Genomic DNA, 60,948 nt, shown 5'->3' with positions numbered 1-60,948 from the left:
TACATTCAGTGAATGTTGTCAGGTCGGAAAATCCCAATTCATGCTCTATTTTGAGAATAATGTATAGGGATGCTTAAAATTATAACATATTTGTCAATCACTCAATTGAGATGATAATCCTTTCCCATTATATTGGGTCAGACTCGTCTCGAATAGTAATATATATTTAAATGTTCACTTATATCTGCCGTAATGTTTTTGCCTAGTTTAATGCAGCAATTTGAAAGGTGATACATTTATTCAGGTAGGAGGCGTCAGCCCCCTGGCGAAAATACGCCTATACGGGCTTTTCTAATGGCAAGATTACAAGAAACTGATTGTTCATTTCGATTGCGTTACGTGTGCTACTCAAGCCTGCAAAAGAAAATTAATGCATACGCCCATAAGGGACGTTGCATTGTCAATTTTTTTTCGGCCACGTTTTGTGTATCACTCTCCCATGGTGACGAACCACTAGCCACGCGTTTCCCTGACGAGAAAGGACGGACCCCATGCTTGTTACCAAAATGTCCGGTAAAGGGGTACTTTTCGTGCGACAAAGTCCGGCCCGAGAATTGTAAAAAAAAAGGGGTGTATTAACTTTTCACCCTGATATTGCTTTAAAAAGGGGGTGTTTTTTCTTCTTTTTTTTTCTCTCATCTCTTTGGACTACTGAGAAATTATTCCCAAATTAGGGGGGTACATTGAGCATTTTTTATGATTTAGGTGGGCCTCCAAGGCAGGCAAAACCCGCGAAAAGCCCGCGAAAGGGGGGTTCGGAAATGTTGGCAGTCCTCAGATAGGGGGTGCTTTCAAAAAGAGGGAACAAGCATACGCGTACCCTAAATAAAACTGAGTGGGGGGCCAACATGATCATGAACTTATTTAATAACAATTTAATTATACTAAAAGTTCATATTGTATTTGTACTTCTTTTCTAATGAAGAACCATGATAAGACAATATAATATGATTAAGCGTATGCAAGTGACTGGAGAGTCGAATGTAGTGGGATCGAGCCCCGTTGGCAATATATTAATCTTCATTTACCACTCTTAACCCAGGTGTTGTACTGATATAATAGAACGCTGTGAGCACCGAAACCGGTAGCCTAGCCGGATGGTACACGAGCGCATTGAGCGTCTTGTGTAATGGATCTTCGCATGCGTTATCAAATATACAATATTGTTAATATTTAGTTTCCCGTTCGTAATCGAAACGTTCGTTTTCCAAAAGGGACTCATCCTCACAGGACATGCTTCTCAATCGGTCACCAATTGATTTAGATTTGATCATTTTAAATGCAGTTGTGTTTTTGTTTAAGTGTCATATTGTCCTACAGTACATATAATTTACTACTACTAATAATAATAGTTCAGTTCTTGTATAGCGCATAATACGTTATGAAATAACGTCTCTATGCGCTTCCAAAGAGCTTTGGACTTTGTTACCCTAGCTTACCCAGCGCACAGTGCATTTCAAGGAATAATCCTACCAGGTACCCATTCACCTCACCTGGATTGAGTGTGGCAAATGTAGATCAATGTCTTGCCGAAGGACATTAGTGTCGCGGCGGGACTCGAACCGCGGACCTTGTGATCGACAGTCCGGTGACGTATCCACTCGACCACAACACCTCTACAAGATGGTTTGAAGTCCAAAATGCATGTGGAAAAAGAAATTGAGTATAGATATACTGTATTAATAAAGTCACCTCTTGTTATCCAGGTGAGGTTGTTCATATCACAGTGCTGACCGCGAGACACACTAATGTAGCCGGTTCATCTAGAGGTTTCGAGTATCAATGTTACCCCAGTGAACCAGATAGAGACGCTTATATATCATTAGGTCGATCAGCACCCATAACAACAAACAGATCACCGCCAGAAGAGGAGCAGCACTCAGATGGATTCCCATTCGTCAGAGTGGTGAGATTCCCTACAAGCGATGGATGGGATAGAGATGGTTTCGGTCCTTTCTACTGTGAGGCTTCCAAATCTGGTCGAGATGTTACAAGGGTTACTACATTTTTCCAACGAATTGATGGTAAGATTATTATTCCATTCATTATAATAAATATAGGATATTTAATGATGTATTCTTAAAATGTAGACTAAATGTGACGCACCATAACAGCACTGAGGTCTTGGTCTATGAATTGTTATGTGGATATGATTACTTTATAATCCACATTGTAAACGATGCGCTACATTGGAAAACTGTTTCGAACAGCAGAGAGTTTACGGGAAGACGGTTTTCTGAGGACCAGGAGCGATAGTAATTCAAAAATGGCTCTGATTATGACGCTTACACACTCGTTGAAGATTATTGCTTGAGAATGGCTATATTACAAAGGCGTGATATTTCAGATGTATAATTTCAGTGAGTAGGATTCTGTTTAGGAAATTTTAAACTTAAAAATCACGAAATTGTTGTCATACACAAATCATACGCGGTATTGAGTTAAAGATAGAGGTGAGTTCTGGTTTTTAAAAAATCAAACAATCTGACAGAATCAAACGAAACTAACAATGAATGTTCAAGATTACAAATAAATGCCATTTGCCAAACAATTCTGGTAGAAAATGTATACTGGCTGAGTAATGAGCATAGAAAGATAAAGAAATCAAGGTAAGTAGCCCCGACACCATTTGTGTAGTCCCATATACATCTTTCTGTGTACAGTGCTTGTTACTTTACCAAGACTGGGCCAAATTTATTATGATTTTGATGACTCCAGAACTTTGCAGTACACATCAATACTTACATGCTACATGAACAACTTTTTCTGATCCATTCCACACCTTTTCTTTCACAATGCAATCAGATGACCAGAACTCACCTTTATCTTCAAGCCTGAAATTACCCCAAATATGTTGATATTGTTTATTTACATTCGAATGCTTAAAGGAAAACCCAAACAGATTTTGATATGCACCACACAATTTACTATGTTCTAATCTTTAATAGGAAGTGATATCAAATTGCAATAGAAAAATATCAACAGAAAACTTGAATGCAAAGTCTTATAAAATCACGCGGTATACCTGAGTGAGTAGATGGCTACAGTGCGCGTTGCATGCTGGTACCATACGTAATGTATTAAAGTTAACCTTATTTTGGTTAACTTATTATCATCTCTATTAACAGCTAAATTCATATCAAGTGATGGATTGTTTACAAAGGCAGTCAATGTGAATGACACTGGAGTGATGATCAGCATGACTAGGCGTCATGATCCTGAGGCAAGTGGCAATGTGATTACTTGGAGGAAAGATGGAAGTGAGGTTCTTACATCATTTGATGGGCAGACTCAGCTCAGCTTCCCAAACCCAATCCAGACATCAGACCAAGGAATCTATGAGATCTACTATGATAACGAAAGGGATCAAAGTAGAGGAGGATTGTACAGACTAATCGTCAGAGGTAGATGTACAAGTGTATTCCTGATTAATTGAGATTGGGCTTTAATTAATCTGTTCTCCAATGTAATATTGTTTGTAAGAATGCATGTTAAAGCTTTGCTTCATGTTTCGCCAAGAAATCTTTTGTTTTAGATTGATTGGATTATGCAAATAACATGTGGATATTGATCTTTTACATATGCATTTATATCAATCAATATTAATTCATTATTTTCTATAACAAAATTATGGTAGAGTATTCTGGTAGATAATAAGTATGATCTTTTGGAATGGCATATTACCGTACGAGGGACAACTTTATCCCTTTGTAATTTTTATTTCAAAAGATTTATGAAACTTCCAATGATAAAATTAAAGTGTAAGCATGTCATGATCTGTGATGTGATAAGTACATACAGGTAGTTTCAAAGTACACATATAAGTATTTTTAGAATGTGACAGAGCCACTGACATGCACTATTATACTTATAGTTCTAGGTTCGAGAGTATTATTGCGAAACAAACTTTTCATTAGTCTACTTCAATTTCTCATATTAGAATGCCCTGCTGGTAAGTGGGGTCCCCCTGACTGTTATGGTATCTGTGATAAATGCTACAATGGTGGAGTCTGTGATGACAAGTCTGGTCTATGTATCTGTCCTAATAACTTCAAGGGACCGAATTGTTTAGAAAGTAAGTAGGCCTGATGAACTTCATTTGAATTAAGTTTAATTATTTATAGATGAATAGAGGAAAATATTTCTTGTCTTATTCCTTTGAAAGTGAACAGAGTAATGTACATCTATTTTCCATATTAATTTCAAATATTTCTGTCTTATACACGACGAGGAGATAGAGAAATCAGAATAGTATTCATACATCATGTCTATTGAAATATTTCTTTGCGTACTTGTAACTCTTCCTTTTATCACGAATCGTTTGCAAGGATAATGTTGATTTATCACGTATAATTCTGTTTATAAGAAGTAGGTTTCAGATATTTTATTTTGTATTATCTTTTATGTATTATTTACAGTCTGTTTTATATTACGTAAAATGACTTCGTAAATAGTTTGCAGGTCATTTTACATGTACATGTATATGAAAGTAAATCAATACAAACACAAGAATGACAAAATAAGATACAGCAGTGGAAATGGTTTACATCTGTTTTCTACCATGTTAAATCTCTAAATAACATAGATTTGTATGATTCAAATTTGTTATCCATAGTATGGCAGGGGTTCATTCAATGTAATAAAAACATTTTTTAACGAGCATAGGATAGAAACCATCGGTAATTTGCAAAGGAGATTTCATGGAAGGAACCATACTTGAAATATATCTCATTAAAACTTATTTCTTATCAAGTCTATAAGGTTTTAATTGAACAATGCAACCATTTTGTATCAGTTTGTAGAATCGGTGGTGGAAATCGATATGGATTGAACTGCGAGTTTCAATGTTCATATAGCAGTGATGAAAACAACAAATGTCATGGGAATCTTTTTTGCTTACCTAATCCGTACGGATGTTCATGTGATGTCGGAGCCCATGGTAATTCATGCAACACACGTGAGTCTTCCGATAGACATTTAAATGTACTCAAATAAAAATCGTAACAAAAATATAGGCCTAAAAGTAATCATACTTCTACAATTCTATGACAATTCTAGTTTTTCTTGGCATATCAAAAGCAATGTGGCTGAATTTATGGGTGAGGTCAGGCAAAACTCAGTGGAGAAGAGAAGGAGAAGAAGTAGAAGAAGAAGAAGGAGAATAAGAAGGAGGAGGAGGAGGAGGAGAAGAAAAAGAAGAAGAAGGAAGAGGGGGAGAATGAAACAAAAGAAGCAAGAAGGAGAAATAGAAGTTATTGTAACATAGCTTTTTGATGAATGTATTGTATCTGTAAATCTTTATTTTGTATTTTGAATTCCGTTACAGTATGTACTAGTGGTACATATGGTCCAGGATGTTCACAGACATGTAACTGTGCCGTAGGTTCATCATGTAATATCTATAGTGGAATATGTACAGGTGGATGTCAGACTGGCTGGTCTGGGGACAACTGTCAAAGTAAGTCATAGTCAGCAATGATAACAAATAATATGACATGAATGCTTTCCCCAAACAAACAAAAATCAAAATGTTACATGTACACTGCGGCTTTGTATTTTTTTTTCTCGCTGGAACCCCATTGCCTACAGAACTCGATGGCTCCTGTGTTGGGAATAAGATAATTCGGTAGCAAATGGATTAAAGATAAAGGTGAGTTCTAGTAATGCGATTGCATTGTGAAATAAAAGGTGTGGAATGGATCAGAAACAGTTGATCATGTAGCATGTAAGTATTGGTGTGCACTGCAAGGTTCTGGAGTCATCAAAATCATAATAAATTTGGCCGAGTCTTGGTAAAGTAACAAGCACTGTACACAGAAAACTATATATGGGACAACACACATGGTGTCTGAGCTAGTACTGATTTCCTTGTCTTTCTATGCTCATTACTCAGCCAGTACACATTTTCTTCCAAAACTGTTTGGCACATGTCATTTATTTGTAATCTTGAACATTCAGTGTAAGTTTCGTTTGATTCTGTGAGACTAAATTTTCTCTTCTTTTTTTTTTACCAGAACTGGAGTTTATCTTTAACTCGAAGTTATTATATTTTGTATTTAAACAAACCAAATCGTAAGCTGTGTTTCGGAACAACTCCTCCCATATATTCCGTATCTATTAGTAGAAGTAATAATAGTCGTAGTAGACGACTAGACGACTTTATTGGATTACTTTTCTTAGGAAAGTACTCCATGTTAAGTACTAGAAGAGATGATTCCTTTCTTAAAATACACGGATTTATCTAGTGAAGGCACTGTCAGTAAATTCAGGAGAATGTAAAACAATCTACTTGTAATGGGCTAATATCATTTGCTTGTTGTACTTGCTAAATTGTGATTACTGAAATATGTTCATACCATCTCCAGTTCCAGATGAATGTGAAGCCGGTTACTATGAATCACAATGCACTGATAAATGTCATTGCTTGAATGATGGACCATGTGATAAACAGACTGGAGAGTGCCCTGAGCAGAAGTGTGCTCTAGGATACAAAGTACGCAGTGGCCAGGTCAAATGTCAAGGTAAAATATCATTTTTCAATAAAGGGTGTTGAATTTTCCATATCGATTTATATTCATTTTATACATGCAACATGTACATAAGTGAATAGTACAGTGTGCTCGACACACCGTGTGCACATGTATAAACGCTCATAATTGTATGTACATTTGGTCAATAGTGCTGCGATAGTAAATACATAAATAAAATGTATACTCTGAAGGGGGATTCTAGTAGACAAATATTGACTTCTTTGAAGGGCATCGTTAATGGTGACTATTCGCCCAACGTGATCCTGCAACTGTACTGTGCCCTGAGACAACATTGAGGGGCATAATGCAGTCTCGAGAACACTGAGGAGCTACATTCACATGTATAGAGTTTAAATCGTGAGGTAAAAATTCAGCTGTCAATATTTGTTTTTATATCGTATTCATCTTGTGGATTCACCTAAAACATATCGTGATAAAGTATTTCCTTTAAAGTGTTTTCATTCATGGAGGGAAAGTTTAATAATCTGGAATAATGGTTTGTGCCAATTACTTGTATCTGGTGTTAACTTTATTCGTATCCATATATATATTATATATATTATATATATTTCCTGCACAGAACTGAGTAGTGAATGTCATTCCTGCAGTTTTGACCAATCATAGGCCTAGAATCTTAATATGCTGTGTATAAAATGCACAAATAATGATAACATTGTTGTCTGGATGAAGCCATATTTGATTTGCTTGAACAAACTGCTTTATTTGTGGGGTTATCAAAGTAATGGAAGACATGAAAATTATGTTGAAATTGAATTTGAGAGAGTAAGAAGAAGTTTTTATATGATGGTTGATGTTTGTGATCATGTCAGTAGTGAAAACAACAAGACGTCAAAACCTGTTTATCACATCTAGAGAAATCAAGATGTAAATTTAATAATCTAACATCATTTGATGGAAACATATTTGATTATGGTGATACACGCTTCCATCAAACTCAAGTACAAGTTACACAGGGCTCGTTTTTCAACTGAGTAAACTAGTTGTTAAAGTACTATTCATCTACCCTGTGTTTCTAGTACGTGACCTTACTCGTTTGTTCTATAATATTCTAGAGTGTGAAGGTGGTACCTTTGGTTTGGATTGTCTTCAGCAATGTTATTGTGCTCCAGAAGCTTGCGAGACGGAGAGGGGCCTTTGCAAGGGACAATGCCTTGAAAGCTGGATTGGACCGTACTGTCAAAGTAATTACACCCATCATATTGTATTCTGGTTTGTGTTCTTGTTCAGCTTAAAATGGTTCAGATTAAAAACAACATCAGAGTTTAGCTGTTGTTTACCTATAAATCATAATCTTGCTTAATAAGCTTTTAGAGCAAATAATTTTACTTAAGTTTAAGCTAGGTAATTTATATAGCACCATGAGCATCGCAGTACATGGCGGATACCGACACTATATAAATAGCCATTATTTTCTGCTTTTTTTTTACAGAAAATGTACACATAAGTATACAAACTATTCTGTATTGTTTCTCTTTATGCAAATGTTTAGTCCAATCTATTATCTATGAAATTTCTCCGACACTAAACATGCAATAAGTGGAATGATTATCTGTAATGCGATAATCTTTCTTTTACAAAAGAGTGTTTTCAAGTGGATAGAAATCATGAGGAATAATAGCGAGTGGCTTTAAAAGTGCATTAATGATTTGCTTGTTAGGAATATTGCATTGATATTAGATTTTGAACAAAATTATCAGATTAAGATCTTACCTTGTTTAGGTACACCTGTATGTACACGTAGAAGTGTATTTGTGGTATTTTTTATGATTTTGCTTAGTTCTCGATAGTAATACTAATATTAAGAAATGACTAGGTTCCAATCATCCATTGCTCTTGACGTGAAAAATTGTATTTAATGTTTGGTATTTTTTCCTTTTTTTTTTTACAGGAATATTATATTCTTTTCAATATAATCGAATTCGTTCGTTTATTGATGAATATCATGATTGGTCAATGTTTTACAAAGTGCATATACGATTGTGGATGAAATACAAAAGGCGAGTAGATTTTGAATGAAATGATTTGGTTAGCTCCGTGTTGACGTGCATAATATCAGCATGAAATTGATATTTAATATCTGGTTTCACTCTTGACAGGAATATCAAGATTGGTTCTAATGAGAGTAAACCCATACCAACCATCTACTTTCACATGTTATGTTGAGGGTATCCCACTTCCCGATGCATCCTCAGTTGATCTTTACAGACAGACTGGAAGCACCAATAACAGGACAGGAATCACCAGGAGATCAAGCACTGTCTCAGGGTCAGAACGAGCTGTTGTCTTTGATGTTGATAGTGTGTATCCGCATGAATATGGGGGATACGTTTGCATTCTATCTGTTGAAAACACCGGCTATCCCAGTACGCCCTCTACTGGCGCAACTTATGGTGAGCAAACTGCGTGACATCAGTTTACTCTACTGTACTGCTGTGAGATACATGTGTAATAGAGAGCAGGATTTAATTTTCTTTAAATGCAGAATCATTCTCAGTCGCGCTGTCTGCATATAGGCCGGGTTACAGGGGATCGGATCAGTTCTGTTGATAGTTCTCTACTTTTCTTGTGCATTATGGAATCTTTTTGTTAACATATATTGACTTGACTATTGACTATTGTATGTGTGTTATTGATTTTCACGGTTATTTCAATGAATTGTATTAACTATTTGTGTCTCTCTTCCTTTTTGTCAGTTCTGCCAGTAATTGAGAAAGGACCGGTGATAGTGAGCACCACGTCAACTACAGTAGGTCTTCGATGGAATGCATGGTCTGAAGAAGATGACATAGGTGATCCTCCTCTGGTAGGATATGATGTCTTTGTAAAGAAGGATGGTGACTGGGTAACGGATCAGAGAGTAGACCATCTCACAACATCAGCCTTTGTTATTAACCTGACACCCGACACAGATTACAGGTTTCGTTTAGCAGCAGTGAGGGAAGGAACAGGTGGAGCCGGACTTGCTTCTCCTTGGAACAACACAATAACTCGCTGTAGAAGTAAGTTTTAGATTGCAGAAAAAATAAGACGTTGAGGATGCTTATTTTTCAAACTTTTGAAGCTTGATTTAGGTCATTTATCTACAATTATAGGTACCTGTATTAAATTAATAGTAATTACACTGTAAAAAAAGTTGGGCAATATTTTTCAACACTTTTCAACCCAACCATCTATTGGGCAATATTCTCGTATTTTGCCCAACAGCTGGTCAAGATTTTCCCAACAAGTGGGCTACCGTAGTCGGGCATATGGCAAGCCGTTTTATCATTTAAACATATTTCTTGATATCAAGAAATGAATTCTTGATATCAAGAATTACCATTGCTTTACAACTTAAAATCATTTCTTGATATCAAGAATTCGATTTCTTGATATCAAGAATCATTTCTTGATATCAAGAAATCGAATTCGTGATATCAAGAAATCGAATTCGTGATATCAAGAATTAAATTCTTAATATCACGAATTGTTATAGTGAATGATTTCGAACGCAAAGGTATTGCACGAATTCATACTGAGCGCGCCGTTTTAACATATATTCCTATATCATGCCTAACATATAAATGTTAAAACGGCGCGCTCAGAATGAATTCGTGCAATACCTTTGCGTTCGAAATCATTCACTATAACAATTCGTGATATTAAGAATTTAATTCTTGATATCACGAATTCGATTTCTTGATATCACGAATTCGATTTCTTGATATCAAAAAATCGAATTCTTGATATCAAGAATTGAATTCTTGATATCAAGAAATGATTTTATGTTGTAAAGCAATGGTAATTCTTGATATCAAGAATTCGATTTCTTGATATCAAGAATTCATTTCTTGATATCAAGAAATATGTTTAAATGATAAAACGGCTTGCCATATGCCCGACTACGGTAGCCCACTTGTTGGGAAAACCTTGACCAGCTGTTGGGCAAAATACGAAAATATTGCCCAATAGATGGTTGGGTTGAAAAGTGTTGAAAAATATTGCCCAACTTTTTTTACAGTGTACAGTATTAGTAAATGATTTGTACATACAATTGGGATATTTATAAACTTTGTAATGCTTGAAGGCTCTTTAACTACTTTGATTAAAATATATCACATAGAAATGTTTGTATTTCCCATTCCGTACCTTCTTCTCTTTAATCGTTCTATCTAACTATGATTTAAAACAGAATTATTTTTGTACAAAATATCCATTTCCCAAAAATGTTTATAATACCCTTGACTGTATTTTCCCCAACGACAGTTTCATGTTTGACTCGTTGACATTTAATTTAAAACCAGATGAAGAGTACTTGTTGTAGTAATACTAGATTTTACCACGAATTAATCTACTATATGACTAACCGTTTAGTATCTTCTATGTCATGTTAAACTGCAGAACCCAGTGCTTCTCCAACTAGACTACAAGTTTCAGCCATTAACCCTAAAGAGCTAGAGTTGACATGGGAGGTAAGAACTGTTTGGTCACTTGGTGATATGTAGCTGGATGAAAAGATTCGTCCAGAGCACAAAATGTATAACTGTTAATAGTCGTATTTGTTATTACATGCAGGTAGAAGATCATATATAGAGCTGGTAAATACACATACAACCTTGATGAGATTTGATTTTACCTTTGATTTCCTCGGGATATGTCAAATAAGAACTCCTCCACACCACTTGCTATTTTTGAATGTTTCTTCACGTACCTCAATAAGCATGGGTGTCGATCCTTACGTAATACCTATTCATCAGGGGGGATGAATGAATAGATCATTCCCCCCCCCTGATGAATAGGTATCAGTTACAGATCGACACCCATGTCAATAAGTGACTCTAACAAATACATATTGTGTAACAAATATTTAAAAAATGGGTACCAATTTCTCTGTTGCAAGTCGAAAGTATGAGCTGTTGGGTTAAGAAATGGACTTTTGATTTCACTTTACAGAAGGATGCAAATATGGATTTTCTTTTTGTTGGTAGCATCCTCATTAATGCGAGAAACTGTAAGCAAAATAGTATAACGACCCATAATTTGTTTATTAGTGTGAAAGTAACATAGTTTTATATGTCGTTGTGCTTCATGTAACATGTATTTGCACCTTTATGTTTAAGCACCTCCCCTCGGAATCAGCAGAATGCAGGAGTGGAGTAAGTCATTATACGATCTACTATGCTGCCACTGGATCAACTTCTTCAAACTCTATCCTGGTTTCTCGTGACACTAGCTCCTACACAATAAAAGGGTTATACACCTATCTGGACTATGCCATTCAATTGACTGCATCAAATAAAGACGAGGAGGGTGATAGGATCAGTGAGACTATCGGCAAAACAATTGAAGAAGGTTCGTGTTTATCTTGGGATGTTTGTTTTTTCTCGGGTGGGGTAGGAGTTGCTTTGCCAGTTAATTAATACAGTTCATATTATTGTAGATATTAATATCACAACCTTCTTCATACATGATTTTTTGGTTGATCTTACTTTCGGTTCGTTTAATTGATCTTGATAGAGTGGGAATTATTCATGCTGTATGGTCTGTACAGTGCGTCCCAGAAAAAACGAAACCGAGAATTATCGATGTTTTATCATAACTTAAACAAAATTATAATTAACAAATGAAACATATTTGTAAAGCTTAGATACTCCTCTTTAATGTGATGCTACTCATATAATGAATATATCACGCATGAGTGATTAAAAGCAATTTGAAGAGAGGAAGCCAACAAGTCATTTGGCAGCCCGTATCAGAATTTCAAAGAAGAAATCACATTTCTAGGAAGTCCACTTTCTGCCCTTTCATATGACACCTCCACCAACAAAAATGAGCTAGGAATAACCAAGTTCTGTTTGTTTAAAGTAATGCTTGCATTTCCATAATTTGATTAAACAAATTCGTTTTCACTAGCTGCCTGCCGTAGCACAAATCAGAGTTTTCAAAAGACTTAACTCCGTTTCGTTGACGATCAGCCGTGCACAAAAAAGACGAAAGACTTTATGCATGACTGATCGAAGAAAGTGGACTTTCTAAAAATGTGATTTTTCTCTTTGAAATTCAGTTACCGTCCGCTAAATGACTTTTTTGTTTTCTCTCTTCAAATTGCGTTTAATCACTTATGCGGGAAATATGCATCATATGAGTTGCATCAAATGAAAGAGGCGGATCTAAGCGTTACAGATATGCGTCATTCAGTAATTATAATTGTGATTAAGTTATAGTAAAACACCGATAATTCTCGGTTTGCGGTTTCGTTTTTTCTGGGACGCACTGTATACTGCTAATTCATCAAAGCCAACCCGAGGACTACAGTTTGTTCGAATAAGACTTCGGTCTAACACCTTTTTTGAAATCTAACGTAAGACTATGCTTAACCAGCGTCGGTTTAAATGTTTGTTGAGTACGGACCAATACGTTTGATATCGGTAGAGATCGAGAGCAATGAGATCTATAAATATATCTTTAGCAGTGTTTGTTATACTTCTGAACTACTTCTGTCTACATTATATAAATCATATACATGACTGTTTGAGACATAGAAGTACCATTGCCTAATGTCATTACATTTTCATTGTGATTCCAACTCTTATTTTCTTTGATACAATTAGTATCTTTAATTGCACTCAATTAGATTGGTTTTCTGGAATTAGAAATCGTACTTTCCTGGTAAGACGAGAAAAACTAAAGTATCTGATATTCCGGAATATTAATACATAATTCTACCATATTACAGTGTGATACTTGTATAAAACAATTTACTTCTAATCAGTCGCGCCTGCTCCTATCAATGTGGCTTTACCGCAGAGTACTACAAGCTCCTTCACTGTATCCTGGTCTACCCCTGTACCGTATAACATCAATGGTAACATCCAGAAGTATATCATTCGCTACAAGCAAACTGATCCCGTTGTTGATGGTAAATACAAGTTAGAGGAAGTATTAACTGATGCATTTGATGGAGAACATACTATAATGGACCTGCCCCCTGAGAACAACTACACAGTTCAGGTATGATTGACCACAATCCTTGGGACCCAAGTATTAAAGAAATTTTCATTTTCTTCATATTCTAGTACAAGCTTTCCATATGTAGAACATTTAATAATGACTTGTTATCTTAAGAGCCATTGGAGAAAGTAGATGAAATTATGAAGTGATTCTCTTTCGTATTTGTGCCATTGATCTAACAGCAATCCCCGATTACATGCATGATATTACATTCAAAGAAATAGCATTTGAGTGTAGTTTAATGGCATCTAAATACACTGTCGCTCATAAAGGTGGATTTTTTTTTTTAATCCCAATTCATGGAATAATTTTAAAAATAATTTAAAAAATACTAGATCTAGATAATAGTATACATTCTCAGATTTTATTGAATAATAATTTGCCAATGTGTGTTTTGCGTGACTGCTAAAGCATGTATATGCTACTATGCTTATTAACTAGGGGACCTATGCCCTTACATCATAAATGACAGTAATTAGGATTAATGCCCCACAAAAGGGCACTAATATAGCACATCGACACGGTGTTGATCCTGGGGCCTCACAGTTACGAGGCCATTGCTTTGTCACTGAACCATGACTGTACGCAGCGGGGGCTAGGGTAGGGGGCAGTTTCCGTAAATAAAAAAACACACAGAAAATGCAATAAATTTTCAATAATTTATTGCATTTTACCCCGGTCCCCAACATAACAAAATCCTCTGGAAGGCCATGCATTATGGCTCAAGGCATGGGCACACAGAAAAAAAAATTATGTTGGGGACCGGGGTAGAATGCAATAAATTATTGAAAATTTATTGCATTTTTTATGTTATTTTGTATTTATGGAAACTGCCCCCTACCCTAGCCCCCGCTGCGTACAGTCATGGTTCAGTGACAAAGCAATGGCCTTGTAACTGTGAGGCCCCAGGATCAACACCGTGTCGATGTGCTATATTAGTGCCCTTTTGTGGGGCATTAATCCTCGTTACTGTCATTTATGACTTAAGGGCATAGGTCCCCTAGTTGATAAACATAGTAGCATATACATGCTTTAGCAGTCACGCAAAACACACATTGGCAAATTATTATTCCATAAAAACTGAGAATGTATACTATTATCTAGATCTAGTATTTTTAAATTATTTTTAAAATAATTCCATAAATTGGGATAAAAAAAAATATTCCACCGTTATGAGCGACAGTGTATTAATTGTTGTGGTTCAGACGCTTATGAGTAGATTGGTATGTTCTTTAATATATGAATATCTGTATCATTATACGTGTAGACATGACTTACCAGCTCCAAATAATTCTTTTGAGTGTTTCGTGTGTGGATGATATTTGTATTTTTATTATTTCTGCAACACCATATTTTAATTGATGTTTGTTAGGTCCGAACTGTCAATGGAGCTGGTTCTAGTAATTGGTCTGAGCCCGTGAATGCGAAAACCATCCTCTCAGGTAAGGCATGAAACGAATAAAACTTTGTTATACCCCAAATTGTATACTTGACTACACTGTAGGTAATGTGTTTTTCTAGATGTAGAAGTAAAATGCATTCGGTATTCAATAAATTGTTCTTTCATTTTCGTATGTTCTATATAACACCCATTTTGTTTATAATGCAGATGCTTTTATTTAATATTTTTTCTTCTCACAAATTCGACTTTGAGCATTCGATTTAAAGAGGACTACGTGCCGAACGAATGTAATTTATTATTTGTATCATTATTATTATCGATTAAAAGCTACACGTCAAATTAAAGTCGGTATGTAACCGTAATATGTCTCAAAATATGAACATAAATAAGTACCTTTTCATAATAATCTACATGATAATATTATTCTTTGTTCTCTGTTTAATTTTCTGAATGCCTTTGAAGAAGTTGAATAGTCTGCACTAATCATGTATTATTCAAAATAAGTAGAAATCGAATGTATAAATCCAAACCATTTCTCTGTTACATCTTATTGTGAAACTTCATGAAAAGAATAGAAACAGTTTCATTTACGAACGTTAATATGATCTGCACAAAATCAACAACAAAATTTGTGAAACAGACCAACAAAATAATTGCATAATTCATGAAAGCATAATTACATGAATATGTTTTTTTTTTTTTTTTTGCTAAAGGTGATGATAATGGTATCAGAATACCACTAGGAGTTGTTATAGGGAGTGTGATAGCACTCCTCGTTATCATCGTAATACTAATATGTATTGTGGTGATGTATAGAAGGTAAGTTAGCTCGAAAACAAGTAGACAAATCCTAGTGAATTCAATGCCACTGTCTGATAACAATGTTATAAATAATTTAGTTATTATTTTATCGTAAATTTGACGTTAACAAAAATTTAATTCTTGACCATCTAAAGTGAGACAGAACGACGATGGATAAAGTGATTGCAGAATTTTTCATTTTCTAGAGGCCATTATCAAATATCTACAAAGAATTGTTTATAATGTGTTCGAATGTAACTTGTGTATGATAAGGGCCATACACAATCGCGTACATTGCAGCTGTTATGCTTACCACGGACCCTTCCTACTTCCAGTTTATCAGAACTGTGTGAGTATATGTGGGTATCTGGAGGATGTGGGTGTGTGTATGTAAATTCAATGAGGCCTATGTTAAAAAGGCGAAATAAATAAATCTTGTTTTGAATTGAATTTCACTTCCAGGTTTAAACAAAGACGTTTAAATGCTGAGCCAGCCGCATCGCCTCCAAATACTGCACATGGGACCTCCTCGAAGTATGGGAACCCTGCATTTGACTACTCAGACACCAATGATATCTTCCAAGATCTTACTATAGACACACGGAACAACCAGAATCGCATCGAACCAGCCACATCGCCACCAAATACTGCACATGGGACCTCCTCGAAGTATGGGAACCCTGCATTTGACTACTCAGACACCAATGATATCTTCCAAGATCTTACTATAGACACACGGAACAACCAGAATCGCATCGAACCAGCCACATCGCCACCAAATACTGCACATGGGACCTCCTCGAAGTATGGGAACCCTGCATTTGACTACTCAGACACCAATGATATCTTCCAAGATCTTACTATAAACACACGGAACAACCATAATCGCACCGACCCCCATAGCTATCAAGATGCCCCAAAATCAGACCAGCGAGACATTTACGAAGTAATATAGATGCAACCCAGGCGTGGCAGAGGGGTATCGTGCCATCACTAATACATGTTGTATCAACCATAATGCACGTCGGTCACCCTTGTGCATAAGTAAATACATGTAAAAATCTTCAACTCTCAGCCAGTAGCTCGTTTGCCAAAGGCACCAATTGACGGAAGGATTGCTTTTTGCAGGACCATGGCTCTGTAAAATTACATATTTCTGGTCTTTATTAGCTCTATGACAACCTTTTTAACACTGGTACAGATTAAAGTTTAACTGGAAAGTGGGTCCTTGGTAATACACTACCTTTCCATATCATTCTCGGCGTGATATGTCCTTGAAAATGTAGTAAAATACTGATGTGTTTCTCGCTCTCTGTATACTCTGTATTGAATGAAGTAAATCAATTTAGGTATGGGCTCTTAAAATTGGCTGAATCGGTAATTCCCAGTTTTGTAGTGGCGGACAACTTTTATATTTGTTCAAACACAAACAAAAATGATTAAATTTAACAGTTTTCAGAAAGAAATTGACTTAGGAAGCCTATCCTCTTTAGAAGACATATTGCCAACCATGATATATTTTTAGTAGTGCCCCAAGGGGGAATGCACTAAGGAGAAAAAACAGAAATTAATTATCTATTTATTTTATTTACTTATTTATTATTTATTCGGCAGTATACACAAAATATAACAATGTAAATATGAGTAAACAAACATTAATATAATGTCAATTATAAATGCACAATCTTCCCGGAGGTCCTCTGGGGGCATCAGTTGGCGGCCGGGAAAGAGGTAAGCAAACTTAATCACTGTAACCGTAATGGTCCCTCTTCCCGACCAACTGGTGCACCCAGAAGACCTGCAAAATATAACCTGAAGGTAAATAAAATGTATAACATTTCATAAACAAACCAGCTAACAAAAACAAAGCACAAGGAGGAAATCAAATTAATATATATGATGACACTAGGTCATGACACGATACTGAACTTATGTTATAATTGACATGAGGACTTAATTCTGGCTTAAAAAGTATTGCATAAAATGTCAAGTTGGTAAACTGAAACCATGGAGTATAAAACTTGGAAAAGAACAAAATATGAGAACATGTAGTAGCGCACTGACAAGAATGTCTAAAATCATACAGGTTGACTGGTATATAGAAATTAAGACAACAAAAAGGAAGTGAATAAATACATAGGTTTAGTTCGCTTCAGGCGAGTAAGGAAACTAGGAGAACGAATACATTACAGAACCAGTACTTCGTATTTGATATTATATTATACAAACAATTTGTAAAGAAGCTGCGTTGGAAATGTCCAGACGATGTTTAGATAATGGAAGGAAAAAGAAAGAAAAAATACTCTAAAGACATAACAATGAAAAAATCAAAATTACAGTTTCGTCTCAAGAATGTTATAGAGAAGTAGACGAATGAATGATTACAAAACATACCGTAATTATTACATTAACCTCTCGTAAATTAAATTAAACAACGACTTCAAAAGAAAAAGTAAATCAAAGAAGTTATGACTGTGTTGCCAGGTCTGAAATTAAGAGAGTACAAAGTCAACGCGCAAGTCCCGAGGTAGTTCGTCCCACAGTTTAGGAAATATGTACATAGCGGAATCACTTAAACGTTTCGTACGAGCCATCAGCTGATGGAACCTGATATCTCCTTGTCTCCTTTCTATTACTCTGATTTTCGAAGAAATATCACTGCTCTCAACAATTTTGTAGAGAGCTTAGGCAGCGAAGTTAATAAGTAGTTCCTAGGGGATTCTAGCGAGACCCAATTAAAGAGTCTTAGCCGCCCGGGATAGCGCATCTGCTGTCTGCGCTGTTTCAGGATGTAACGAGTGGCTCTTCTTTGAATACTCTCAAGTCTGTCACAGAGATTCCTATTGGTGGGGTTCCACGCAGGTACAATATTTCTTGCTTCACGCTAAATTTAAAACTGAAATCGAAACTAGCACTTTCGATGGTCACATTTGAACCAGAATAAAGCTACAATGAAACAGACGGCCTCGCAATAACAAACTTCAGTCGTTACTTGGGTAAAATGAGACGACAATCGAAAAATGCTGGGGCTATTCAAATTTGACACATAAAAGTAGAGTCTAATTATACACCATGCATGTCCTTCATTCATGGATGCATTCTTCTGAATATGAATGCAGGTTTTTTTTTTCTTCTTCTAAACACGGGAACAATGCATTTTATTTCTTTCATGTAAGCGTCCTATCGTGCTGAATATTATTAGTATTATTATTATTTTGAATAGAGGAGATTTTAAACTATAGTATAACATCGTCTGACGAATGTTGTTATAAATTTTCTAATTATGGATTTGTAATTATATCATCACTCCCCACTTACAGATTAGTTTATCTATTTTTCCTATTAAAGAAAAAATGTATATGTGTTAATCATATTAATTTAATTATAGTTATCATATTTTGAGTGACCCACATTCCTCAAGCCCTGCTTTTCAGTGGAACCATCCATTTCCCTAGTTTTTCTTTAACAAGCATGCACAACAATATGCATTTTAATTTGTAATCCGATTAATGTTTTGCAATATACACTATATTAAAGATAAACTTTAGTACTGGTAATGCGATTGCATTGTGAAAGAAAAGGTGTGGAAAGGATCAGAAACAGTTGATCATGTAGCATGTAAGTATTGGTGTGCACTGCAAGGTTCTGGAGTCATCAAAATCATAATAAATTTGACCGAGTCTTGGTAAAGTAACAAGCACTCACATATAAAGCTATATATGGGACAACACACATGGTGTCGGGGCTAGTACTACCTTGATTTTCTTGTCTTTCTATGCTCATTACTCAGCCAGTATAAATTTTCTTCCAAAATTGTTTGGCACATGTCATTTATTTGTAATCTTGAACATTCAGTGTAAGTTTCGTTTGATTCTGTGAGAATTATTATTATTTTTTTACCAGTACTGGAGTTTATCTTTAAGGTTTGTTTGTTTATGTGTTTGGCTTACCTGACTGTTAAAAAAAAATCATGTGTATGCTTTTAAGTAAGCAACCAGGAGACCGAAGATACTTGTTTATATTGATTGTTCTGTTGGAAATTAAAATACAAAACTGAACTGAAACTGAAAGATTATACCTAAAAAGAAAAGAAAAGGGTACTAAGTAAGACCTTTGATATTGGCATTGTCAATTTTGTTTATCATCACCCAGCCCCCCCCCCTCAACCACCTTCCATTTCCCCCGGGCTATCATGCCATCAAACAATCGATTATTGTAATAGCCCTTCTTCTTCTACAACTTTCTTCATGAGTAATTATTGGAATTGTGTTGTCTTTAACTCGTTATATCGGTGACATGTAAGTTGATGTGTATGTTGCAGAAGAAAATTAGTTAAATTCAATACTAAAATGTTGAGGTTGGTAATATAGAAAGAATCATTAAAATGCGCTGAAAACGGGATTAAAAAGAAAGAAAGAAAAAAAAGAAAGGAGATAGGTGACAACATGCATAGGGAAGAAAGAGATGACGGAAATGAGAGGAGAAAGGAAAGGATTACATGAGTAGATTGAGGCAGAGGATGGAACAAGGGATAGGGTAGAAAAGGAGAGAGAGAGATGGAGGGGATTGGGGAGAGAGAGAAAGAGAAAAGAGAAAAGAGAAAAGAGAGAAACGGGAGGGAGGGAGGGAGGGAGGGAGTGAATGAAAAGGGGAGGTTAGAATTCAGGGGATGTGGGTGCCTGTGAATGTGAGGGTGAGGTGTGTAGGTGCGCACTTGTATGTGTGTGGGTGTTTTACAGAGAGAGAGAGAGAGAGATGGGTGATAGGGAGAGACGGAAAGACAGAGAGACAGAGAGAAAAATAGACGGTCAGACAGAGAGAGAGAGAGAGAGACGACCCTGGGATAAGCGCACCCACTTTAATACTATATAAATGCCATTATTTTTTCTCTTTGAGAAAATCAAAATACGTGAACAATACATTTCATTTCTATTCATGTCAGCGTCCTTTTCCCAATCTATTCAAATTCTCGTTTGCTTGATGAATATGGCCAGTTATTCTAGATAGTCTCCTAAAATGCTTCAATTGTATTTTTGAACCATTTCTTCTGGCACCTTTCCACATTGATGTTGATGTGGAATGAATGCGATTATCTATGTTAGGTCTATGGTAAAGTGAGAAGTGAGATCTCTATACTAGTATTGAAACGAAGTTATACTATTCTTTCACTTAGAATGTATAAGTGATTTCTATACATGTATATTTAATATTCTATTCATTTCATATTATTTATTTATTTATTTCCACGTCAAGATAACAACAAAATTATACCATCTTCAATACAAACATGTAAAATGAGATATCTGAAGTGCGAGGACGATAAAAAATACATAAATGTCTTGTTCAAGGTCGCCCTAACCAAATATACAAACTAACAATAACTTAACAACACATAATTTACAAAAAATAAAGATTACACCAAAATGGAAGATAAAGAAAAATAGAGAAAAAGAAGGAAGAACTATTGCATACAATTCACATCATAAGTATAATTATTTTAAAAAGGAATAGCTCATATAGTGGTTTAAATTGGTTGATTGCCTTACTATTTTAATTGATATAGGAAGGCTATTCCATAAAACTGAGCCGTTATAGAAGATGGAAGATTGAGTTATTGAGATACGATTAAATGGGGAATAAATATTTAGGGCATTCCTGGTATTATAATCATGGACAGAACAATTTAAAGTGAAATGACTATCAAAAACTTCAGGAATCATATTTTGGAGAAGTTTGAACATGAATATTGCAGTAGCCAAAGTTATCAATTCATGGATAAGTAACATTTTATTTTTTTGTAAATAAAGGTTTACTTGGGGATAAATGCGGAGAATTCTCATTCTCTCTTTCTATCTCTCCTTCTCTCTCTCCCTCTCCCTATCTCAATATCTCTCCCCTCTTTCTCTCTCTCTCTAGCTCTCTTGCGGGCTCTCTCTCTCTATCTCTCTTTATATATATATATATATATATATATATATATATATATATATATATCATTATCTCTCCTTCTCTCTCGCTCTCATGCTCTCGCTCTCATGCTCTCTCTCTCTCTCTCTGTCTGTCTATCTCTCTATCTTTCTTTCTCTCTCTCTTTATCTCTTATTATCTCTCCCCCTCTCTCGCTCTCATGCCCCCAATCTCTCTCTCTCTCTCTCTCTCTCTATCTCTCTCTTTTTCTCTCTTATTATCTCTCCCTCTCTCTCTCGCTCTCATCGTTCTCCATTTCCTTTTGATGTTGACATTTTTTTAAGGTTGGTAGCACAGTGTATATGGGGAAAACGCATTCAAACTGCATCTGTGACCTAGACTAGCTAAAAAAGCGGAGGTGCGTTCCATTGTGAAAGCAGAGAACAAAACGAAAGCGAGGTTCGACATTGAAAAAAAAAACCATGAAAGAGAGAGAGAGAGAGAGAGAGAGAGAGAGAGAGGAGGGAGGGAGGGAGAGAGATCGCAATCTTCTACTGCTTTGGTATTAACGGCTCGGCGAACTGCACACTGACGTCCCTGGCTGGTGCAACTCGTGTGTCGTATAATACTGTATCGTCGTGTTTATAGTTTGGATCTACAGGTTTCTGTCTGCACTTAGCGATTGGTGAGTGGTTCCTTTTTGCATTTCAAATGCATTTATTTCCTGATAATTTAATTTTAATCTTGAACAAGTTTTGTAAAGAAGATTACCACTTGTTGTGTGTCACTTGAAATGTATGTTGTGAATGTATACAGACGTAGTTTTGAAGTGGTGGATGGTAGCGTTGTATGAACGTACTGGGCGTGGCACGCGGTTCATACATTTCAAAATATATGGACAGTAATGGGGAGAGCCAGGGGAAAATTGTTTTATCGCTTTCTTTTTAGTAAAGATATTGATCCGCGTGAGAAAATTATGGGAGAATATATATTGAAAGATGTTCCTACGGCATTAGAATTGATATTTTCATTTAATTCGAATCTCAAAGTCAGAAAACTAGCGTGGTTCTCTGGGCAGTCGAAGATGTAGATGAAGGCTAAGAGGCGCACTATCCTTAATCTGCCGCTTTTATATAGCGCTTATTACATTTACGATATCTCTAAGCGCTTGTGAGATATACTACCCGTATTACACATGTTATATGTGGGAAATGAAAAAGAAAAAGTGGGCACATGCCCCTTCCCGTTAATCCGCCTCCAAACTCTCGAGAACATCATGCCGAGTAGTCAATTTGCATGACTTTGATGAATAATTTAAGAATGTTGCTCTCAATGAGAATCGCCTGTCAACTCCTTATATACGCGATCATCTTAATAAGCACAACAATAATGATGTCAATATCATTTAAAAAGTAAAAGGAAACAAAACGGATGCTTGTTATTCATGTTATACATTACAAATGCCACGTTTTCTTTGTCCATTTAAGAGCACTTTATTTTCAATAAATGCCTACTATTTGTACCTTTAAGTTTATGTCCAAACTCATTGTCAAATGAGAAACATGGAATTAAATGACCAGTTTTGAGCTAGAACAGTGATACTGATAGACCAAGTTGATAAAATAAATCGAAGTCCTAGTTATGATTCATATCATTGATTCAATCTCGTTTCCATGGCAAACCAGGAATACATTTCTTTGGAGGTCATTCGAAAATGAGAAAAAACAAGGGCGTATGCATATAGACTGGTCATTGTGAATTGAATTGAAGAAATGTGAAGGACTTATTCGGAGTGTGATAGTGATAGGTTTGATCCCTTGCTTCTGCATTTAAAGGTCTTGGGTTGACGTTCCGACGCGCCACTAACGTTTGAAAGCAAAGTGGACATTTTGATGGTCTCTCTACCCAGATGTAAAAGAGGATAACCTATTAGAGGATATGTGATTCAATGCAATTGGATTAGTAAAGGATTGCATGTAATTGTCTAGCATGCTGGTAAATGGAGAAGAGAGCGTGCGCTGTAATTATTAAAATTGTATTTTAATTCATTAAAAGGGATAACCGTTTAAAGTGTTTGGTCAGTTACTTTAGAGAGTATTGCTGAAGCATATAACGATAATGATAAATTGTTGTCAACATGCAACAACAAGGGAAGTGCAATTTCCCTTTGCCCCTTTGTTTTATTTTGTTTCTTTTTCCTGTCAGTATTGTCAAGTTTCTATTTCGGATCCACTTCGGTGTACATGAGAAAAGAGAAAACAGCAAAGATTACATAGTTTCTTCTTTACAAGAGGGTAGTCTGGCAAATATGGACATCAAAATATATTTTAAACGTGTATTAGAAAATGAAATGATGATAATATAATGTGGACAAATTATAAACGGATCGACACACATATCTAAAAGATAGAATATTGTTTGTCATTGTTTCTGGATAGCTAATGCGTGTATACGGATTTGTGTATTAATGATGGCATAAATTATATGTAGTGCTACTCTTAGAGATCTCATGTATTATTCACATGGTGTGATGGAAATATTTTACTCATATGGTCTTAAATTCAGCCGCTTATTATACAATTGACGTATACATTATCACTTCATAGCATTACATAGTTTCGAAATTGATGCAACTCTGCGTTTAAAGTAGTGATTGGAACTGGACAAATTTTCAATAATGATTTTAACTTAAATTTCTTAATCTTTATGAGGATTTTCAAGAAAGAAATTCAAAGCAAAAACCTAGTATCTTTGTGTAACCATAGTGACAAGAAAATTACCAGATTATTTACAGTCTCACAGTCAATGAAAACCTTTTATTGGCTTCTCTTAATTTTATTACCACGTATAAACTTCAAGATGACTCATAATTTCTCTCCACTCAACCCTGTCTTAGTATGTATGTCCGCGTGTGTGTGTGTGTTTCTTTCTCTCTCTATCTCTCTCTCTCTCACACACACACACACACACACGCACACTCTCTCTTTATCTTTTACTCATACGCACTCCTTATTGGTGTCCGGTTGTGGAAAATATGGATTAACATCTTCCCACAGGACGTTAGTGTTAGATAGAGATTCGAACCTTCATTTCTTGGACTGAGAGTCAAGTTAATCAACCATTATACCACAAAACTATAAACAATTACCACAACACCAGTTGTATATTAATTTCATTTTGAGTTTGTGTATGAAATATTGCATTGGTTTGTACGCACCCACACATGCATGATAATTTCCATCTATACATAAGTTTTAAAAAAATGGAACATTGGAGGGTGCAATCCATAATGATAAAATACAGCCTCGTTCCTCTGGGTTTTTTTTAAGGGGTGGGGTGTGTTTGATGGTGTTTTTTTGTCATCAATTTTATTTCACCGAGTTTCGAATTTACGGTTGTCCTGCCTCTACCGTCTGCCCATAACGTTGTTTTAATCAAACCTACTTATAATGTCTGCTATCTCGTGCGCAACAATTAGTGCAACATGGCGAGTGTCGAGTTTTATAGATAAAGAGATGGCAATCTAATTGGTATCGGGCTAGATGATTAAGCTAATGCATAATATTCTCAACAAGTCATCAAAGTAGCCAATATATTATGTTTGAAAGTTGATTGGTTTTGAGCTCCCCGGTTGACTCGTTCGCTGATTATCCAGGGTTCGATTCCAGGCAGGTTAATGGAACCATTTTATATCTAATCGTCTTAATGGATGAAAGCAGCGAAATGCTCAGATGGAAACAAATTTGAGAAAAAAATGTCACCTCGATCTATACCGCTGCTTAAAGTGCCACTGACAATGAAATACAAGGCTACATAATTATGCATGGCTTCACACGCTCATTTGGGAAAGCGTCAGGGACGGAATGGGTATTAAGCAGTAGAACATAATATATACTTCTTGTTTTGTTATTTCTTTTGTGAATTATTTATCTTTAGTTTCCATAGTTTTCATCCCCTACCCCGATCTGAATATAGTGTGAATCATTTCATTCATTCATTTAAAAACCGAAGCATTTTCCTATGATTTTTTTTCTTCTTCATTTTAAACGATTTTTTTTTCTTACAGAAGCTGCACTAAAGATTCATTCTTTTATAGCAGTTTTAAAAACGGAATTAAACTGAGACATTTTGATCCAGTGCTGGGCTTCACGTGCTGATTTGTGAACAAGTCTGGATTAAAATATTGGGGGATCTGTTTGCGGCGATGGAAACCATGGGCTAAGCAAGTTATCCAATCAAGTTTGGAAATGGGGGGGTAGGGGGATCCAGACTATTATTTTGGGTGTCTATGTGTCTCAACACGAAAGCATCATACGTACCAGTACACGGACATACAGTTGAAACGCGTGTGTTAGAATTAACACGCAGTTTAGCGGGATGGCGGCAAATTTGTACTTACAGTATGACGCTTAATATTGTCTGACATGGTGAGGGTGGGGCGGGGGGGGGGGTATTGGTCTATCTTTCTTTATATACGTTTATTGGTGCTCCTTCTTTCTTTCCAGGTCAGAGGCTTTACGGAACACTGTTTGATCTCCTTATATCTCAAGGATTATTTCATATCATACAATTAAGTAGAGTTTTCAGCTTTTACAGGGTTCATTCAGCCATGCACAATTGCTGTTATAAAAAAGACGTCAGACGGTTTTGTGTGCCGCACAGAAGGTTTTAAGTCTTCATTCATTGATTTTGATGTTACGAACATTTCCTCCTGCCTTTAAACCGTTTGGTTATACCGAAACCTTCAATCGAATCACCCCTATTGTTTGCATGTAGGAATGATACAACTCATTTTCAGGTTCTTCTGCTGGTTTCTTTTATCACGTTGATTAGACTGTTTTCAGGGAAATATTATTTGCGGTATGGTATTGAATTTGAATTGACTTTATTTTCTTCTGCAACATACAAATCCAATTACATTTCAGCGATATAAAAAGTACATAACATAACATTTTTGTGAACATGTACACAATATAATAGTAATAGAAATATTGACCTCGACACAAAATGTAACTGATAACATACTACCAAGAATTATTCATGGAAGTGAACCGGTAAACATTGTTGAAGGATGATGAAAAAATTGTCTATTTTTGTAATGAAATGTTACTTATTATATTAATTTTACTGCATTAACCTCTAACATGCAAACATTCCTTTAACAAATTAGTGAGTCACAAAGATACTAATGGTTTTATTTGAAGGCGTCATGTGTAACTTTCAGATTATCTTTAATTGTACATCTAGCATTGACGTCACTACCTTAGAACCATTTTCTCTCATCTGGACAATGTTACCAAGTCCCTTAAAGAAGTACGCTACAATATTAATTATCAGAACATGTCTTATAGAGTTACGCATTATGTCAGGAAGGTGTATAGAGTTTGCACATGATCAGCCGCTTCGATGATCTACGACCATATGTCAATAATACTTTGCCTCTCACAATAGGCTGTACGAATCTTTTCAAAATTCCAACAAATAGAATGGATTCGGTCCACATGGTTTGATAAACAATATCTTTAGAAATCACAGTTTAAGCAAATACAATTTTTCTCTCCATGCAACTCACAGAAGCTAGCGGATCTCAATGCCATATTCACCTTACATGAGCAGGTGTTCCTTCCCTTTTTCGATTTCAGCTTAATACTGTGTTCAATAAAATCTATGTTTCCTTTGTGGCTGTGTTTCTTGTTGTTGTTCTTGCTGTTGATGTTATCATTATTGTAGTTGATGCCACCGTCTAATTTATTATTGTTGTCGAGATTGTGTTGTACATATATTTTGTTTTAAAACGGTTGCTTTTATAATTTTTGGTAATCATATTTTATTAGAGATTTATATATTTTTTCTTGACAGAAACTTGTAGTTGTTGATTTTTTTTTATATCGTTCGTAGTAGGCCTGTTATTTAGAAAAAAATACACATCAATACTGTCTTCAATGAAGTGAAACATTTGCTAACCATTTCACATTATTCCTTTGTTTCTATTTTTATATATTTCAGTCATTTAGATCTGCACAATGTCGACGCAATACGGTAAGTACCATTTTACTATTGGAAATGATTATTTCATGGGAAATTATTATGTTGCGATTTACTATAATAATAATATTTGGCTATCATATATAGCGCTTTGTCATCAACGACGTGTTTAAGCGCTCTACAGATATGTTAGTACCCTGGTCAGGCTTATCCGCACACAATGTATGCGCATTCTCTCCACTCCCTGGGGAGCATTCCAGCCATGTGTCATTTTTACAAGCGCACAATTGCTCAACTAACTACATTGACTTTCGCATCCTACCGGGTAACACATGGGCGGAGAGTTTGCAAATGTATATGTTAACGTCTTGCCAAAGGACACTAATGCCGCGGAGGGACTCCAACCCCGTACCTTGTGATCTGCAGTCAGGTGACTTATCCACTAGACATAACATAACATAACATAACACCTCTACCAGTATTTTTACCAGTAAAAATAATGATTAAAACAAAATTTACTGGTACATGTGGCTGAGTTCGATAATTTAGTTTAGTGGCTAAACAATGTATTGACTGTGCGTGTAATGATTTCACAATGCTAAATATGCACGTAATGATTTTACAATGCTAAATATACACTCTATTGCCATATTGTGTACACAGTGTGCTAAGTTCATTGACACTGAGAAAATGTGGCCATAATGTGCGTATATTAGAAAAATCTCCTTTAATTGCATTTTAAAAACGATGTACTATGGTAACCTTGTATTGTATATCATTGTCAATTTCTTGTAGCTGTGGAATAATTTGGTTATGGAATAATGACATTCATATAATGCAGTGTTATTAATACTCTCTGTTGCCACAGTAAGATACATTTAGTCACACGGTATATGTAACACATTATGTTATGACCATTAACCCTACCACAGTGTTCCAAATTGGGCAAGGCGTCATAATGTGGTTTCTACTATGATAAACACCATAGTCTCACAGTGTTACATCGTTTCTCTCAGTATTTAACCCTTTTCCTACTGGAACATGGTAGTTTCTGTATTAAACATATGGGGAATATAGGAATTCAGTAGTACATGGGTTAGATAAAGAACAAAGCAATTCTACACAGTGAAAAGTCTGGAACATTTTCCCAACTCATTTCAGATTCAGGTTATTTATTGAGCCATAACTATTGCCTTTTAAACAGGAAATTAATCTCCACTGGCCGAAAAAACCAAAGTATGTGATACATACTAAATCAACATGATAAATATCATAATACGAATGCATATATCATAATTAAAATAAGCACGGATAGCAACAGAAAAGTAAGGGATAACGGATTAGAAATAGAAATAGAAATATGAATAAAATAACGAGAGATAGATTTGTAAGCCAAAGGGGCGGAAAAGGGAGAAAATTAGCCATTACTCTATCCACGCGTAACACTGTGTTGTGTGTAGCCTTGTGTGGAGAGCGGTTAGGTTGATATTGATCCAAACCCGTCGACAGATCGATTGAATATCATAATGTAATGAAGATGGAAATGTCACGATCACAGACATACAAGGTCACGCAACCCTTCTTAATAACATGTGCTTCATTTCAAAATAATATTTCAATACTATACAGCAGCAATAAAAGCAAAGAAAAAAAATAAATGCATGATTGTTAGAAGGCATGGATCGATGATTGTTTTAAAGTGGGTATCTTACCGACAGTACTAATTTCTTTCTCTGGGAGCACTGTTTCGGGCAGTCCATTGACCATCTTTAGTCCGTGACAAGTCTAAAATACCTCTGACAAGCAAATTAAGAAAGACAACAAAAAAAACATCAAAACCAATATACACAAGAAAAGAATTTTTTTCAGATTTCGGAAGCGCGTTTTCTCTTTGAAAATCTCCGATAGTAAGTAAAAAAAAAGGACTGGTTTAAATATTTTATCCAGGCCCATTATCTAACGGTGTTTCCGCCGATCCAAGAGGGTGGGAGGAGGACGGTGAAACATAATAGTTTTATCTTTTGTATTTGTTTGTTATCTTTTTATCTTTTTCCATGGTTTTTATTCTTTATCCCGTCGTGCATTATAATGTGAATTATTTTATTCATTACTATGACCAACCAAAGCATCCCAATTATTTTCTTATTCAAGCGATGTTGTTTTGCTTCTCAGAGAAGTTTTACCACAGATTTATTCGTATTTGTTATTCTTTAAAACTGAGACATTTACATCCATGTATTATATTATACACCTATATTTATTCGACACTTTGATAACCCTCATTAGTCAAGGGAGGCGGAGAGATTTTATCTTTAGATGCTCGATATGTAACAGATAATATAAAGTTGGGAACAAGTAGTGGAAGAGTTCATTTTAAGATATTCATCAAGTGTTATTATTTAAAACATTTTTTAGGAAACTAAGATATAAATCAAACCAAGGACTACCGAATTTTTTCTCCTTTGTTTTCCACTGCGCCAACAAGGAGAAGTATGCTTAATTTCTACAATTCTATTTAAGGGGCCCCGAGAAGATTCGAAAATAATATAACTCAGTAGTATCTTCAATGCCACAGACCCATTAGTTTGTCTGGGAGTAATATTTCCTCAATGTTAATATTCAATCATACATCTGTTTGCAGAATCGAAAGCAAATTTGTGCAAATATTGGGTTATCACATAGATCACAATGAAACCGGTACGGTAGAAATTGAATGAAACTCCTTCTACAGGATTCAAAAGATTCTAAAGATGGAAGGCAGGGACAAAGAATGACAGGGGACAAAAGTAATTTTACCACTCCCTATATACTTACACAGTTCAGTGTCTCTCTCTTTCTCTGCTATTTCTCGCTCTCTCTCTCTCCCCCTCTCTCTCTCTCTCTCTCTTTCACACACACACACACCCACTCATTCATATTTTGTATTACATTGGAATGACCTTCTTGTTCCTGTCACGTCACCGTCAATGTACTCTCTCTCTCCCTCTCTCTCTCTCTCTCTCACTCATCCACTCACTCATTGCTATTCTCTATTACTTTCAAATCCTTTTCTCTGTCATACGTCCTCTATACATGGTCCCTCTCTCTGTCCCTCCCTCCCTCAATTCCTCTATCTCTCTCTATTTCTCCTTCAATCTCTTTCTCTCTTCCCCACTCCATTCCTCTATCTCTCTCTCTATCTCACCTTCAATCGCTCACGCTTTTACGTTTTTCCTCCCTCTTGTGGTCACATCCCTTTATTAACGAATACCTCTTCCTCTCCCCCCCCCCCTCTCTTTCTCTCCCTCTCTCTCCCACTCATTCTTCTATTACATTGGAATACCCTTCTCAATCCTGTCACGTCCTCTTTCAATGGTCTCTCTCATCCCCTCTCTCTCTCCCCCTCTCTCTCTCTATCTCCCCCTCCCCTCTCTCTCTCTCCCCCTCTCTCCCTCTCTCTCTATCTATCCCCCCCTCTCTCTCTCTCTCTCTCTCTCTCTCGCTCTCTCAATCGCTCTCTCCGATCTCTCACTCTCTTTCTCTGGTCCCTAATCATACTTAATCCCTCAACGCTAAACCCATCCCATTGCCTTTCTACTTGGTGTCATGTTTTCCACTGTTGTCCTTCCCGTCTTTCTGCTTTAAACCCATTCATTCGGTAAGTCTTTCGGGGGTGCATTTATTCCAATACATTCATGAAACTTATTGTATTTCAATTCTTTGTTATTTTGATACGTGTCTGTGTGGTTGTATTATGTTTTTTTTTATTTGCCCTCAATTTATAGATTCAGCTAAAGTCCCTGGATGTTTCTGTCAGTGTATAAATACGGTGGTCTGTTTGGCAACTAGTCCAAACAAACATAATTTCTTGTTTCTCGTTCCTTCCTCCTTTTTCTCATCCGGCCCGCATCCATTCTCTTTTTGCCATTTTATATTTTTGTTCTAAAAGAAATAATAACAATTTGAGAACATTTCTACCGTGGGTATGACGGAAATCTTAAATTTGATGCAACTTCGCCGTGATATAAACCTTTGACGTGTCTGAAATGCAAACAAAACATAGAAACTTGAATTAACAACATTTGTGTTGAAATTGACCCGATAGCGTTTCCCTAAACAGGAGGAAAATAAATCAAATATGAAATAGCATGGGGACCCCTTGCCTGATCCTCCTTTTGAAAAGATCTGGACTAGAAACTGGAATTCAAATTTACTCAGCCAAAAGTATAATAGGCTTTGTATGCGTTTCATGTGTGAGTAAACCCAGACAGTAAGCAGCCGTTCAATGAGTACCTCTATAATGCAACAATCACTCAGGGTTATTTAATTTTCATTCGGTTCGGTAAACTATGAATCAAAAGATTTCCGTATACTCAGTCTGTAATTTTTAGAGTCGTACCACACACACTCTCTCTCTCTCTCTTTCTTTCTTTCTCTCTTTCTCTCTCTCTCTCTCTTTCTCTCTTTCTCTCAATCTCTCTCTCTCTCAATCTCTCTCCCTCTCTCTCTCTATGGTATCGCAAGTTTGAAATGTTAATCGAAATAAAAACGTTCACAAAAATTACACAGAAATTTGTTGTCTGGGATTTTTAAGGATTTCTTTTAATTACACTACTTTTTTCATTTATTTCGTTTGTGCCTGACCTATATCCCCCAGTCCTAGCTATTCCGATAACATGTTTAAATAAGTTGCATTGATTTACCTAAAAAATTATCCTCTTTAGTAAATAGATGGGGCTTAACAAATACTAGTTTGTCTTACTTAGACTTCAATCAAATTTAATGAAAAATGTGGAGATCGGTATCGGCATGTGCTAAATTTGATCTGATACATAAAAGAAAATGTGCACAAAGGTCCTTCAATTGATTGGTTGTAACACGTTGCAATAACAATGACACATGTGGAACGTATAGCAGGCCGTTTTAAAATTGAATCCTTTTATGTGATTTAAAAAAATAGAATTCTTGATATCAACAATTAATTTTCTGTTTATAACAAAGGGAAGTTTTTGCTATCAAGAAAAGTGATTTCTAGATTTCAAGAATTCTAATTTTTGATATCACGAAATACGAATAAATGTTAAAGCGACTAGACACAGGAATTAAGTTTTCCTTTTACATGGCGCCTAAGTTTGTTCTAGCAACAAACAAAAATATTAATAATAGAAAAAGGTATAAGATGAATTTAATTTGAGCATGAACGAAAATTCCTTTCTGCATGTGGCGGTGCCGTGGTATTGTGAAGAAATCGTTGAGGGTTCGAATCCCTGCCCTGTGCTTATTTCCCTTGGGAAGACATTAAATTTGCCACTTTCCACCCAGGTGTAAATGGATATCAAGTAATTGATTGGGAAATGGTAAATACAGGTCCCACAGGAAGATCAGTATTAATACTGTTATTGCAACCCTGGGTAAATAGTACCTTATTACTTTTATTATTATTCAATTCTATTCATGATGTTTATGATATCTATCATGTTGATCGAGACACACTAATACACATCAATCATAGTCAGCACTTGCCTGCAAATCACAGAATAAAACATTAAGGTTTCCTGCCCCCAAAAGAAATGAACAAAATATATACACACATCGTATACAAATAAATACGGGTTTAAAAAAATTGCGGTTGGGGACAAACAATACTTGGTAGACTAGTGTCATTAATATTGCTGAACTTAATAATAAGATTCAAAGAGCTATAAATATTTACATGATGAAGTAGAAAAGCTTTACAGGCAACGCAGCTTGATTTAAGCCAACATTCATAACGGAGTATTTACTAAAGCCTACTGGTTATCTGTTGTTAATTAATCAAGAAAAATATTGTGCTAGCACCAATTATACTATAATTATGAAAACATTTGAATATGTACATTATGTTGTTTTTTTTAATCCCATTGTACGAACCTTGCCAATTATCTTTTGAAATCATTTATACAATGTAAAATTCGCATTTTTCATGTGCTTCTCGTGCCCTCATTACTCATTCAAACATTAATATTCCCTTCAATGCCTAGAATAACCTCAATTGTTAATGTGGTTACATGGGAAGTAGCTTCCACATTATGCAAACAATTATCAAGTCAAGAAGCATTGTAGCTAACTGTCAATCACAGATGATTTGAACCCTGGATTGTTGGTTCAGTGCTAATCAATCTTACATGAATAATCAATTCATGAAAAAATGATAATTTTTCAAAAATTTGTGATCAATGAATAATAAGTCTCTTTTTTTATCCGAATGTCATCTTTTCTGACCCACCCTTCTGTCAAATATTTTCTTTGGATCTTTAATCCACCCTCTATCTCTATTTCACTATCTGTATATTCTCTCTCTTTCACTGCTTTCCACCTCTCTCTCTCTCTCTCTCTCTCTCTCTTTCTCTGTCTCCTCTTTCTCTTTTGTTCTGCCTTCATTTCTACAGAGAAATGTGAGACCCGTGAGGTGGTGATCACCCAGCCAGGCTCTACAGTAGTCCAGGTATATACCAGATCACTTATTATTTATTTACGTCGACACTGTCATCTACTTTATTCCTAACTCCATTTTAAGTCAGTTCTGATGAAAAGGGTACATTTATAATGTCCACAAGAGAATGACAATACAGACCGTTCTAACGTACAGTTTACTGTTGTTTTTATTTATTGAAAGGTATGAAAATTACCAGTTCATTAAATTATATAATTTAGTGGTCTGAAAGCACATTTTTAAATAACAATTATATACCACTATACACATCTATCGGAGTGTATCTGATGGACAGGAAAGTAATAAAAATAGGGGATTATATTGGCTACTGATAACTTGTTTAATGGTTAGGAAATCATCATCTTCCTACAAATTTTGCTCTTTTATGTATCCTAAATATAATCACAACAGTGTTTTTTGTTGTTTTTTTTGTGTAGTTTTTGCGTAATGTATTCGTTTGGTTCATTTATTTTCCCACTTCAAATTATCAGGTGACAAGCATGGTGTCCAATCCACTGATGCCACGTGGCAACCCACGTGACTGGAACACTGGCATCTGCTCCTGCTTTGAGGATATTCCTATCTGTAAGTATTTCATTGAAATGTCGGTCTTAACCTATATGACATCGTGAACTTCGTACATGTTTATTGGGGCTTTATGGGTTAAGGAAAACGGAAGTGCCTAGGCCTTTTGATATAAAGCGCCAAATTAAACATAGCAGAGGACATGTATCACAATTATGATGAATCGTAACATAAAATATGATCGACGTTGGTTGACATAATATGTCTGATATGCAGGTAAATTTCAAAAAAAGTCAATAACTACATGGGCTATGATACCTTGGTTATGCCCAATTTCGATTCTGACAATAATGAGGTCTCCTTTTTTCTTCTGGTTAGAGTTTTACCCGATTTATTTGTTCTGCTTTTCTTAAATATTCTGTATCATTACATGTATACTATAGAAGCTGGTTCCTTGGTACATGTCACCGTTGCTGGGGATAGGGGAGAATCTATGCGTATCTTGCTGTGTAGATCACTCAAGCATTACCATGACAATCAATATTCTTCACCGTTACAGGTCTTTGTGGCTTATTCCTGGGCCCTTGTCACCAGTGCTGTATTGCTACTGATATGGGGGAGAACTGTTGCGTACCTTGCTGTGTACCTAACTCACTCATCACTATGAGGACCCAGATAAGAGGACGCCATAACATCCAGGTATTTTCAAAGTTTTATTTTTATTTGTTCATTTATCTATTCTTTTAGGGGGAGAAGTGTACTTAAAATCCCTATTCAAACACTACTTTATTTTATTAATTAAAAATAACATGCGTTTGGATTTATCTTGTCTACCACCACCCCATATGCACACACACCATATCCATTTTATCCCCCGGACCTGCTCATCATCACATGCGTAGCCCCCTCCCCCTCTCCACCCCTGCACCCACACTCCCCAACAACACCCCATCCTCTACATTGAGTCTTCTGTTTACAACAAACAAAAACCCGTTGATGCGTTTTTTATGCTCGAATGTTAGGAAATTGATAAACAGCACGAATTTAGTAGATACATACTGACGGTTTGCCCATGTACCCACTTACTTGAGGATTTGTTGAAGTAATGTAATGATGATATTGTTTCGCTTGTTTTGGGTTTAATTTTCCAAACTTCTTTTAAAGTTAATTGACGAGAAAATAAATCAAATAATGTATTCTGTACTTAGAGCGAAATTAGCCGAAACCTTGTGTGCATCAGATGCACCTACTCAAGGATTAAACTGACCATAGTTTAGCATTTGTATCTGTACCCGTCTATCTAATTATTTTGCAAAGTTAGGCTAGAATGGGGGATGTGTGTCTGCGTGTTTGCGTGTGTGCGTATGTGTGTGTGTATGGTATGGGGTGATGTGCGTATGTGTACTCATCTAGCCCGATACCCAACTGAGGACACCCAACTGAGGACACCCATAATAATTGTGCAACCATAAGAACTATGTAGTAACATACAGATGTGTACATGTGACTTGTCGAGGTGGAAGAAAGATAAAGGTAGATCGGCGGAATCACAAGGGCAAGTCCTTCTCTCTTTAATATGTTATCATTTTAAAGGCAATAACTCCTTTAGAGCAGATTCAAAAGGGGACACCAAACGACCTAATATCTTGGACTTGACCAACAGTATTAAGTCATGAAGCTTGACATGTTCCTTTTTGTTTCCTTGATTGTTTCGTGACAGGGTTCTATCCTGAGCGATTGTTGTTTGTCTACAATCCTGCAGCCGTGCGCACAGTGTCAGCTTGCACGCGAGGTGAAGTCAATCAAGGCTGGCAAGGCTCAGGCCTAAACAACGCAACAAATAACCACTCCAGATAGTCGCACACGCATCGCACACCTTACAATCCGACTACGGTTTGATTGTTAAATTACATTTAAATGATTTTTTTAAAATATTAATTACATATACGATATGAACATGTTAACTGGTACATAAATTCTGACTGAGATAATTAATTATTATGTGAAGAAAACTATTTATATTGCTAGAGAACAATGAATTGCACAAGTAACTATTTTATTAATATATCATAAGGTAGCACAAACATGTGGAGTAACGTGTGCAGCACATTGTAACTGCAAGGACACTTGGATTAGATTACATTGAAGTGGATATTGACAGTGTGGGATAATGTAAAGCATCTTAGTGGGAGAAAGGACCGATTGGCTTCGAATCGTAGTGGAATCTTGCCATTCGCCCGACCATTCACCGACTGGTAGCGAAGCTGGCTATTTCTCCTTCTTAGTTTCGGGACCTCACTATTGATTAATCATTGTCTTTTAAGAAGAAATGTCAACAGTTTAAAATGCATTCTCAGTCGGATCGTAAGGTGTTAGTTCGTCGGTTATAGGACTATCTGCTGTGTAGAGGAAAACAAGATGGAGGCGGACAAGAGTAGTAATAGGCTAAACTTTATCGAGTAACTTTCAATATTCATAATCTCTTTGTTATAGTCATTTTTATACTAAAAGATATATGATGCATAGGTACATAGTGGCAAATTAGTTTACATCTCAATCTCCTAATATGTATATATCAGGATGTGCAGTTTTTACAATGAAGAGAAGACCATCCTGAGCATAAAGCGGGGTAAATAGGTAAACGAGACAATACTTAAAGAAAGGAAATAATGAATTAAAGGAACCAGTGACTAAAATAATATATTTGTCATTAATTTGTATCCAAGTGGTATACAGAGTACATAGTGAGAAAGCAATAGTATGTGTAAAGATAAACAACAAACAGACAAACAAATCTTAATAAGTACATATCGAAGGATTACAAAAAAGTAAACAGGTTTTCCAACGATAATATTCAATTCAAGTACAGTTATATAGAAACAGGGAAGATTTCAAAGCTCTGGTTTGAATCGTAGATTTCTTTTAAAAAGGATTTTACGACGCATATTTGGATACATATATCTTAATACTAGCAAAATTATTTTGTCAGCAAGTTTGTAGAAATATTGTAATTAACACTACTACGTTTTTAGTACTAAAGACATAATAAATCACATATTATCTAATCACTTTATTTGCTATTGAGACTAGGTTTACAACAACACAACATTTAACTGATGTCAAGTTCAGAGCGTAGCATGTAGTATTTGTGTATGGGTTTCTTTGCTATTCTTGCGCTGAAGTAATTGATATAATGAATGTAGCCCTCTTTTAAAGTTCTTGCCTTTCATATGTGTTTTAACAGTAGTTTCACACTTTTAATATTATGTCTGATAATTTTGACGATTTTATTGAAATAAGACGATGAAGCTTGCTTTATTATTGGGAGGAGCGTAGTATAGAAATTGTGCTTTAGAAACCTTGTCAATATAAAGGGTCTTCAATTACTTTACCTTTAGTCTATGAATTATATTTACCTGAATAATGGAAACCTGACAGTACCTGTAGTATGAAGATATTTCTTGCAAATTTGTTCACATTTCGTAGAGGTGTCGTGGTCAAGTGCATACGCCACCGGACTGTGGATCATATCGTTCGGGGTTCGAATTCCACCGCGGCTATAATGCCACTCTCCACCCAGGTGTTAACTCCCCAGAGAGCGGAGCACTAGCTCTATCATGTGTGGATTAGAAATCAAATCAAACGACCGGGGTAATGATTATTACAATGCAAGGCGCTTAGAAACGTAGTATTTAGCACCTTTTCTTTAGATGCGACTACTATTATAATAACATAGCAGCCTGTATAACAAAGCCAACATTGTGGCTTTGATCATAGGAGAGCTAAGAGGCTCGTAAATTTATCATCTAAGGGCTTACTTTTAATATGACGTGTTCAAGAATAACTGAATATCAATGTAAATGTTATCGTTGTCAATGGTTCATTCGCAGTTATTAACAATTTTCACTTTGTGTACGTATTGTCAACGATTCTTCATGATTTCACATGACTTGTACATTTCATTCAATCATAGTTTCACTTCATAGACTTATGTAACTTTAGAGTTATTAAAGAACATTGTTATAATTCTCATACTGTTGTATTTTAATCTTGGTCATTTGGGGGTCATTATTGGGAGGTTTATAATGAATTTTCGAACGGTTAATCCAAGCTAATCTTAATTCAGCCGGATTGAAACCCTAGTAGCAAATCGAACTGTGTGAAAGATGTAAAAATGAGAAAAAAAGATGCTTGGTATGTATTTTCTAAATGAATAAACCTTTTTCCATTGTCTTTCTTAGAAAAGAGTGAAATTAAACATCACGTTCGTTCGGCATTATTTTCATTTGCTAAACAGTTAAGATGAAAATCATTGCTCTGTTTACATGTTATCGAAGCTCACCATTACATTATTTCAGCTAAATACTAGTCGATCATCCGCCTTCACTTTTAAACAAAATGTTTCTCTGAAAAAGTCGTCAATCACTAATGATCAGTCGAAAATAAATCGCCAGTTAATGTGAAAACTGTCTCTTACCCTTTGAAAACCACGAAAACCTTTGAACAACCAGTTTTTTTCCGCAAAAGGTTTTGGATGCAGCGGTGTAAATCTTCAGCCTACCAAAATGCGAAGGAGATCAATCGCAGACCACTGAGGACCTTTTGAAGACTACCAAAAACCTCTTTGCGACCTATGATAAATAACTCCCGACCAGTGTTTGTCAAAAGCTGGAAACTGGTCGCACATTTAGTTTGACTTAGCTTTAAAACTAATGTGTTCTCATCCAATGAAGTCCTGATTTGGGGCCTTTATCATTTCCGCAACGGAAATTTATCCCGTCCCCTGCGTCAACCCAATCCTTACAATAATTTCATTTTTATGAAGTTGACAAATTAGAGAAACAGAAAGGGGAAAGTTTGACCAATAAGAAGAAAGTAAGTGTTTGAAATAGGAGGTGACTTAATATATGCGAATCGCAAATTGATAATGAGTCACTGTATTGTGAAGTATCCATTGCATGCAGGTGTGTACGCAGGGGGTGGTTTTGGGGTTAACCCCCCCCCCTCGAGTTTTGTTTATGTGTATGTTTTATGTATGTTATTTTGGAAACCCCCCCCCCCCCTTGAAAAAAATCCTGTGTACGCCACTGATTGCATGGACAGCTCTCCCGCTTTCCCGTTTGTCATTTTTACTAATATCCAGGCGCGTACGCAGGGGGGGGGGGGTGGGGTTGGAGGTTGAACCCCCCCTTGGTATTTTTATGTGTGTAAACCCCCCTAAAACCCCCCTAAAACCCCCCTAAACCCCCCCTCCCCTTTTGATTTTTTTTTAAAATTATGCCCATGGCTGACCTTAAAAAGTTGACCTTACCCCCCCCCCCCTGCGTACGCCTATATATCATTAATTTTGGTTGTTTGCCTTCTCCCTAGGGGAAGGTTTCAAAATATATGTTGGTACGCAAATAACTTTAAATTTTCTTAAATGAGGAAAGACCCATCCCCGGAGTCATAACAAGTAAAGAAATATATAGTTTAGTAATTTTGTGTTGTAAAAAAGGGAAAATTTGCCCGAAATTTCGTCACAATTTTTTTCATCCAAGTTTTAAAAAGTCATAGCTTTTTCATTTTTTGTCCGATTTCATTCAAATTTTCATTAATCTGCTTCTCTGATTTCTCTGCATATGTAGTTATTTATTAAAATTTCCCATTCTTTGCGTAGATGGCCGTAGATGGCGTGTACAAAAGGACTATACGCATCAAGGTTGACTTGAAAATCAAATATGTATTAGTGAAAAACTAATGAATATACTTTTACTCATGTGGCCTTTTTTAATTGTAATCATAACGATTATAATATTATCAATATCAAATAATAGGTATAATGATAATAATAGTAATAATAATAATAATGATAATGATAATATGTCTTGTTTACCCATGAGTTATTTAATGTTTTAAGGAACGTGTTCACACCTCGAATGCGAAGAAGTGAATAACAAAATTTGGAATAGCGGAGAAGTGCAGATAAACAAGACTTAACTAAGTCGACTTTTGCCAAGTTAAAGTTTAGGGCGTTTAGTGAAGATATCCTTTAATTTCGTGTTCTTACATATGAAATTTCCGAACCACCTCTCTCTCTCTTTCTCTCACACACACATACTTTTTTCCGCAATCCTCATTTCATTCAATATCAAAACAATGCAAATAATTTTTCAAAAGTACATTTCTTGTTCATCATAATGGCAAAATTAATAAAATAATACATATACATTTCGTAAATTATGATGGATACGAAATAAAGATGAAATCAGCTATAAAATATAAATGATTATAGCCCCTTCCCCCACTACCCAACCCCAAACAAAAACACTACCCTCTGCAACTCACTCTCACGTACACATGCACACTCACACACGTTTACACACCACAATTACATACACTCACACACAAGAACACCCTCACACACCCCTACAGACCCCCACCCCGCCCCCAACACACACACACACACACACACAAACACACACACACACATACTAACAACCACGAAACGCACATCAAGGTTACCTGCTCACATTCATTTTAACTTATCAATTTTCCCACTTTTCAAAATGCAAGGACAAACTGCTTACCTTGATTGTGAGTTCTTTTCCTTTTCTATGAATTCCGTAGTTGTGTTTGTATTTCGACACAAGAAGTAAATAACGTTCTGCACTTGATTTGAAAATTTTATATTTCAACAAAATTATTGTAGTATTAAAACAATTGATTTTATTCAGTTACCCGATACTCCTAGAAGTATATCTTTCCACCCAATATCCCTTAATTTTTTGATTTGATTTTATTTATTCATCATCAATAACATCAGTGATTAAACATTTGAATACATCGTGAATGGTACATGTTCATAAATGAATATTATAGATCATATTAAAGAAAAACCTAACAAAGTATTGATATGCTAGACATATGTCTTTTCTCATAGAATATAGAAGGTGATGAAAAGGAGCCAAATAATAGCACATGTGCTAGTCGAGTCTGGCCCCTGTTCTTAGCACACACTTGGCAAAAATAAATATATCATTATCAAAAAATAAAACTTGACAGTAGAAGTATACATGTTGAGTAATACCGTAGCACAATTTCTACACTCCAAATATAATTATGAAGAGGATATACCAGGTTAAAAAGTCATAGATACATGTATCTACAGATTATTTATACAAAAAATTGCATTTTTTTGACAAAAAAAAAAACAACAAAAATGTAATATGGAGATTATTTACAATATATACATGTGCACTTGCATAATTCAATCACTTATTCATCAAGTAATCGTTGAGATGTTTACGAAAAGTGTTTCTAGACCCTTTGTTTTTGATTTCATCGGGAAGTTCATTCCATAATCGGGTTCCTACACAAGTTACTGAAAATTTGCCTTGTGTTGTTTTATACAGTGGTATACGTAGATGGCCCTTTTCTCTTTTTCTTGTATTGTATCTATGCTCAATTTTATCACAATAATCCGTCAAACAGTGAGGTAAATTATTATGTACTAGGTCATACATAAATGTACATAGAGACAACTCATAGAACTTGTTAATATCTAAGATTTTCAATTCGTAAAACAATGGTGCTGAACGACTCATAAAATGGCTAAATGTGATTGTCCGTATGGCCATCTTCTGTGTATACAGTATGCAATTTAAGTGAGACTTGTAAGTGCTCCCCCACACTTCAATTCCGTATGATATATGAGGTTGAATAAAGGTTTTATACAACAACACTAGGATATTTCTAGGCACAAAATGCCGTAAGCGGAAGAGGATTCCTACTTTTTGTCTGATGCATTTATTAACCATTTGTATGTGGGGTTTCCAAGTCAAGTGTTTATCAATCTTTATCCCAACAAAGAGCGAAGAATCAACTTCTATTATTTCAGCTTCTGATATAGCCAGTTGCCCTTGAACATTAATCTGCCGTCTCTGGTTTCTTATTAGCATATAACTCGTCTTTTGTAAATTAATTGTCAGTTTATTAGCATTACACCAGTCTGAAACAATTTGAAGATTTGTGTTCACTTCAGTCATATCAATTTCTTTTTGCCCTTCAGGAAATGTATGGAATAAGTTTGAGTCATCCGCAAAGAGTCGAAAGTTAAAGTAACGTGTAGCAAATGGCATATCATTAATATAAAGTAGGAAAAGCGTTGGGCCTAGGACAGAGCCTTGCGGTACACCACATGTTAAAGGCAGCATGGGAGATGTTACATTTCCGTACTGTACAAATTGAAATCTTCTATAAAATAGTCCTTAAACCACTGTAATGCTATTCCTCGTATTCCATAGTGTGAAAGTTTGCTGTATAAAATATCATGATTAATTGTATCAAATGCTTTCTTAAAGTCTACAAATATCCCAAGTGTGATTCTTCCCTCATCCATTGAATTCCTCAAAGTGTTAACTAAATTTATCATTGACAATTTTGTACTGTATTTTTTACGGAAGCCATACTGGTGCTCATATAATACATGATTTTTTTCAAGAAAGTCAAGAAGCCTATTATTTACAATTTTTTCAAAAACCTTCCCAAGAACAGGTAATACTGAAATAGGTCTATAATTTCCTGCTTCATCTTTAGGTCCTTTCTTATAAACAGGTGTCACTTTTGCTATTTTAAAGGCATCTGGGAATTTACCAAATTATTGCTAAAATTGACCTTCACACAATTTGAAAATAGGTGTAAATAGGTTTTTGGCTTTTTTTTGACAAGATAAGCAGAAATTGTCATTAAAAGAAAAAGAACCCCATAAGTTGTTTCATTTGTGTATAAGACTCAGTGTAATAATATGAACTGAAATCTCTGTATTTTCTGATCAATGCTGTGCTTCTTGCTCTAAAACGTTCGCTTATTTGTTTATCCTAAAGCCAAATTACCCAAGACCATCCTTTTCTAGTTAGTCATAAGATTCACAATTATAAATTTTCCTTCATTTGTATTACCTAGATTATATAAACTAAAACACACATACACATACACACCCACACACACACACAGACGCACAGACACACACACACACATGCAAACACTACTCTACCCCCTCTCTCTCTCTCTCTCTCCCTCCTCTCTTTCAACCACCCACCCGCACGCCACACACACAACACACACATACTAATTCCCCTCCTCCTTTTTATTTTCCCCTCCTCATCTCTTCCACAGTCCAACCCCTCGTTCTATAAAGACATATCTTCATGACACCTCGCTCATTTTCCATCCTTATATTCTACATGTAATAGCAGTACAGTGAATATACAGTATAACACTTTTCATATAATTTCACTCCGCTCTATGGCTGGTACACCATAACACAGGGTGCAATAGCCAGACAGTCAACAATGGAACACAATTTGTCTATAACAATATAAAATATGTGATGATAGTTATGGGTTCCTCATACGTGAACGGTAAACGAGGTTAAAGGGATGGTTTGCTTTATTGAGCCCTCTTAGCAGATTCCCTAAAGACGCCTAGTAGTGTGGTCTCATTGGGAATTCGGCACCATTCTGGAGTTTAAGCCCCCATCACACCAAACTAGTTCTTACTACGTTCTTGAACCGTCCTAGAAAATCGTAAAACGGGTTGTGGTGGGGGCAGAATGTGTAAAAAAAAATGTCTATAATACGATCCTAGTTCGTTCGTAAACAGTCCACTATACGTCCATCTCGTTTGTTCCCCGTCCACAGCCAGTTTATATTAAGTTCAGATCGGGTAGATTAGGCAGTCCAAGCCAGTCCGTAGTCAGTTTGAACCCATTATTAACTAATTCTACCTCGTTCCCTATACGTCCAAACCCATCTAACTAGTTCGCCACTTGTTCTAACTAGTTTTTAACCCGACCACCCCGTTCAGAGGCAGTTCAACCCTACCTCATCTCGTTCTGAGTGCGTTCGAACGCGCTCCTAGAGCGTGTGCAATCCCGTTCTGACTCGGGCGTTATAAAAACCCAGCGCGTTCTCGCCATTCCTCATTCCCGTTCAACTTGAACGCTTTAGGCTTTGAAGATCAAGACGTTCAAGTCAAGCACCTATCACACCAAACTAGTTCTCACTACGTTCTGGAAAATATTGCCAAACGGGCTCAAACTGTGTGTGAACGGAGTGAACGTATTAGCAACTCTTTACGATCTTTTTAAGGACTTCATGGATGAGCTCGGACTGGCTTGGACAGAAAGGGTGGTCTAGAACTTTGAGCCTGTTCAAAATTATCCCCGTTCTGCAATTGGACGGAGTGACGACGTACTTAAAACGAGATGGACGTACTACGGACGGAATTGCCGTACTTCGATCCTACTAGGAACGTGTTACCACGTGATGTGGTCGAGCATCAATGAGGAAGAACGCGCTGGGTTTGTATAGCCCTCGAACCAGGGCGGGATTGCAAAGCACGATAGAAGCGCGTTCGAACGCACTAAGAACAAGATGAGGACGAGTTGAACTGTCTCTGAACGGGATGGTTGGGTTATAAACTAATAGAACAAGTTCCGAACTATTAAAAATGTTTTGGACTGCTTGGAAATATCAAATTTATCCGATCTGAACTTGATATGAACTGACTGTGGACGGGTACAGACGAGTTGGACGTATTGTGGACTGTTAATGAACGAACTAGGATCGTATTAGAGACATTAGTCCAGTCCGAGCCCGTCCATAAAGTCCTTAAACAGGTAGCAAACAGTTGATATTACGTTCAATTCCGTTCGCACACAGTTTGAGCCCGTTTGGCAACATTTTCGAGAACGTAGTAAGAACTAGTTTGGTGTGATGGGGGATTTACCCAGTAACAGGTATTGCCAGTCACCAATAGTGTACTTGAATTTTACAACCGACAAGTCTTGTGTAATGCACTGCGCTCGAGCGTACCGCTGTATGGAATTCTCATTATATATACCAAATTTTCCTCGCCCTCCAGAAATAGGCCAGTTGGAATATTTTATGGTGGGACCACGGGTTTGCTGCTTCAAAGACACACAGACAAATCAATTGGTAATTCAATCAAATTTGGTGTCAGCGAATTAAGACCTGATACACATGGACACCTGTGGTTTTAAGGTGAATTTTATTTATTATACTCCTTAACTAATCTCTACTTTTGGAGAGTAACGCGCTTTGATGTTGATTTCTTTACTGTCTTTGAAATTGTATTAATATGACTCCAGAATATATTTCCACATCAGGACCTATACATTAATAACGAGGAGTCAGTTAACTTTGTGTAACAGATATAGGGGTATACATTTCTGACTAGGCATTTTAGGAGAACATTATAACTCGGGGGTGACCTGGATCAAGTAGAAGTAGGCCTCATAGGAGAGCTTATTATTCGCGGTTTGTTATTAGTGTCACAAAAGGAAATTAATTATATAGATGAGAGTAAATACGAGGCCTTCAAAACCATACAGTTATTCAAGTTCACTGACTGCTATTGTATTGATACAATAGCCTGCGATTGAATTTGAAATGAAAATAGTGGGCGCATAAAAGAACACTACAAAACCGCCACATTTCTACCAGTTGCACTAACATTTCAGCTCTAGCTCGCAGTCATTCAGATTTATCCTACTTTTTACTCTTGGAAACGGTGAGTCATTATTCATATATCATAGGTATCGCGTATTTCTTACTAGTATGAGTAAGTGGTGTCTGTTAAGGTTTAAATGAAATTGGAGACAGCAATGTAGTTAATTTATTCTGGGGAAGCAGGAATGTGGTTATACACGTTCATTGTAAACTTGTAAAGTGGCCATTCACTGTAGAGCGCTGCTTGTAAGGTGGCCATTCACTGTAGAGCGCTGCTTGTCCAATCATCCATGAATTATTTGTACTCGATCTGAAATAGTCTTTCCTAGCTAACCATTGAATGTTAATAACATACATTGTATTAATAAGCGCTAAGGTGTTTTGAAATGTTGTTAGCGACTACGCAACCCCCCCCCCCCCCCCCTTAACCTGAAAAACGATCCTAATCTTAATCACATATTTGAGTTGGAAGAAGTTAACTGCCCAAAATATTTCTCGGAATGGGCGCACTCTTCTTATGATAATTAGATCAAATATTTAGTTCAAATCAGTCTGAAGGAACGATCAATATTAATTTGGTCTTATTAACCCCAGAGTAGCCACTCCAGTATTAAAAGTACTTTTCTGCGGGCACAGCAACAAAAGAAAGCATAATTTAATTTACTTGCAAAACTATCATTGTTAGTTTTGCTTCTTTCCCTGAAGCAGGCGCGTACGCAGGGGGTTGTTTTGGGGTTAAACCCCCCCCCCCTCGAGTTTTTGTTATGTGTATGTTTTATGTATGTTTTTTTGGAAAAAAACCCTTTTTGTATTAAACCCCCCCCCCCTTGAAAAAAATCCTGCGTACGCCACTGCCCTGAAGGTAATGCATCTCTATACAATATAACTTGATTCGGTTTGTTTGTGTGTATTTTTTGTATACCATGTTCGCTGTAATTTGGTGACCTTGACTTTGATCATATGTTGTATTAAAGTTTAAGCGAATACAAAACATGAAATGAAAATTACCCTGATTTTGTTTGGTAACCTTTTAATACGCCTGGATCAAGAGGGACAAATATAGGCATAAGCCCTTTTGTCGGAGAATCTTAGCACCTATCAATGATCGAACCCAGGACCTCTCGTATGAGAGGCAGTAGCCTTAACCTGTATACCACAGTTCTGGGATTTGTAAGGATGTCTGTTTTTTCATTTTTTTTTTTTTTTTTAACTTTTTTATCTTTGTTTATATTATCATAAAGATTGACAGATCAAAATGCAGGCTTATCCAAACAACCCACCTGTAACTGTCCAGCCTACTGGCTCACCCGCCCAGACAATCATGCAAGTAGGTTTTCAGCCATTACCCTTTCTCCTTAAGGGGGAAGCCCACCCTGATATTAAGTTGGTTTCAATTAAAACAGAACAATGAGAGAAACACATAAGCTACCTTTTGAGTAATATCCAATTAAACTTAAGAAAGTTATGAATTTGTGAAGAAGCGATCAATGAAACACAAATTTGTAGCTTTGTGAAGTATTTTCCGAGCTCATCTCCAATTTATTTTGTACAGAAAATGTTATAAAATTTCATTTTCTTAGTTATTGATGTCGGAATAGAGTTATTTTATACAGAGGTAGTATACAAGTATATTTTCAACAATTATATTGAGGGTGCCTGTATGAATGAAAATTTTATTCAGGGCAAAAATTTACATTTCTGAATATTTAGTAGAGAGCAAATGGGATGGAGGCTCGGAAATACGTTGCCAATGTGTTTTATATTGCCACTGTGTGATTGATTGATCACAGCTTTATAAGTTTCTTTTTGTTTTATCGGATTTTGCTCAAACTTTCACTAACCTGTTGCTCTCATGTTCTGCTTCTATTAAAACCAACATAAAGGAAAACTCACCCCTATAAATAAATGTAGTTATTCTGAGAGATTTTAGTATCGTATTCTAGCCCATTAATCTACGAGATTACCCACCAAGGTGTATGAGAGAGACATAAAAAGAGTTATTTGATTGAAAAAAAAATCATATCAAACGGGTTACAGAGTAGGCAAAAACATTCATACATACATATATTAATAGACCTATTTACTTTTCTTTTCTATGCATGTTGTTATTATTACTATTTGTATTATTATTATTAGTATCTTTATAATACATTCGGCAAAGATAACATCTAGAAACAGTAAATTCCAAACAAGAGTAACATTTCAAATGAGTCACATGGATGCTGGGAGAAAAAAAAATATAAACCGAAGGTCTTCTGCTCCAAGCCATGTGACTTTACAGAATAACACCCCGTTAATAATTATTTCATTCACTTGCTTTGCTCAATGGCATCTTTTTAAATGGACCCACCCCCGCCCCCTGTAGAATATTTGTTGATAGTTTTTTTTCTCTCTCTCTCTTTCTCTCCCTCTATCTATCTACCTATCTATCTATATAGAGTACCGAAGCTGTGACGTCATAAAAATCTATTTTTAGAATTTCTCAATTTTTCCTTCATATTCCGAAAGAACATCAAAAATAATGTCCAAATGTCGAAAACCAAGTGAATATGTTAGGCATTGGCTGAGATATGACCATCTGAATAAATATACTCCCTATAGGAACTCAGTGTTATATGCTCTGGCTCCTAATGGTTAGGAGCCAGAGCATATAACACTGAGTTCCCATAGGACATATATTCATTCAGATGGTCATATCTCAGCCAATACTAAACATATTTAATTGGTTTTCAACATTTGGACATTATTTTTTATGTTCTTTCGGAATATGAAGAAAAAATTGCGAAATTCCAAAAATAGATTTTTTGATGACGTCACACTTCACCACTCTATATCTATCTATATCTGCCTTCCTCCCCTCTCTTTTCCAATCTCTCTTTTCTCTCAGATTTCTTTTGTTCTGTCTTCCTTTCACGCCCTCCCTCTATCTCTGAAATATCCACACGTTTTTATACTTCTCTCGACGTTTCCCTCTTTTTCACACACACCCTTGCCTTGTAATAAAGTTAGCTCAAAAAATGTATGTAAACGAAAAACGAAAAACTGGAAATAATAGCTCCCACGATAAATACGCATTGCCTCCAATTGACATCAAACATCTTAGCAACACCGCTACAGCGCCTCCCAAACGGTTACATTTTTTTTCTATGATCGTGTGTTGTCGGTCTGGCATCGGCGTCCTCGGTTTGACAGGGATAATTATACAAATTCATTATAACAGTGTGTCCACAGGACATTTTATTATGATAGCACTGAAAATCACCATCCATTCAAATAGGTGTGAACAGTGTCTGGGAAGTAAATCGTATCGTATTAGTTATTACGAGAAATGAAATACATTTCATACATTTATCCAATTACTTAGTGCATGAACAGTATTATTCTTTTTCCGAATACAGCTTTGTTATATGGGGCAGTCCTGTGCGTCTCAACAAATTTAAGAAAATCTATCTGTAAAGTACTTAGAGACATCATAGATTTATTCAGCGCTATATGAACCTAGAACAGAATCATAGCTGTCATTATCATCGTTGTTTTCATTATTTATTAATTGATTTTTTAAATTCACGTATGTTTCTACTCATCTTTGTATATGTTTATATTCGTTATTATTGTTATTATTATCGTTATCATTATTTTTGTTGTTATTGTTATCATCATGGTTATTATTATTATTATTATTATCATTTGTATAGTTTTTGTTCTTGTTATTGTTATTATCACTTAACTTTTATGCCATTTAACGATCTGAAGTTATGTTTATATTCACTATTAAAGCTGGTCGTTTAATCACTGGTTAATTTGCAGAAATATGTCAATATATATGGACACACGAATATACTTGATCATGAATTATATTTTAAATCTCCTTTTCAATGAGACATAAGTAACATGTATTGATCAATATATTCCAGTAAAGTATACAAGTCAGGCAATATGTGTCCGTGGGGTTTTGTTGCGTGTGTGTATGTGTATAATAATTGTATGTGTTTAAGAATTAGAAAGAGTCTTGAAGCTTTTTCACTTCATTTATATTTCATTTTGTAATACATTTTCCTTTATATGAACCTATATGCATTAATGCAGTTAAAGGGGTTAACCTGGATTATTGTTTATAGTTTTGTTATCCTTCTACTTCATTTGAGTTTATAAATAATAATAATAATAATAATAATAGTGGGTTCTTGTATAGCGCTCATGTCTGTCGCTCCCAATTATAACTTTTATATCATATTCTGTGGAAATTAATTCAATTCCAAATTCAAACTAGAAATGCAATCGTGTCACAACGATGTGCGTGCAATGACGCCGTGTTTCTACGTGTCGAACGAAAGAGCTTCTCTCGGACTATCCAGAGCAATTTGTACGAAGTCTTTAGCTTCTGTAATATTAGAGACAGGTAGGGCGAAATAAAGGCCTCAATAGTGACCTTGATGGGATGGTAGTGACTATGCCTACGATGTTTGAAAGAAATTGGGATAGGGGAAAGAACCTATAAAGGGCTCGCAAGCACTGCGTGCAAAAACAAATGGGATTAGTTGCATGTTCGTCATTGCAATGACGAACCTTCGTCATTGCCTTGTTTTCGTTCACATTCTGCCCCATTAATATTCTCCTTTTCCTTATCCTTATCCTTATCGTCAGGAAATCGCATTCGTTTTGCACGTAGTGTTTGTCATTCCTAGTTAGGTGCTTTTCTCATGTCCTTTTCCTTTCAAATTTCATAGGCATAGTCTCTAACATCTCATAAAGGTCACTACATTCTTCGATTTTGGAAATCACTCATGCATGACCGTCCAGGCGCCATTTTGTCCGTTTCTGGTCCATTTTAAGGCCTTTCTATCTTCCTTCCTATCTCCACTATCCTAGATCCTAAAAATTTCTAACAAATTCCTCTAGATAGTCTGAGAGATGTTCTTTCATCTGCGACGCATAACTTGACCTTCAAAATGCCATCTTCATACTCGAAATTCAAAATCTAAAACCGACTCCGTCAAAAATCTCTCAAGTTTTGGAAAAATGGAACCCGAAATAATCTAAAACCGCCATAACTTTCTCATATAAATTCCGTTTTGTATTTAAATCTCACAGTATCTTTATTTCATAATTGCACATAATCATGCCAAATTTCACGCTCCAATGGCTTTGCACAACATAAATAGCGCCCTCTAAAGTTCTGGGAATTGGCTTTCTGTCTGTGGCCGTATCTCCATAATGGCTTTGCAAACCCGTACCCTTTTTTGGATTTAGATACTTTAAGATATGCCCTTTCCAGCCATATACAAAATTATATACCCTATCACTGACCAAATTTGAGAAAATTGCCCTCCAAATTCGCCATTTTCAAGAAAATTCCTAAAATAACTTCAACTTGCTCTAAAATGGCGATCTTTATACCTACAATGAAACTTGGCAGACATATGTATCTATATACGTGACAACAGTCCGCCAATTTTGGTAAAATTCGAATGTGATGTAAAATAAATTTATAGGACAAAATGGCGTCTTAAATGGCCCCCTTGACCAATTTTAAAAATCCGGCCAAGAGGTGCCCTGCGTATTGGAACTCGGCATGTCACTGCAAATTTTCAAGGAAAAAAAGGTCGTTTAAGGGGCGAAAAGCAGTCTGAAAAATGACGTCTTAGCCGATACGTGTTATAATCGAGCGGAAACTCCGCGGAATTCGTATAGTGACCCTTGTTCAAATGCGATTTACACACAATTTTCTACGTGAACATATACCATACTTGGTATCAATCGAAAGGGCACTTCATTGCGGTCAGTTTGACACTATTGTTATCTGCGCGCGATGTATTGCACGCATTAAACGCGCTATTACGTAATGCATAATAAATTCATCATTTTTAGCACTAACTTTGCGCTGACGTTATTTAAATTTACCAAACTTGACAGACAGTTGTCACGTACATGTATATGGATACATGTGTCTGCCAAGTTTCAACGACGTACGTATAAAGATCGCCATTTTAGAGCAAGTTGAAGTTATTTCGGAATTTTCTTGAAAATGGCGAATTTGGAGGGCAATTTTCGCAAATTTGGTCAGTGATAGGGTATATAATTTTGTATATGGCTGGAAAGGGCATATCCTCAAGTATCTAAATCCAAAAAAGGGTACGGGTCTTGCAAGCCATAATGGAGATACGGCCACAGAGAGAAAGCCAATTTCCAGAACTTTAGAGGGCGCTATTTACGTTTTGCAAAGCCATTGGAGCGTGAAATTAGGCATGGCTATCAGCAATTATGAGACAAACATACTGTGAGATTTTAATACAAAACGGACATTATATGAGAAAGTTATGGCAGTTTTAGATTATGTAGGGGTCCATTTCTCAAGAATTTTAAAGATTTTTGACGGAGTCGGTTTCAGATTAGAATTTTGAGTACGAAGATGGCATTTTGAAGGTCAAGTTATGCGTCGCAGATGAAAGAACATCTCTCAGACTATCTAGAGGAATTTGTTAGAAATTTTTAGGATCTAGGATAGTGGAGATAGGAAGGAAGATAGAAAGGCCTTCAAATGGACCAGAAACGGACAAAATGGCGCCTGGACGGTCATGCATGAGTGATTTCGAAAATCGATGAATGTAGTGACCTGGATGAGATGCTAGAGATGATGCCTACGAAATTTGAAAGGAAAAGGACTTGAGAAAAGTACCTAACTAGGAAGGACAAGCACTACGTGCAAAACGAATGGGATTTTTGGACGATAAGGAATATACTAAGGAGGAGAATATTAATGGGGCAGAATGTGAACGAAAACAAGGCAATGACGAAGGTCGTCATTGCAATGAATTCATTGTTACGTAGGTGAATCAAATGACTGACAATCCAATGATGCCCCGTGGCCTACCTCGTGAATGGACCACCAATATGCTCGGATGCTTTGATGATATGACCATCTGTAAGTCAATGGCGCAGCCTTAACGTCAGTAGTACAATCCAGGGCCCGTTTCATAAACAGTTGCGATTAATCGCAATTATTAAATTGAATTATTAAATTGATTATATTTATCTACCATTGAAACCATTGAAACAAAAGATATATAAATTTACGATGAAAATGTCAATATAACACAAAGATAAACATGACATGAATTACAATACATGTTCTACATCATCATCATCAACTTCAGGTGGCGCTGTAAAGCGCTGCTGTGGTCTTCACGAGAGCACGCTGTGCAACTCTTTCACCTGCCATTTATGTTGCACCTTTCATTCCTAGTCCAGACACTTTCTTGATATATATACATGTTCTACAGCGATAGATATTATAAACAAACAAATAGTTATTGGTAAATTTTGTGTCAAGAATGCAACAATAAATGACTATTAATAAAGAATTTCGGATCGATGAGCTTGTGATTAAGGTCAAAAATAGCAAATGTGCTAGTCGACCCTGACTCTCGATATCAAAAGCCTAAAATAAAGTAAAAGAAGAATACATAATGAGTTTCCAAGTCCTATGGATACAATTTTTGTATAATAATACAATCCAAACAATCAGACTGGTTGTATATATACAACTTTATAATTACAAAGTTATAATACTTGGTTTACACCTTAAAGTAATTATGTGAGCTTTTTACGAAGGATGTTCTTGATCTCCCCATTCTTAGATCAGTATGAAGCATATTCCAAAAATGACTTCCGACAAATGAAACTGAAAAATTATCTTGGTCTGTTTTGACTTAAGGGAGACGTAATTGTAGACAAGATTTCTTTTCTTGTGGAATATTCATGTTTTATCATACTGCAATAATGTTTTAAGGAATGCGGTACTCGTTCATATATCAAATCAAACGCAAAAGTACAAAAAAGATAATTTATGCAGTTTGAAAACATTGGGCCATTGGAGGTCATGAAACAGTATGAAAATAGTCTGAGTACGATGTGGCTTGAAAGTTATAGCACGAACATACATCTGTTGATTATAAAATATACAATTCAAGTGTGATTTATAAGTACTACCCCATACCTCGATGTTATATATATATTTGGGGACAAAGTGACGTAATCTAAAGAGGATACCGATCTTTCTCCGTAATCAGTAACACATTTGATATGTGAATGCAATGGTAAATGTCTGTCAATTGTCGCTTCCTCCACTTCTCTTAATATTGCCCCAGATATTTTCAATCGCCCTCTAAGCACGGACTTTCTCCTACGACTACTAAATAATTTGAAATCGGTTTTTGATGCATTGATAGGAAGCTTATTTGCAGTGCACCAATTTTGTATCGATTTTTAAGTTTCATTTACATTTACTTCACACTCATCGTTTTTATCTACACCTTTAGGGAAAATATTACAAATATTTGAATAATTTGTCGCAGTTGGCAAGTCATGTATGTAGATTAAAAACAGAGCTGGTCCCAACACAGAACCTTGTGGTACACCACATTTGATATTATCTAACTTCTGAAGATGACCCTTTGTATTTCCCAAACTGCAATCCTTCACTAAGATATCTTTCGAGCGATAAGATGAGCATTCTTATGAGCATTATTATGCACATAAGAGAGAGGATACTGTAGAGGGGAGGGGGGGGGGGGGCGAAAGTCCGAAAATATTGTGAGAAGCAACAATTATTCAGAAAAGGGGGTGCAAGGGAAGCGCACACGAACACTTTTTGACAAAAGTCGGTAAAACAGATCTATAAATACTATCATGATTTGATAGATTCCTTTTAAATGCCAAAGAATATAATCCATATTAATCCATATTAATATGTTATGTCAAACAAATTTTCAAACAAATTGACTAAATATGTATGTTTAAATACTACATGAATGCTTTATATAATATTTTCTTGTATTAAAGGTAATACAGAGTTTTGGGTATTTTTAAAAATTGGGTGGATAGTAATTCTTTATAATTTTGATATATTTTGATGCCCCTGTGGATTTATTATAAGGACTGGAAAATTTAGCCCCTAAAACACTTCTGCTTTCGATAAAAATTGAATATACAAATTCACCGGTGCTCCCGGTAAATTTTGATAAATTTCAAATAGCGCCTACGGCCGTACAATGGTAGCTGTGATCATGCAAATCTCAGAATATGTAGTTGTGATATATAGTTTCCAAACGGAATTAGAAAGTCGGTCGTTTTTTGTCAAAAAACATTGTTTCATAGCTTAATTAACATCTTGACCTTGAGAGGGAGCTATACAACATAAAGAGTTTATTATTTAAAATTTCATAACTTTAGGCTCGATTATAACCGCGAAAACGATCACTGAATATTGTAGGATCGCATATGCTTCCAATATGTTCATTTGAACCAAATTCATGACCCTCTTCCAAAACTTTGTATTACCTCTATAACAATGTGGTTCAGGATTTAGAGTAGAGTATTATCAAAGATACGCTTATTTTGATTTCTTTCGGCTACCTACTAAATGACTGGTATATCTGATCATGATCGATTCAGGTCTGTGTACGCTTTTCGTGCCCTGTCACCCTTGTATGCTGGCAGCTGACATGAATGAATCCTGCTGTGTGCCTATTTGCATCCCACTAGCCACCATTTCTATGCGTGCAGTGATACATGTACGTTCCCGCCACAACATCACCGTAAGCTAGCTTCTTTCCTGTAAATGATAACTGTTTCTCCTGAAGCTCTTACCCAGTAATCGACCACGGCGCTTTACCCGGTACGACCCTGCACTGCAGCGCACACTCTCCACTCCCTTGGCAAGAATTCCAGCCAGGGGCCCAGTTTAAGTCTGTGCACGTGCGAATCCAACTTTTCACTTTTCTCCATAGGATTGGGTCCATTTTTATGGAGACTTCTAAATTACAGAGGGCGTGCCTAGAGGAAGAGTAGATGTGATCAGTTAAGCCAAAATCAAATTAAATAAAATTAAATTAAATAAAAGTCGCTGGGGGAAACATGAACAATTTAAAAAAGTGTAAATATTTTTATTTTTACATTTGTACAAAAAAAATAGTAAAACTATATCGGAAAAGGTTTAAAAACACGTTTCAAAGATTAAAAAGAGAGCTCATTATACACATGTATATAAATATTCACTGTGTTCCATATGTCGGCTTTTTCTATGCGCATACAGGTGCGTCGATTACGGTCTCCCTCATGTTAATGGAGAGTGTTATTCTAATATGGCATTCCCTATATATGGAAGAGATATTTGGAGCACAATATATAGAATAGCGAAATTAGCGATTTGCACTCTTCAATTGACGTTTATTTGATGTTTGATTTAATATGTGCATATTCGTTTATGTTCTTCTTGTTTATGCTTTCCGTTTTTCTTTTGTTTAAATCATAGATATGTGACATACTGTTATTTCACTTATAAATTGTATTATAATGTACCCATGTACCTCAGCTGGTACACCCTCTTTGACTTGCATCTTTCTTTTTCTATCCCCTCCTTTGTTGGTAATAATAATCTCACTATTGCATGATACTTGTCAGGTCATGGACGACATAGGTACAATATTATATAACGATGGTTGATGATGAAGAGATAAACCTAAGTATACACGATGCCATAGCTTGTAAATATTACCTTCCTCATGAATTTAATTCAAATTTTATGAATCATAAACAGTCATTCAGCCTATTTCATACCAATGCTCGTAGTCTTGCCAAAAACCATGAATATTTAAACCTTCTTTTGTCTTCTCTTACTATACACTTGTCAGTAATAGGTGTTACTGAAACTTGGTTGAGTGACAACTCACCACCTATATGTAATATCAATGATTATTCACTTGTACGTTCTGATAGACAATCTGGTAGAGGTGGTGGAGTTGCGATGTATATATCTAATTTGTTTTCGTATAAAATAAGACCAGATCTTACCTTCAACAATAATTTCATTGACTCAAAAAGTGTAGAAATTAACTTGCATAATAACAAAAATGTTATTGTTTGCACGGTCTATCGGCCTCCAAATACGAGCGTTGATATATTTTTGGAAGATTTAAACATTTTATTAGAACGGATAAATCATGAAAATAAAGATGTATACTTGATGGGTGATTTTAATATAGACCTCTTGAACTCGGATAATAATAACTATAATACTTTTGTGAATATTTTACAAGCGAATTCTTTCATTGGAACCATCGATAAACCTACAAGAATTACGCAAAACATATCAACTTTAATAGATAATATTTTTGTGAATATTTTACAAGCGAATTCTTTCATTGGAACCATCGATAAACCTACAAGAATTACGCAAAACACATCAACTTTAATAGATAATATTTTTACGAATGTTGTTACTGAACATATGAATGCTGGTCTAGTTTACAGTGAAATTTCTGATCACATTCCTATATTTCTTATTTGTAATAATGATCTCATGTCTCGTACAAAACAAAAGGAAATATCAATGTCTCGTAAATTTAAAACAGAAAATATATTATCTTTAAATAATGATTTAATGATGGAAACATGGAATGATGTACTATCTTGTCGTGAAACTGATACTGCATATGAACTATTTTGGAATATATTTTCAGCCCACTTTGATAGATGTATTCCAAAGACTAAACAAAATAAAAATAAAAGAAAACCGCAACATCCATGGATAACGAAGGGAATTTTTCGTTCAATTAAGAAACGAAATATATTGTACAAACGTAGTCTCCGTGATCCAAGTAACGAGAATAAATACGAATATAAATGTTATAGGAATAAATTAACAACAATAATTAGACTATCTCGTAAAATGTACTATGTAAAAGAATTTGAAAATGCTAACGGCAATATGGCATCTACCTGGAAAGTCATAAAAGAAACTCTTCGAAAGCAAAAGACCAAGTCAAACATTAATATTAACAATGATGGTCAGACAATTTCAGACTATAAAGATATAGCAGATTGTTTTAATAAGTATTTCGTAAATGTAGGCCCTATTCAGGCATCGAAAAATAAATTCCAATGGTTCAGATTATTTACAATTCCTTTCAAATCCATGTGATAAATCGTTTTTCTTTATGCCTACAAACTGTTTTGAAATCTTGAATATTATCAATTCATTGAAAATAAGTTATTCTTGTAGTCATGATGAGATGAGTACGCACTTTTTAAAACCAATAGCAGGAAGTATTGTAACGCCTCTAGTACACATTTGTAATTTATCACTTACAACAGGAGTCTTTCCGGACTCACTGAAAATAGCAAAAGTAATTCCAATATACAAAAAAGACGACTCTTCTCTAGTTTCAAATTACCGACCTGTTTCTATCTTACCAAGTATTTCAAAAGTCTTAGAAAGACTGACTAATAATAGACTGTATGATTTTCTAACAAAAAATGAACTATTGTATGAAAATCAATATGGTTTTAGAAAATTTCATTCAACGGAGTTAGCATTGTTACAATTATTTGATAGAGTGTCAAATGCCTTAGCTGATCATAAGCATGTTATTGGAGTATTCATGGATCTGAGCAAGGCATTTGACACTCTTGACCATACAATACTTATACGTAAATTGGAATACTATGGATTGAGGGGTGTGGCTATACAATGGTTTAAAAATTATTTAACAAATATAAAACAATATGTATGTTATGATTCAAATGAATCAGAATTATTATCTATAACGTGTGGAGTGCCACAAGGGTCAATCCTTGGCCCTTTGTTATTTCTGATATATGTAAATGATATCCCTGCGTACGCGCCTGGATACAATACATCATTTTCAACTAGGCACCAAATCAGGAGGAAAATACAACTTTTGAAAGGATTTAAGACCAGAGAAGCTCATGCAAATGGCCTAGCTGACCCAGATTCATATCATCAGCCCATTCCATTGTGTTTTAATTCCTCTAAACTACGTCCTTCTCTACTGATACGCGGGTTTTTCTTCTACAATACTTATATTTCCAGGCATATACAAGCACTGCTTTTTAATAGGTTCCTCACATTTCACTTGATCTATTATATGAATAGAGAATCATTGAGACGTATGTGCCCATTTATACTACATGTATTGTATAATTTTTTGTTATATGTATGTCTATATTTTGAGTAAAATGTGGACCAATAAAAACTTGAACTTGAACTTGGTACAAGGCGATTTTGACAACACTTTTTAAAGACCCTGCATGGTGCTGCAGTCACCTGTGACAGAAATATTATGAATATGGTATCATTTGACAGAAAATTAAGTTACTTTTTATTATGAAATAGATTTACAGGTTGTATTGGTTATACATTTTTTATTAGTGACCAAAGTTGGGACACGCTTAAAAAAAAAAATACTTTTCGTATATATAGCTGCTCAAATAACATGCCCGTCAAATTAATGCTTGATGCTATCAAAGTATCAGTTCATGGTCATAGTTGGTCGATCTGCCATCTCCCATCAGTTCCTCATTGCAAGATGATGTTTGTAAAACCAGGGAGGTGAAAGAAAGGAGGCGAAACTCTTGTAATTTATTCAAAAGCATTCATGAGTTCTAAAACGTAACAATGGAATGTGTAACATTCCACTTGGCTTTGAAGTTCCATGCTCCGAACCGCGCTTCCACTGCGGGGACTTTCGGAAGCCAGGCACGTTTTACATTTATTACAAAATATTAAATTACCGGCAAAATTTCAGTATAAATAAAACAAATTATATGGGGATTGTATTGGGAAACAATTTTTCAAATTTAGTACTCCGTCCTTCCTATAATTTGTTTGCCACATTTGGTAAAAGAAAAATTACATCCTGACAAAAACTCAAAATTTTAGGACAATGCGCTAATTTGTGCATGTTTTAATGTCCCGCCGTTATTTAATCCATGATTTACAATTTTCAATAACATTAAGTTTGCTAATGCGTGTTTTCGCGTGTTTTTTAAATATATTTAAAGTTAAAAAAAAGGATGAATTTACACAAGTTTCATTGTGTCGCTTATTCTACTCTTTACACAATGGATGAGAAATCATTGAAAGGGACAGCGAACAGTTGCTGTGATACAATTCTCTAATGTAGGAATTATGAATCCTGAAATTTCATGCGCTCTTTTATCTCGCCACCTGGTCAACAGTAGTCCAGAATCAGGCCTATTTAGTTTTGATCTCCACCACACCAACGCTACCTCTCCCTACTTACTTGCTACCAGCTGATGATGGCGTGATCATTAAATTAAGACGCCCGGCGAAAAACAGGCTGGGCTGGTGAGCATAATTATGAGTCTGTTGATAACGCCATCTTCGACGGCTTGAATCAAGTGAGGGGAAATTATAAAGGACCGTGCAGATTCTGGACTAGGTCAACAGTTGCAGATTACCGCATAACTTTTCGGCGGCTTGGAGCATGGGGTCAAAGGAGAGCGGCTTGATTCCTGAGTCCTTCACTATCACGTCCCTAGTAAAACTATGCTTCTATTGTAGTTGCCCAAACCAATTGCTACCTTCTTTTAACAATTTTGATGAGGTGCAGAATTAATACCCAACCATGTACATGACGGGGGCTTTAGGCGCTAGTTCAGTAAGGTATCTAAAATATAGCCTACTAAAACAGACCCGAAATTTAGGTAAATACTAATCAAATGTCGAAATAAAGATAATGGTTTAAAAGGCGGTATGATTTTTACTCGTTTCGTGTCAATTTTCTTGTATTTGGAGGAGTATTTTTCGGAAAAACATTGATTTTAGTATGAACTTTTTCACAGGTTTCACGCCAAACCGCTGCACAATACAAATGCGTACTGATGTTGGATTGCGTGCGGGCGCGCGCCTGTGTGTAGTTATCTACCGTAATGAGGATCTGGGACAGAAGATAATAGTTGCCAATTTGAGTATATCGAAAATGTATAAAATAAAATAGA

The 60,948-nt window shown here is 35.7% G+C and overlaps 2 protein-coding genes across 2 annotated transcripts; both read left to right on the top strand.

Annotated features, from left to right (window-relative positions):
* Positions 1-506: 506 nt before the first annotated feature.
* LOC100891404 (angiopoietin-1 receptor) lies at positions 507-18,384 on the top strand. The gene is made up of 16 exons (XM_030993712.1): positions 507-513; positions 1,707-2,024; positions 3,129-3,404; positions 3,941-4,075; positions 4,796-4,957; positions 5,327-5,458; positions 6,366-6,521; positions 7,604-7,732; positions 8,648-8,941; positions 9,245-9,550; positions 10,932-11,002; positions 11,651-11,882; positions 13,303-13,541; positions 14,914-14,983; positions 15,657-15,762; positions 16,207-18,384. Exons 1-16 carry the CDS (start codon positions 507-509, stop codon positions 16,697-16,699), a joined length of 3,126 nt encoding a protein of 1,041 aa, XP_030849572.1. The 3' UTR covers positions 16,700-18,384.
* Positions 18,385-22,214: 3,830 nt separating this feature from the next.
* Positions 22,215-38,644, top strand: LOC588238 (cornifelin). The gene is made up of 6 exons (XM_787931.5): positions 22,215-22,336; positions 27,658-27,690; positions 34,044-34,099; positions 34,579-34,672; positions 35,172-35,311; positions 36,333-38,644. The coding sequence occupies exons 2-6, from the start codon at positions 27,675-27,677 to the stop codon at positions 36,438-36,440; spliced, it is 414 nt and encodes a 137-aa protein (XP_793024.1). The 5' UTR covers positions 22,215-22,336; positions 27,658-27,674; the 3' UTR covers positions 36,441-38,644.
* The last annotated feature ends 22,304 nt before the right edge of the window (positions 38,645-60,948 follow it).

Source organism: Strongylocentrotus purpuratus, unplaced genomic scaffold (assembly GCF_000002235.5).
Source record: "Strongylocentrotus purpuratus isolate Spur 01 unplaced genomic scaffold, Spur_5.0 spur5_scaffold_20, whole genome shotgun sequence".
In the NCBI taxonomy this organism is placed as follows: domain Eukaryota; kingdom Metazoa; phylum Echinodermata; class Echinoidea; order Camarodonta; family Strongylocentrotidae; genus Strongylocentrotus; species Strongylocentrotus purpuratus.
The sequence above is the reverse complement of the archived record's forward strand: the minus strand, read 5'-3'. Positions and strand labels throughout refer to the sequence as shown.

What these genes read in the sequence shown, in the direction of transcription:
- LOC100891404 (XM_030993712.1), top strand. An exon ending in GGGACCGAATTGTTTAGAAA is followed by an intron (nt 4,076 to 4,795) that starts GTAAGTAGGCCT and finishes ATTTTGTATCAG; the next exon opens with TTTGTAGAATCGGTGGTGGA. An exon ending in TGGTAATTCATGCAACACAC is followed by an intron (nt 4,958 to 5,326) that starts GTGAGTCTTCCG and finishes ATTCCGTTACAG; the next exon opens with TATGTACTAGTGGTACATAT.
- LOC588238 (XM_787931.5), top strand. An exon ending in CTTTGAGGATATTCCTATCT is followed by an intron (nt 34,673 to 35,171) that starts GTAAGTATTTCA and finishes TCACCGTTACAG; the next exon opens with GTCTTTGTGGCTTATTCCTG. An exon ending in GAGGACGCCATAACATCCAG is followed by an intron (nt 35,312 to 36,332) that starts GTATTTTCAAAG and finishes GTTTCGTGACAG; the next exon opens with GGTTCTATCCTGAGCGATTG.